This window comes from Erpetoichthys calabaricus, chromosome 4 (assembly GCF_900747795.2).
Source record: "Erpetoichthys calabaricus chromosome 4, fErpCal1.3, whole genome shotgun sequence".
Taxonomy (NCBI): Eukaryota; Metazoa; Chordata; class Cladistia; order Polypteriformes; family Polypteridae; genus Erpetoichthys; species Erpetoichthys calabaricus.
In genome coordinates, this window is record NC_041397.2 from 26450170 (window position 1) to 26522258 (window position 72089).

The 72089-nt window shown below is 38.7% G+C and overlaps 1 protein-coding gene and 2 long non-coding RNA genes across 3 annotated transcripts; 1 reads left to right on the forward strand and 2 right to left on the reverse strand.

Annotated features, from left to right (window-relative positions):
- Positions 1-25875: 25875 nt before the first annotated feature.
- On the forward strand, positions 25876-27192 carry LOC127527462 (uncharacterized). Its single transcript, XM_051926375.1, has 2 exons — positions 25876-26003; positions 26335-27192. Exons 1-2 carry the CDS (start codon positions 25990-25992, stop codon positions 27086-27088), a joined length of 768 nt encoding a protein of 255 aa, XP_051782335.1. The 5' UTR covers positions 25876-25989; the 3' UTR covers positions 27089-27192.
- A 3755-nt stretch (positions 27193-30947) lies between these two features.
- LOC127527473 (uncharacterized) lies at positions 30948-31742 on the reverse strand. The gene is made up of 3 exons (XR_007934775.1): positions 31557-31742; positions 31255-31338; positions 30948-31031 (listed from the first exon to the last, which is right to left on the reverse strand). It is a non-coding gene; the product is annotated as an uncharacterized LOC127527473 (long non-coding RNA).
- A 22-nt stretch (positions 31743-31764) lies between these two features.
- On the reverse strand, positions 31765-33792 carry LOC127527474 (uncharacterized). The gene is made up of 3 exons (XR_007934776.1): positions 33384-33792; positions 32368-32499; positions 31765-31828 (listed from the first exon to the last, which is right to left on the reverse strand). It is a non-coding gene; the product is annotated as an uncharacterized LOC127527474 (long non-coding RNA).
- Positions 33793-72089: the final 38297 nt, after the last annotated feature.

The following is a 72089-nucleotide window of genomic DNA, read 5'->3' on the forward strand; positions in this document are numbered from 1 at the left end:
TAATGCTGCTTGATTTGGAAATTAAAAGAAAAGGAGCACTTGTGGGTACTAAGTAATGACATGTGTTGAAGAAAAGAACAAAAGACGCTTGTGCTTGCTTCTTACTCAAAGCTCCATCTTTGCCAGTCTTGGATCCTAAATGAATGTCCCCTTCTGGTTACTCTCTGAGATTTTTGGAAGGGTGGGACATCTGTGGTTAGTGCGGAGGTGATGTCCATTTGAACTGTGGAGCAAAATAGGGCCTGTTAAAAATGGTGCTTCCCCTCTGTTCAGGGAAATACTGTTACCTCGCTGGAGTCCAAAAGATGTCTCCATATATAGCAATGTGGAAACCTCAGAGAAAATACAGGAAAGAAGGTTAAAGTGGTATGGGCATGTCAGGAACAGAGAGGTAAACAATGTGTGGAGAACAGTCATAAATACAGAGATGTCAGGACATAGTAGATGAGGATGACAAAAGTTGATTGACTGAGTGAAGGAGCATGCAAGGGATATCAGGCAAGGAAGTGTAAAACAGACAAGAATAAAAGAGAGCGACCCCACGTTAAAGTGGGAAAAGCTTTAAAAGAAGAAGAAACTATGAAACTATCAAATTATGTGTATGGTGGAAATGCAGAATATGGAAAAATTGCATTGTTCCAATTTAGTTTGAACTATAATTAAACATTTGAAATTTTATAGTTTTAATAGACACTATATATGAAAATTGTAATGAAACAGATTTGTGAACTGTCCATTACGTGTTAGTTCTCTGTCAAAATTGAACTTAAATGACCTTGTGCTAATTACCCTAGGCAGAGGAAAAAAAAAAACATTGACATAATGGAGTTAAGGGAGACTTTTCGTCACTGGTGACTTTTACGCATCTCTGGAGTATATATTAAAGATATTTTTAGGGAAAAAAAAGCTTTTTGTATTAATTTGTAAAGTTCTTCTGACTGTGTCTGCTTGTTTAAGTTAGACATTCTGTACCATTTGTACCTAGCACATTACAGAAGGAACAATGAGATAATGACAATGATTACTTTTTATTTTGTTCTCAATAAGAATGTATACATAAGAAGCTCCTATTTCGATAAAGATGTGTGTCAAAGACTTTGATTCTATTTAACTATTTTGGGGCATTTAGATAATAAGATATAGGTGTGTTAAAAGATTATGCCATTTTTCTGTTTGCTGTTGGTGCAGACTGGTATGCTTCTTAAGTCTGCTATGCAAATAAAATTAACTTACTTAGGATCACTGCTTTATTATATTCCTCAGTTTTGTCACACTGAACTGCTCACATGGCATTCTCCCTCAAGCTTGTTGTAATAAAGGAAGTCCGTCTTTAGAGACATACGTAATGATGATCTTGGCTATTCTTTATTTAAAGAGTAGTTCCTTTACAGTCTACATTATCTAGAAGTAAGATGAATGTCTGTTATTGGCTGCTATTCAGAAAAATTTGTAAAGCAGAAATATGATATTAAGAAAGCTATTAAACTATATTTAAACACACATTTGTTAAACTTTTAGGAAGATGAATACTCCATTTTAGATATTTTTACTTTTAGAAACTATATAAAAAAAGAAATCAACATACTTAACTACAAAGAAATTATTAATTAAAAATGATTTGGAATGAAAATTAGTGGCTAGGGGCATGTCAGAACTGAGTTCAAAACCCCTGCTGTAACCAAAATATCAAGTAATTGCATCCTAAATGAGAGTGTCTGCTTTTTTCAGACATTAATATTATTTTTTCTTTATTGCAATTTTCTAAGGCTAGTAACACAGAGGGTCATGTAGAATCTTTATAAAATAAAAGATTTAGTCTTTGAAAATTTCTGTAGAATACCATGCAGCTCCGTGAAGTACAAAAAGAAGTTCCCAGCAAAGGAAATTTGAAACAAACCAAGTTCCAATATAGTAATCCAGTGGCAAAGTCAAAGAACAGAGCAAAAATGTAAAAAAAAAAATCCCCCTAAAAAATCACCTAAGCACAAAGTACAGATAAAATTACAATAAACACCGACACCAAACCGCAAGTAACTGTGGGTGGCCCCCGCCTTTATAGGGCTGAGGCCAGCCTCTTGTGGTGATGGGCAGGTGGCTCCGCCTCCTGGGGAACCACCCACAAAACACGCAGAACATAACACAGGCATAGATACAGAGACAAAATCAAATACAAAGAATAACACAAATGAACAGAAATAAAATTAATACAAACAAAGGAATGAAAAATGAACAACGAAGACATAAAACAAGGATTTGAATCCCAGGCAGCTGAGGAACCCTGACTGAAATATAACACCGTACAGCCATGCTATAGTACTTGAAGCCAATAATATTTATACTCAAATCATACATTTTCACTAGTATAACAGAGGTGTATTTATATTATAATGAATTAGCTGCGTTTGAATGGCCTCTAATAGGTTCTAGCAAATAAACTGATGGCACATGAAATGTAGGCATATGTTCTGGTGTGGAAATGTTGTGAGAAGGTGACATAAGCACTTTGAGGACCTCCTTAACACAGCATTCTCAGACAACTCCGAGGTCACTGCAGTGGTTCAGAAGTTTATTCCTAAAAAGGGGGTAAAAGACAGCTGACGTTTGAAAGGCACAGCATATGGCTGTAGTGGCATGATCAATATGCTGTTTTACTGTTGCACGAGGAAGAGAACCATATAGGTATCCTAATTTTCACCAGTAAGACCTAAGAGTGCATGCGGTTACTAAAAGATTTAACTTCTCTGTCTTCTTGAGGATACCTATGCCTGGAATTTATGTAGAAGATGACCCTGCAGTCCACATGAGTACCCCACATTATTTGTATTTATATAAATATTTTGTGCATTCTTAGTGTAGTGTTGTAGATTTTAAATTTAATATTTTACTTTACCTTTTGCCCACACAAACAAAGATGAACTTGATTTTACAAGGAACAGTTAACATCAAAGCATCCTGTTTTCCTGAATTGTGTCGCCTTAAAACATCTCTTTCAATGGTTTTGCTTCAGGCTGTGTTGATTATCTTATCACTTGGAAACAGAACTTTGACAGCCAGCCAATCAAAGGTATGTAATAGCCCAAATCACAAAGTCCAAATCACAAAGGTGTATCATGAAGCCCATGTCACAAACAAGACCCAAATCATGCATCACGAACGTGTGGAATGTTAATATACTGTAAATATAACTTGTCTGACAGACTGAGAGAGAGGAAGAGAGGAAGAGAAGGATAGAGAAGCAACATCAGAAGAAGAAACAGCAGCGACAAAACGGCAACATCAGAAAAGGAGACTAAGACACATGTTGCCAGTTCATCTAATCAGTGGGAGATGTAACTCATGTGTTTCATTGATAGCTAGATCCAAAGCCGCCCTAATGGATTCATTTTTGACAACTCTAATTCTTTGTAAGCTTTTTCTAAAAACTATACATATCCAGACTTTGTTAATTATATTTACTTTTATACTTTCCTCTCCTGCTATTATTGTTGTTTAAAATATACCAAGATGCTTTTAACTTTCTATACTTTGTCTTTATATCTAGAGTGATAGAAGTAATAAGGTAAATATTTAAGAGCACCTGGAGCAGTAAGGAAGTGCCATATGATCTGGACTGCAAGGTTCATCAGGCTGAGAATGAGAGCTCTATCCAATAGTGATCAGTACATAAAGTAAGACATTCATTGGTTGATAAATGGCCTATAACCAAGGAAGTTGAGCCTTTGTATGTTTGAATATATTCTTGGAAATTCTTCTAAGATATATATAAGACATCGTATGTTGTTTGTGCTGAAGATAAGTGACCCTCTTTAAGTGCTAGAGAGTGGTGCATCATTCATACAGCACTTATGTGGTTAAAGTGCTAGAGAGTGGTGTATACGTCATTCATATGGCATGTTTGTGGTGAGGGTCTGTGTGTGTGTATATCTATGTGTGTAAGGTGCAAAAGTAGACCAACCTGGTAATGAACCTGGTAAGTTCACGTATCCCTGGAGAAAGTAAGTAAGGGGAATATCAAGATAATACACCTAGGATGAACAAAACTGTTAGAAAAAGGTGTGTCATATCGTCTGATGTTTCAGGCAGCAGATGAGTAGTTACAATAGTTGCATAAGTTATCTATTATAGACCTCTTTGATTTGGTTATGGATGTGTCCAGTCATGGGATAAAGACCAACCCCATTGACATTGTGTTATGTAGCACCAGAAAAGAGGGAGCAGAGAGGAAGTTGGAAGAAAGGAGAAGGTCTTTGAAAGATAGAGGGTTGAAGATTAATAGGAAGAAGACAAAATATATAAGGTTTAAAGATGATCAGGATTCAGAAGTTAACCTGCAATGAGAGCCACTGAAAAAGTGGAACACCTTAAATATTTAGGATCAGTGGGAGCACAAGATGGAAAATTAGATGCAGAGATAACTCATAGAGTGCAGTGTGGGTGGAACAATTGGAAGATGGTTTCAGGAGTATTGTGTGATCGAAGAATTAAGGTGAAGGTTAAAAGTAAGGATTTTAAGAGAATGGGAAGACCAGCAATGATGTATGGAGCCTGGACATGGGCAGTAAAGGGAGCACAGGGGAAGAAGTTTGATGTGCCACCAAGAACATCATAGAAATGCATCACGGTGGTTGTCGGTCAAAAGGGGCGATTCATGGTGCAGGATGCTACTTGGACACAAGATGGTGACTAATCACCCCCAGCTGGACTGCCCGGGTGAGGGTGTCTGAAGATCTAAGACCCGAAACACCTTATGACCCTGGGTTCATCATTAATGATGTGTCCAAGTTACACCACTTGGTTTATGAAGGAAATAAGAAACACATCTTGATAATCACTCAGATTTTTTGTTTGTAAACTTTTTTTTGTAACTTGCTTTATTATTATTATTATTATTATTATTGTTGTTGTTGTTGTTGTTGTTGTTATTATAATATATCCAACAGGGGTAGCATGCTGCACTATTGGTAAGCTCTGCTAGTCTACAGAGTGAATGCTTGTCCAGTCACTGTCTGTGTGGAGTTTTCATGTTTTCTTGTGTCTACAAAGTTTTTGCTATCATATCCCAAGACAAATGGATGACTCTAAGTAGGACCAATATGAGTTAATGTGGGTGTGCATGAGTGTGCTTTCTTTGTTCAGGGTTGGTTTCTGCCTTGCATCCAGAAGTTGCTGGGATCTGTCCCAGTCCCTTCAATCTGGATTAAGCAGCTTACTGCATACAATAAAGCCTAGGCAGTCCCAGCAGGGATCATCTCATTCTCGAGAAAGCAGGCTGCAGGATGAAGTTTCCATCTGAAACACGACTGCTCTACAGAGCTTTGAAATGTCTTCATCCCAACTGGGTTAATTTGCCTTAGTTTATTTGCATTTATTCTTGACATCAACTACCTGTCCATTTCGAGAGTTTGCAAATATTGAAAGGGGAGACTCAGTGGGTGCCCCAGCATTTCCTTTTGTGGACATTGTGTTCCCTCGGATGACAACAATGGATAAAACAAAATTCACAATTTTTTACAGTGTTTGGTTATGTTTATATGAGTTTCACAAAGTAATATTATTTAGCAGAGGTGACAACATTGGTGTGTATGACAATAGTATAACTTAAAGTTGACTGATATCATTGTTAACAGACAGCTCAGGGCTCATTGGCTTTATTCATTCATTCCGCTGGAGAATTTCCCCAATCTGCTGTGCTGTGTTGTATTCCATTGATTTCTCCTCTCCTTAAACCTCAAATCTGATAATCATTTGAACAGTTCTACAGCAGACTGGCTCTCTGCCATGCAGTAGAGCAAAAAGAGGACTGGCATAATGCAGCCAGTTGTCACTGTTGTGCTCGGAAGTGAAGAAATTGAGGCTGAAGTTAGGGAGGCCATGCCAGGACAATGCTGAAAGAGATGACATATCAGCCAGATTTCTGAAATTGAGTAAACAACACCAATGTGCTACAATGGTCTCTAAATTACTGTATAATTTCATGTAAAATATTACATAGACTATCTGTAAGATAGTGGGTCTGTGGCATGTGCATTTTAAATAAATAGATAACGCCTTCACATTTTCATTCGGGGTGGCAGAGTGGCTTTGGAGGCACATGTTTGGGTGGGTGATCCCATTTCCACATTCGCACGTGTGGCATTAACCTGTCCCCTCATTAGCACTGGTGCCATGATTCCTGCACCTTCATCCCACTTACTTTTAAAAGACTAGGGGGCTTTGCCACTTCGTGTCTCTGCTGCTTGTGTATGTGGATTTCACTTTCACCAAACAACAAATCCAAAATCCAAGAAAACTTCTTTGTCTGTGTTTTGCAGATAAATTTCATGTAAAGTGGGATACTTTTGGACGTATGGATTTGTATCCATTATTAGCTGTAGAATTTCTAATATGTCCAATCGTTTAACTCTTTCAATTCTATGTTGCATTGCTTCTCCGTGATCATAAACATAAACCTGACCAAATTGTGGTTTCTTCAAAATTAAACTTGTAGTAGCTTTAACTGTTGTGAGACCACAGATTCTCAGGGTCCCAAAATTAAAATGTGGACTATACTGAAGGAAAGGGCGGCACGGTGGCACAGTGGTAGCGCTGCTGCCTCGCAGTACGGAAACCTGGGTTTGCTTCCCTGGTTCTCCCTGCATGGAGTTTGCATGTTCTCTGGGTTTCCTCCGGGTGCTCCATTTTCCTCCCACAGTCCAAAGACATGCAGGTTAGGTGCATTGGCAATTATAAATTGTCCCTAGTGTGTGCTTGGTGTGCGTGTGTGTGTGTCCAGCGGTGGGCTGGTGCCCTGCCCGAGTTTTGCTCCTGCCTTGTGCCCTGTGCTGGCTAGGATTGGCTCCAGCAGACCCCCATGACCCTGTGTTAGGATATAGCAGGTTGGACGATGACTGACTGACTGACATTGAAGGAAACAAATAGATTGTATGTCTAAAATACTGTCCAGAAAAGCTTCTTTAAAGGATGAAACTGAGTACTTTTCATAAACGAATTTAAATGTGTAAAACGTAAAAATTTATTGGAGCTGAGAGCACATGAACTGTGTCTGACACATACACACGGATGAGAAATGATTGTACTGTGTGCGTGGTTGTAAATGTTTGAGAGGAGGGCAGGACTTGTCTCTTGTCTTGCAGGACTTGAAATTATCTCCGAGAATGTCTCGTTGAAGGATTTCCTTTTATAATAGAAAGATAACTAAGGCATGAGAGAGAGAGAGAGATGAAATGGCAGAAAGAAAAGCAACAGAACTGTGAGTAAGCGCAGTATTAGGTGCCTGAGCCAGATGGAGAGAGAAGAGGCAGAGAGGCCAGTAGCCCCGCAGTGCTCCCAGGGTCCATCGTTACCTGCTGTTTTAATGGAAGAATGGGTACAATGGTGGTGGAGTCCTCCTTAGAGATTCAGAGGATGCTAGGACAGTGTGAGGGAAGACGGGAGGACAGCCATCTCTGAACGGGCTGGCAGACACCAAGATGGGAGTCAGAAGTAAGAACTACTGGTGTCTCCGTCAGCTGAACAATCTGCTGAGTGAACTGAGGAGTCCGGAGAGTGGAAGTTGCGCTGGGCACAAGTGAAAGAAGAGTAAGGAACCGATGACTGTGTTTATTTATTCTGGATTTATCTTTCAATTATGTATTGTATTTTTAACTCGCAGACTGTCACAGATTTTAAGGGTTATATTTATTTATTGATTAATGTTGAAGCACTGCACTTTTGGACACTGCTTGTTGTTTTAAATAAAAGCATCAAAACACTTTGCGCCAACCCCTGTCTGGCTATGTGTGTGCTTATTTGCCTGGCTCATTCTCGGGTACGTTATCAGAGATTCCAGGTTCAAGAGGCTCCTGGAATCAATCAGGGAGTGTAGAGCTGACCCGGACTGCCACACTGTCCTATGCTACATCATCCATCAATCTGTCAGTTGTTTGGACCCTTGCAATCTTTCGCCGAATCATGGGGATGTAGCAGACTCAAGCACTCTCCATACCAGACCAATGCAGAAATGCTAATCAATCTAAAAAAACATGCATTTGATAGCGCTGTACATTAAAGTTTAATTTTCAATTGCTAACCTTTTTATTATTTATATTATCTGCCAAGAAAGCAATTATATCTAAGGATGAGAGCTTTCCACCTGTTCTTCCTTTGAATAACTTAAACTTGATAGGCAACCCTAAGATAAGACATACACGAGAACTGAAGTATGTTATAGATATATTTACTGTTAATACTGTTCATAACAATGAATCTATAATATATTTAGTATATTTTGCGTGGGTGGTATAGAGGCAGCTTTGATATTTTAAACAAAAATGATGACAGGAAATAAATGCTTTAACCTTATAGATTCGACATTTGCTGCTGAGTCACTGTAGAAACCAAGGAACAGCCCACAGTGGGGAAGGGATCAATCAAAATAAATAGAAAGGACCTCGAATTATGATTAAAATGAATTCTGGATGAAGGAATATCAGTATGCCGCAGGTGCTCTGCTTGTAATGTACCTCTAACTAAAATATTTGTAATCTCAAGGCCAACACTCACTTTTAACAAAAAAAATATATATACAAAACCTGTGTACCTCTAAAATATTGATTAAAAACGGATATTAAAAAGAAATATTTTTAACTGAAAGCATACAAAACAAAATGAGGGCAAAACAACATTCTGATCATGTTCCAAATTAATGTGAAAATTCCGCTTTTCTTTTGTAGTATGGACCAGTGAGACACTCTGGATTTTGTTTATTCCTTTCTAAAAATAGAAGGAAATCATCCTGACCGCGCTGATCTTTGTGTTATTTGTGTGAAGCGGGAAGCCTGTGACATCTTTTGCTGTGTGCTACAATACTTGCAAAGGCTATTAACCCTTGAGTGCTTAGGGAAAAGAAGAAAAGAAAATAAAGAAGAAAACTAAATACTGTAAAATAAAGCACATTAACCTCTGTAACAGAGGGGTTTGATTAGTGATTTTTAGCAATCACACAAGCCTCTAAGTAAAATTTAAATAGTTTATAATGATAGTCTGCTGTCAAAATAATTTGTATAAAAAGAAAGGTTTTACAGAGCGAGGGTTTTAGGGAATATTTTTCAACAATATTTACTCATGAAATGAATGTTTCAAAACCTGATAACTCATTCCATCCATTGAGTTCTTTTTTTTTTTTTTTTTTTTTTTATATTTTATTAATTTTCATTGTAATCATTCCATACAAACAGATCAATTTATAACCAAACAAATTAAAGACAAATCAAACCCACCCCTGAGAAGGAGAGCTTAGCTAAAGGAGAATTGCTTAGGGCTTTTTAATAAGACAACGTTAAGCAAAGGAAAGGGAGAAATAAATATCTATGTAAATAAGAGATGGAGAAGGGAATTAAATGCGGTAATGGTTATTTCTCTTATTCTAAAATAATATTGATCAGATCCTGCCAGGTTTTGAAAAAAATGTGTACAGATCCTCTAACTGAGAATTAGATTTTTTCCAATTTCAAATAATATAAAACATCGGTTTCCCACTGACTTATCAGAGGAGAATTAGGATTCTTCCAATTTAACAGAATGAGTCTGCGTGCCAAAAGTGTGGTGAATGAAATCACCGTTTGCTTGTCCTTTTCCACTTCAAGTCCGTCTGGAAGAACACCGAACACAGCTGTTAGTAGGTTAGGAGGGATTGTGACACCAAGGCTGTCTGAAAGGCACTTAAAAAGTTTTGTCCAAAATGATGTTAATTTGGTGCAGACCCAGAACATGTGACCCAGTGAGGCAGGAGCTTGGTTGCAGCGTTCGCAGGTTGGATCTTGCCCTGGAAACATTTTGGACAGTTTTAAGCGAGACAGATGAGCTTGATATATAATTTTTAGTTGAATAATTCCATGCTTTGCGCATATGGAGCTCGAGTGAATTCTCTGCTTTGCTACCTTCCACTCCTTTTCTGATATATTGATTAAGAGATCTTCAACCATTGAGTTCTATAAGAACACGGGGACACCAGTGGAAACAGTCAGAAGGTTTTCTTCACACAGAGAACCATAAACACATGGAATAAATGACCAGGTAGTGTGGTAGACAGCAGGATTTTAGGGACTTTCAAAACTAGACTGGATGTTATTTGGGGGAAATTAAGTGGATAGGACTGGCAAGCTTTGTTTAATAATGCACTAGTGAGGCCTCATCTGGAGTCCTGTGTACAGTTTTGGTCTCCAGGCTACAAAAGGACATAGCAGCACAAGAAAAAGTCCAGAGAAGTGCGACTAGGTTGATTTCTGGGCTGCAGGGGATGAGTTATGAGGAAAGATTAAAAGAGCTGAGCCTTTTCAGTTTAAGCAAAAGAAGATTAAGAGAAGACTTGACTGAAGTGTTTAAAATTATGAAGGGAATTAGTCCAGTGGATCAAGACTGTGACTTTAAAATGAGTTCATCAAGAACACGGGGACACAGTTGGAAATTTGTTAAGGGTAAATTTCACACAAACATTAGGAAGATTTCCTTTACACAGGGAACCATAAACACATGGAATAAGTGACCAGATAGTGTGATAGACAGCAAGACTTTAGGGGCTTTCAAAAACTACACTGGATGTTATTTGGGGGAAATTAAGTGGAAAGGACTGGCAAGCTTTGTTTAATAATGCACTGGTGAAGCCTCATCTGGAGTCCCGTGTGCAGTTTTAATCTCCAGTCTACAAAAAGTACACAGCAACACTAGAAAGGGTCCAGAGAAGAGCAACTAGGCTGAGTCCAGGGCTACAGGAGATGAGTTATCAGGAAAGATTAAAAGAGCTGAGCCTTTTCAGTTTAAGCAAAAGAAGATTAAGTGGAGACAGAATTGAAGTGTTTAAAAGTATGAAGGGAATTCATCCAGTGGTTCGAGAATAAAACTTTAAATTTCGCACAAACATTAGGCAGTTTCTCTTCATACAGAGAACCACAAACACATGGAATAAGTAACCAAGTACTGTGGTAGACAGTAGGACTTTAGGGACTTTCAAAACTCGACTCAATGCTATTTTGGGGGATCTAAGTGGATAGGACTGGCAAGCTTTGTTGAGCTGAATGACCTGTTCACATCTAGATTGTTCTAATGTCCTACTGTTCAACTTATCCTCCTTTAAGAAAAGAACCTAAGAGAGTATATGAGTACCTTTCATGTTAGGTGCATGTCACAGGTGATCTAATAACGTGATAAAACAGTCCAGTATTGTTGCCTTTTGTTACAGGTTTGTATACGCATCTTTCTTACTTCTCTTCAACATTTTGCATGAACTCAAAATGTGACATTTTAATTAATGCTTTCTGTAGCTGCGTTTTCCAATATTCACAAAACTCTATAGCTACTGGAATGGAATGGATATCGAACATGAGAAAAATTCCAACATCTAAATGCCTTTATTTTAAAAATCTTAGAGACATTTCACCCAAAAATAAAGAGAAAAATAGATAATACACACAAATATTTAAATATTTCTTGCTTATGATGTTCCTGTTATAAAATAAACACAGGGACACTGTCAAAGGTTTGGGGGAATTCCCCATATATTGCCACACACAGAAAAAAACGACGTCTTTACAGACTGAGTTCAGAAAAAAAAGGAACTGTCACAGAAAACTTGAGGGCAGTAAATGTAGGTGGGTGATGTGTGGAAAGAGGCGTGATCTTGAGGTTGGGACCAGAGGTGATGTTATTGGGTGGTTTCTTCAGTTCTGTCGGGAGAAAGGAAAGAAGAGTTAGAGGGTAGTGCCAACCCCTGGTTCAGCAGGTAACTGCATCTATTTGAGCTCTTAAACTGTCTCCCAAGCGCACATGTCTGATACTGTTTAAGGCTCATATCTTAGTTAAGTTTCTTTAGAGGTGTCTACTTTAGCATGGCGTTCATAAGTGTACAATAAAATGTAGCCATATGTTATAACATACAATCAAAAATCTGTATGTCTGTTTTGTATTGTAAGCTCCCCCAATCAATCTTACTAAAATGTTACATTAGAAATGTAGCAGAATATTAAGAATGTCTAATTGATATGTTAGCTTGTAAGTAATGAAAGAGAATCTCCCATTATCAATGTATTCTAAAACACTTGTGAATTTAACATTAACTTTCTAGGATTGGCCCCCTTCGTCTCCCATTTTTTGATTTGATGTCTGTCTGTCTTTTATTTATAAACATATCATGCCTGATGTTAGTAAGGCTTCTATCAGGTTAGCCTGGTGGTGTAGTGATTATTACTGCATTCAGCTCCTGTGCCTGGTGTGGAGTTTTCATATTCTCCAGTTGTCTGTATGGGTTTTTCTTTGGGCTCTCCATGTTTCCTCCCACTTCTCAAAGACAAGCAGTTAATGCCCCAATTACTGGGGATGAGGGCATGAAGAATTACTGGAGTCCAGTCAAAAGGTGTGTTTCTGCCATGTGCCCGATGTTCCCAGGATATGCTCCAACTTCTGGACTTAAACTAGAATAAGCATATTTGAAAATTGTGTTATGTTGTGTTGTATTATGTTTGTATTTACTATATAATGAAACTCTAAGGTCTATGTGTCCAGTCCATCTGAGAATTTTTATCAGTCACTTTGGCTTTGGTGATGAGAAAAAAAAAGGAAGTACAAGTGTGAGACGCACGAGAAGGAGTAACGCTGTATGAGGCATGCTATGAGAATCGCCTTCAAAGACGGCAAGTATAAAACTGAACAGGAGGTGAGAAAGGTGTCAGAGGGGGACATTTTTTGTACACTGGGTGGTTCCATTAGGCACCCATTGTTGGGATTGGGGTGAGAAGTTAAAAGGTAAATTTCCTGGGTAATCCCATTACTGATTATTGTCATGACTGTCTGCAGGATGTAGGTATTTGCTGTCTTGCAAAAGAGTCACCGCTTTGAAGTTTTGGCTGGTTGAGTATACAAACAATACAAAGTTGTGATAGCAGAACTGCTCCTTCCTTGGATGATGTTTGTATTATTCTGACTTGGAAATTAACATGTCTGAAAATATTGGTTTCTAATCAACATATCTCTATTCATTAATGGTTGGTAACAATACATTTTGTTAACTTGTGTTTTCATTAATTGTTAAACCCAGGAAATTTAGATGTTGTAGAAAAAGAATGTTCTTCTCAGCACCATGTATTTTGTGTGTTTAGTAAATTAGAATTTTTATAATAACTATTTTGTAACTTGCCAGTGAGAGACGCTTTGGATTATGAACTAACAAAAATATGTTATTCCAGGGTTCAGGAGAAATAGTGTCCACATGAATAAAATCTAAGCTGTGTCTTGTTTTCCCCTTCTCAGAGTAAATGTTTCAGGGACAAGGTCACAAGGCTGCAGAAAGTACATGTAGTTTATGCAAAGGCGTCTCTCCTGTGCTTAGCTTTGAAAACACAGATAATGCTTAGCTCAACAGACCTATTGTTTAACTTTACTGTTTTGATAAGGATGTTCTTTCTGTCTGGTTAATCATGAAATGCTGAATTATAAAACCCCTCCTAATTTTTTCCTCGGGGTTCAATTGAGCTTTGCGGCAATACGTTATACTCTTTTGAATCTCTACTTACTGTGACTCCAAATTAATAAACAGGAGAATTTAGAAACTATTATCTGCCTGCTTTCCAGTGTGCCTTTTTCATCCACAATGTCCATCCATCCATTTTCCAACCCACTGAATTCGAACACAGGGTCACGGGGGTCTGCTGGAGCCAATCCCAGCCAACACAGGGCACAAGGCAGGAACCAATCCCAGGCAGGGTGCCAACCCACCACAGGACACACACAAACACACCCACTAGGGCCAATTCAGAATCACCAATCCACCTAACCAGCATGTCTTTGGACTGTGGGAGGAAACCGGAGCGCCCGGAGGAAACCCACGTAGACACGGGGAGAACATGCAAACTCCACGCAGGGAGGACCCAGGAAGCGAACCCAGGTCCCCAGGTCTCCGAACTGCGAGGCAGCAGCGCTACCCACTGCGCCACCGTGCCACCCAAATTTAGATGTGCCATTGTTTAAACTGATTGTCCAGGACTGACAATGGCAGGAACTGAAGGAGATTTAAACTTCTAGACAGGAGAAGGCAGGGAGGGGACGGTCCACTGAGAACGCTGCCAAGATACTTGCAGCGAGCACAGGGACTCGCTGGCAGACTGGGTTACGTGGCTGGTGTGACGTGAGGCACACGGACTGCAACACTTACCCTGAGGGAGGAAGAGACAGCTCCACAAGAAGACGGTTATGGGTCCAGCGAGAGAGGGAAGCTGCATGAAAGGACCGAGCAAAGCTGGCAGACGAGAAGTGAGGCGTGCCTATGTCACAGCAACACAAGGAGCCCAGTGTGAAAAAAGAACGACGAGGAGACGCTGACAGGGATTCCACGATTTTGACAAAACTTTTGTTGGGAACAGAGTGTCCGGTAAACAAGGTGCATTGGTGGACAGTTGGATGATTAATGGTTGGGGTAACAGTGCGTAAACTGGACTCTGCACCACTAAAGGTTGTATCCTCCAATTCTTGTTTTTAACGGACTTTTACAGTGTGGACTGTGTGTTTTCCTTTTAAAAAAAGAAATTCATTCCTGATATTTTTTAGATTCTTTTATGTTCGTTTATCTTTTTAATGCACTTTTTATTGTCTTGTGTAATAGAAGTTGATGTTGCTTTTTCTGAAATTACTGTTGTGTCTTTCATTGTGTGTTTTTACTCACCGCCCAATTTAAACAAACCTGTGTGCTATTATCGGTAAATTTCAAGAGTTCCCAGTTTCTTAATAAAACTGGGTGGCATAGTTGGATATTTTAGTTAGATTACCTGAAAGTGTGGTCAGGCATCTGTTATAAAGACACCTCGAAAATAATAAGTTGAGAAGCAGGCTTTACTGGAACGTGCTTGGGAAAGGGAGTGCTAGTTAACCGACGTTCACACACGCAAACACAGAGGAAAGGTACTCGTAGGGCAAGAGATAGTAAATATTTTTTAATTACTCTATTATCTGTCTTTGACAGGTTACCGTGGCTAGTAATTTAAAATTTGTGTAAATGTACTGCATAATTCCCCTGTCTCTGCTGGTTTCACAGCCATATTCTGGGTTGCCCTTCAATAACCACAATTAACACAACAAATAGTAGTAGAATACATGATGAAAATAAGAGGCTAAAGTACCCTGGCTGGCTGTCAGTCCCAATGGAGTTACAACTGAGTGCTGTTTTCTTGAAATTCATCGAGCTACCCATATCTTTGGGTGCTTCTTTTCTAAGCTACCTGGACACAAATGAAGGCAATAAACAAGAAACATCTTCATGTTCCTGTTGTGCCAGAGATTCTTCTTCTTATTCAAAACATACATGGGCACTAGGAGTTTTAGAGAAGCTGGTGTGTGTGTTTCATTCCTAAACAAATACGAATATCAAGGATTAATTCAACATGAAAGGCTCTAGCTGACCTCTTTTCCAAAAATAGAAATGAAAAATGTCAGATCATTCATATAAATGACAAATAAGATACATGAAAATATAAAAAAGATTAAGTATGCATGTACATTAATATGTCAAAAAATTCTCAGAAAGCAAAACGGAAAGAAAAAGATTCCTTCAAATATATTACATTTATAAAAAGGCATGATCTGAAAACCCATCAATGTTTTTTTTTTTCCTTTGTGCCTGTTTGAGACCAGTGAGTCTTTCTGTGGCAGCCACTGAACAAACACCACTTCTGAGCTATGAATCAGTGACTTTCAGGTCATTGGCATAGCTGGCTTGCTGAAGGCCTCTGTGCAGCGCCCTGAGGTGGGACCCTCCTGTCTAGCATAACTGTCAGTAATTTATTCACAACTAAATCCTAGGAGCTGGCTGGGCATTGTTGTCAAGCTGGTGACAAACAAACCGTCTCTCTAAATGAAATTTGTAATAATTTTTTAAATCACTTTATAATAAAAAAAAATAAATTGTGAGAATGGAATGTGGGAGGCGTGGGTAGTAGTAGTTGTACCTAAATATATGTAAATTGTGGACCCGCTTACTTTTCCAGGACAACTTTGTGAAAGAAAATGATTAAAATGTAATGTAAGCTAGAAAGTAGAAACTGTTCTGTGTTATAAAATGAAACAATTTCAGTTTGTAACAAATTAAAACAACAACACCGGCTGACAGGATACTACTACACAATCGACCCGTTTTACACAAGTTCTGAGAAAATGGACATCATAAAGTGTTCACGCTCACAAATCCTCACAGTAGTGACACTAATGCACAGTAACCCATACTAAGGTACACAATAAAACAGATGAGTTTTAACTTGGAGAACTATCGCTCACATGCAGTGACAGTCACTGTTATACACAGCAGTAACATGTAAGTGGTGCAAACATCACTGGAAGAGACAACAGTGCACAATGATCTATCAGCAACAGTTCAGCTACTTTGAAAACAGTCAACTTGGTTGACAGGTTCAATTTAAAACATGCATGAAATGACAACAATGAGCGAAAAATGCCCATCAAATGTCGGTGCAGTAGATAGAAGTTCGGCAGCAGCATACAATCCAACATCAGAGGGTGCAGACCTATAAATACCTGGGAGTTCAGCTGGACGATAAATTGGACTGGACTGCCAATACTGATTCTCTGTGCAAGAAAGGACAGAGCCGCATGTACTTCCTTAGAAGACTGGCATCCTTCAACATCTGCAGTAAGATGCTGCAGATGTTCTATCAGATGGTTGTGGCGAGTGCTCTCTTCTACGCAGTGGTGTGCTGGGGAGGCAGCATTAAGAAGAAGGATGCCTCACGCCTGGACAAACTGGTAAGGAAGGCAGGCTCTATTGTTGGCATAGAGCTGGATGGTTTGACATCCGTAGCAGAGCAACGGGCACTCAGCAGGCTCCTATCAATTATGGAGAATCCACTACATCCATTAAACAGTGTCATCTCCAGACAGAGGAGCAGTTTCAGCGACAGACTGCTGTCACTGTCCTGCTCCACTGACAGACTGAGAAGATCATTCCTCCCCCAAACTATGCGACTCTTCAATTCCACCAGAGGGGGTAAACGTTGAACATTATTCAAGTTGTTGTCTGTTTTTTACCTGCATTTTTTATTACTCTTTGATTTAATATTTTTTGCTGCTGGAGTATGTGAATTTCCCCTTGGGATTAATAAAGTATCTATCTATCTATCTATCTATCTATCTATCTATCTATCTATCTATCTATCTATCTATCTATCTATCTATCTATCTATCTATCTATCTATCTATCTATCTATCTATCTATCTATCTATCTATCTATCTATCTATCAGCCATCAAGGTCAGAGTTGATGGTAACAAGACATTGAATGTTGAAGCCACTGCATCGAGACTCAGTGATGTGCGGTGAGGTTCATGGCTGCTGAGGCACTGACTCCTTCAGAGTCAGATTTACAAATAAATGAACCCAAAGGAGTAGCTTATTCACTATTCAGTTGGAAGCAAGCACACTGACTACTGGTTATGTTTCATATCTCCTTAGCATTCTTTACACACACATAGGTAAGGTACATATTTGGCTAAGAAAGAACGTTACATTTATAGCGGCAAGAGAGAGCACATTTGCTCTGCACCCTCCATGTGTTCTAAATTTGCTGTTGCAATTCCACGATTCAGATTTATTCAATAGAAACGAAAGTATTGAGTGGTGTATGAAAAAAACGGGATTTAAATTTTGACCTTAATTGAAATATTTAGTTGTTTTTAAAAGCTTTTAATTTTGATGCTTTAATCATTTTTAATAGACTGTTCAGCAAAAGGATAACAAGAAAAACAAAAGAATATTTTATTTAAGGTCAAAATTTAAATATCGGATTGTTTTTTTCTTAGTCTGATCCCATTTTTTTTAAATTGAAAAATGTTTATGGTCTTACCTTCATTTGTAAAAGAAGTCCATACGCCTTTCCTTCTCCGTGAAAATCTCCGTCACTTTCATGTAAAAGTCCTCCTTATTTGCCTTTAGTTTTAAAAATCTTAATCTTACTACATCAGTCAGTTGGAACAAAAAATAAAAATAAACGGACCGCTGCAGTGCACTTGACTTTCTGATTTTGCTAACTTACAGAGCGTCTGCGTAGAAAAGCAGCAGCAACAAGCACCTTTTGGGCTCACATGCACCCCATTTAGTGCAACATGGTACCGTCTGCCTTACCTTGTGCCTTTTCACTGCGGTTTTATGTCTGATCAGAAAGACTAAATATGTCACACTCATTCATTAAAGATATTAGGCAGACTGTGGTAAGTCACGACATACAGAGACACAGCAACAAGCACGCGACAACTGCATGCATGAACCCAGTGTATGAGGGATAGCACAGTCCGAGGTGAGGAAATGGGCCAATTCAGAGATTTTTACTATAAAAATTATCAAAATTATTTGAAATCATACAGAAAACAAATTTATAGCAGAGACCAGTGGATAAATTTATTTTATGTTACTGTTATTAGTTTTTTTTTTACTTTTCATGACAACAAGTGAGCCTGCCTCCCCTGACCGCATGTCTCTGTCAAGACTGTAAAACCGCTGTTTTAGTTAATTAAATTTTTTTTAAAATCTATACAGCCCCAAATGGGCCCCCCAAGCTTGTAGGCCCATGTGCTTTGCACAATCTATTGCTACACCACTGCTTCAGGTTACAAAGACACAAAGGAGCTTCTCATTGTGGAAAGCAATAGTAGATGTACCATTCTTATTCAGAAAGGACAACTCACAAGCTGCAGACACTGCAGCTCCATTTGTGTAACATTAGCCTAAGCTTTTCCCATCCTCTTGGTCCTACATGTGCCGCTAGACAGTTACATTCAACAACATCCCCCTAACAGAGCGACTATGAATCACAGAACGAATTGTTTCAGACCATATATCTGTTTTTTTTTTCCTAGGCCAGTAGCCAGGCATCGTTTTGGAGCTGTAATCATGTAGCCTTCGGGTTTCAGTGATGCAAAGGAGCTTCTTAGCTCTTTGAGGGCTGAATATTTATTTCAAAAAACATAGTTTCTAAAAAGCAATGGTTTCACACAGAAATCAATATAAAAAGTCTGTTGCTGCATGCTGTGGCTACCAGTTTGCCAAGAATGTGCAGCAGGCTTGCTGCCAGGCAGTCTTTCTGTGGCTGGGACAAAGTTGCAGTGCATTGCAATCTGGTTTCTACCTCTTATCATTGTTAAGTGGCAGTCCTCCCTGGCAAACACTGTCATTACAATGATTAGCTGGGGACCAATCAGCTGAAGCTGGAACCTCACACTCATTTTCAATCACTTTTATCATAATCTGAGTCTGACAAGTCATAGTCCAGTTCAAAGATAATAGGCAAAACGTTGTCCATGGAGTATTTTGCTTTACGCATTGGCTTTGATCTCTCGCAAAATGTCAGTGCCATTTTTGCCGTTGTTTGCGCCTTGCTACTCACGCAAGCGCAGGAAATCTCAGTCAAACCAATGAATCTAACTTTCCTTCTAGCAACGAGTCCAACTAAAACATAACAGCGGGTCACAGTTTACAGTCGATTACAATCGTCAACTCCTCCTATTGACAAAAGTCGACAGCCCTGAAAGAGTTAAGGTGGCGAGCAACAGGAAATTGCTCATCTTCCTTCAGATGGGACAGCTCACAGTCTGCAAATAGTGCATTGTTTTGTGCGCAATGTTAGAATGATGTCCTTGCCAGCTTCCCACTATGGCAAGCCAAATTAACATTTAGAGATATCTCAAAATGAATTTCGGATATCTTAAAATGTAATTTACTTTTTAAGATATCTGAAACTCGCTTTGAGATATCTTAAAATAATTTCCTTTACATTTTAAGATATCTGCAATACATTTTGGGATATCTCAAATGCATTTCAAGATATCTCAAATACAGTTTCAGATATCTTAAAATAGTTGTGTCTGCATTTCAAGATATCTCAAATGAATTTTCAGATATCTTAAATTGACCTTTCATGCATTTTAAGATATCTTAAATGCATTTCAAGATATCTCAAAATCATTTCCTGTAAAACTGCCTATTATTTCAATGGGACTTCTTGTTTATTATAAGATATCTTAAAATGTATGTGAGATATCTTGAAATGAGCAGGAAGTGATGTTGAGATATCTGAAAATGTATTTGAGATATCTGAAAATGGACAGGAAGCTGTTTTGAGATATCTGGAAATGTATTTGAGATATCTGAAATTGTATTGTAGATATCTGAAAATGCTATTGAGATATCTTGAAATAATTGAATGTCCTTTTAAAGATATCTTAAAATGCATTTTAGATATCTTGAAATACAATTTTAGATATCTTGAAATACATTGTTAGATATCTGAAATAGAGCAGAGACCCATTTTAAGATATCATGAAATTAATTTTAGATATCTAAAAATGTATTTCAGATATCTGAAACAACAATGAATTTCAAGATATCTTAAATGCTTTTTAAGATATCTAAATTATATTTCGAGATATCTTAAAATAACTTCCTTCTCATTTTAAGATATCCCAAATTCATTTTGAGATATCTGAAATGCATTTTCAGATATCTTAAAATGACTTCCTGCACATTTCAAGATATCTCAAATACATTTCAAGATATCTTAAAATGACTTCCTGCACATTTCAAGATATCTCAAATACATTTCAAGATATCTTAAAATAACTTCCTGCACATTTCAAGATATCTCAAATACATTTCATGATATCTCAAATACATTTTCAATAACTTCCTGTTAAGGTTCACTGCCTGTTCAGATTCCAATGGCGCAGGCAGAGACTTCTCAAGTTCTTAGGACTATTAGAACTGTGTTCACTGCAATAGAAAGAAATATTCTGGAAGGGTCTGTGATTGATTCTGATACTAAGAATTTATTGCAAAATGCAAAACACAACTTTGATAGAATTTCATCGGCATTACCAGAAAATATTAGAGTACAATTGACAGATTGTTTTGAGGATTTGATACCACAAATTGAAAGATACGATGCCAGAAACTCTCCACCAGTTATCAACAACTTTCTTGCTACACGCATTAAAGGAGGTAAGCATCGCAAAAGTATGAATATCATTTTAAATTAATGTTAAATAAGAAAGTAAACTGATCAATAGGGCAAACATGTTTTGTGCAGTTGAATAATATTTATGTTGCTTTATTGGTATAGTTTAGAAAAACTGACCTTTGACATGGAATGTCAAAACGTATTGATGACATTTTTTAATCATAATTTATTAAGAACAATTATCGTCTTTATTTGTGGATAACACATACATAGACTTTCTTTCTGATTAATCATTTAACGATATGCACATATAACTGCATTCAATTGTATTTTCTTTTCAACTGAATCACCTAGGGTTGACTTAAATTTAACACTGCGTCTTGTGACATTTTTAAAAATGTTATTTTCATATTAATAACATAATGAAGACGATTTAAAATGCAATATAGTACAGTGGCGTTATTCTTTCTCAGTTCAGTAGTTTCATTAAACTCCTGTGTTGCAGTATGTTGGGCCAGTCAGTTCTTGATACTTGACTCCGGAGGTAATTATTTAATCTAAGCTGGAATCTAAAGTAAATGTAAGTATGCACTGCCTCACCCCATCCACTGTCGCTTTCTTGTCCGTGACCATACTGTTTTGTAGCCCCATGCTGGAAAGAGCATGTTCATAAACTGAATTAATGAGTCGGATGTATTGAAGAAAAATGCAATTAGTTCAACTTTAAGGGGTGTTTAATTTTAATTTTTTTTATTTCCATACCAACAATAAAAACAACATTTTTACCTGCGCGATTTTAAGAGTGTTGTCACTTTAAATAAATACATTCGCGACACTTTGCTACACGTCCTAAGATATCGTAAAAACGAAAATGCTTAAAAGATGCTCAATAATTTCTGATAGTCTCTGGCTGAACAGAGATTTTTCTCCACCACAGCAAAGAATTAAACTTGTATAGTATTTTAACGCCTATGGTGAATTGAACGAGATATGTTGAATATGATTTCCTTGTTGTTTTATTATAATAAGTCACATTAAATACATAAGTAAATAAATACATTTAGAGAATATTCTTCGTCCAATTTTATAGTTGTGAGAGTTCTAGCCTGTCTCAACAGCACCAGGTGCGAGTGTAGGAGAATTCTGAATTTGGCCTAACTGATCACATGATGGAATCACCTACTGTACACCCACGCTGCAAAGGCCATAATAAAAGTATCCATTTTTCTTGCATCAGCATCTCTTGCAAGTGACAGAATGCAAGAATACCTACAAGAACTCTCACATATTTCACTGTTTATCTGCAATATTTCAGAGAGCTGCATCTTTTTGAGTAACCATTTTTAACTCGTTCTGCAGTTAGGAGTAAAATTATTTTTTATTACAACACAGATTCATTGGGATTATTGCGCACACTGATTTTCTGCCTATTTCACTAGAATATGCCACTTTTTTCAATTGTCCTGTCTTTCAATTTTTGTTCAGCAGTACCGGGCACAAAATATGAATGGAACAGCATGCAGTCTTGGCTCTCATTCAAACACTGCTATATGAAAACTCTGCCAGTTAAGACTGACCAGGTGATTTAATAACATGTTCATGACATTGAAAGGAACCACAGTTCTGGGGGAAAAAAAAGAAATGTGGGGACAACATGCTACTCCATTGTAAAAGCACCTCAACTTGTTATCATCCTTAAGCCCAAGTCCAACGGGCTTGTTCAACAACACTATGTCATCAGTTTAAATTAATCTTAATTTCATGCATTTATTTTCAATGAATACAGTATTTCAAAGTGTTTCACTTATGCAGAATATTACGATATTGGAGGAACAGACGTTTGTGCATCTGGCTAACAGATTTAGCATCCAGAATTCAAATCCCACACCTGGATGTTGTCAGTGTTTTCATGTTACCTGTTCACTTCAGTTCTACTCCCACAAATCCAAAAGCATGCACTTAGGTAGACTGACTGTTTCCAAATTCTCCTTCTGTTAGAGTTAATGTGGCGGGGTCCATGCTTGCAGCAGTTTCTTGTTCTCAGCTCTTCTGGAATCAGTCCCAGCCTCACCTAACCTGACTTTCATTAAGCAGCCTTCACAATGTTATGTTGTACTGCAGTGCTGACTTGAACAGGAAGATACAGTGAGAAGTTTGGAATTTAAACCTGTGAGGATGTTATTAGATTTACACCAAACATTTCCTTATTACTTTTTATATTCATTTTTTCTTTTTGAAGTTTTCTTTTATCCAGTAATTTAATGGATATGTCAAGCTTTCTTGTTTAGTCCATCTTAAGTCATTCATACACAATCCATCAGTAAACACTAAAAAAAGGTTATTACAGCTGAAGTTAACACATCATGACACAAATGACTCCTAAACACAAACACAGCAGTACAAAAGTATTTTCGACCTGGTTTTAAACATAATGAAAACTACCTTTTTCCTTAGTATATATTAGTAAATGCTGGTATTGCTGCATAAACATTTAACATTTTCAAAATGAATTCTTATTTTTTGAAATTAGACTGTTTTAGTAAGTTGTTCATAAATAATGTTAGTACACATTTATTGTTGATTGACATAAAGTAGGATGCTTTATTATTATTCTTTTAAATTGTTTCATAATAGGTCAGTTTGGTTTGCCAAAAGTTGAAATCTCTAAAGAACAACTGAAGCTATTAATTTCACAAGGATACACAGGGAAAAGAATTGCAGAACACATAGGATGTTCTGCATCTTATATTTATAAACGCCTGAAAACTGAGGGTCTGTCACCAAGACAGAAATTCAGCAGTATAGCAGATAATGAACTGGATGAAGAATGCAAAAGACTACAAGCAAGTTGTCCAAATGCCGGTTCTGAGGTATAATTATTTGTTTTGTATTTTATGCATTCCAGGGTTACACTCCAAAGTGAAACAAAAATATATTGTTAAATTGGAACACAAAATATGAAAATATATGTTGGTAAATATTTATGCTTCAGTACAGCATATGAAACGTGCAATTTTTAAAGTTAGTTCTACCACATGGAGTTTGCATGTTCTCCCTGTGTCTGCATGGATTTCATCTAGTTGTGGCTCCAGTTCTCTCCCACTGCCCAAAGACGTGCAGGTTTGGTGAACTGGCAATACTAAATTAGCCCTGATGTGTGTTTATGGGTCGCCCTGAGATGGACTGGCGCCCAGTCCAGGGTTTGTTCCTGCCTTGTGCCAATTGCTTGCCCCCCTGCGACCCAGGTCTGGATTGAGCAGGTTAGAAAATGACACTATGTAAAGTGGAAGAAAAGGAACTTTAAATGCAGAATTGATGTCCACACAAAACAAAACTTCTATAACGATTTAACATGATAATGATAATAATATACAGTATGAATAGAACAGTAGGAAAATGTGTACTTTTGATCTTTTCAGAATCAATGCAATAAACTCTGCATATAGTTATGAGTGGATTTACACAGGAAAACAAAGGGCACACAAATTTTTTAAAACAAAAATAACTTTCAATTAAAATGTATTATGATTTATCCATCGTTCATTCACTTATTGAGTATTACTTTTTTGCCCATTCATTCAACTTTCAGACCTTCTTACTCCAATTTAGAATTATCTAGGACCAAAGAATTCCCTTGTAGCATTGTCAGCAAGGCAGGAACCTCTACCCTATTCTGGAGGACATGTTAATCAGAAATTCTGCTTTTGTTCAGACTCATCAATTTAGAGTGTATTTTTATCCTAACCTGTATATCTGCTCGGATATGGAAGAAAACCTATATAGACAGAGGTGGAATTTGCAAAATCCACAGACAGTGAGCAAATTCACAAAACATAAATAATTGTTAAGTTGTGAAACAACACTATTATTTATTTCTACACTACCCAGTAGAAATGGAAAAAAAAACACATAAAAATCTAATATGTTAAAGGGTTAAAAAAACTAAGAGATATAGTTTTAATTAAGATATATAGAAGTACTAAACAGCTCTTTTTTATCATCTTAAGTAACAGCCCTGTGATAGACTGGCTCCTTGTCTCGGGTTGTTAATGCCCACAGCTGTCAGGGCTTGGCTTGGATTAAGTAAGATTGGGAATGACTGACTGACTGACCTTAAATAATTTTTTACGTGTTTTGACATAGAATATCATATATGAAATTGAAAAAAAATATTTTCTCACAACAAATTTGTCAGCTTTCAAACATAATTGTGAACTATATTCTAAGTTTTGCAGTATTTCACATACTGTAATTTCATAGCACCAATAACAACTTCTGCGACACAATGCTATCCCTCCCAATCCATCCATTCATTTTGTAAATCCACTTCATCCGATGGGTCACAGGGTAGCTGGAGCCTATTCCAGTAAGCATCAGGTGCAAGGCAGGAACAATCCATGGATGGGTCATCAGTTCATCACAGGGTGATCATACACACACACATACATATCTGAGGCGAAATTTTAGCATCACCATTTACACTAACCTGTACGTCTTTCAACTGTGGGAGGAAACCCAGATGGCCACAGGGAGAACATGCAAACTTCACATGGAGAGGACTGGGATGTGAACAAAGCAGCACTACCACTGTACTACCATGCCACACTCCCTTCCATTTCATTAATTCTTATTGAATATATCACTTACCAACAATCTTTTTAAAATAAAATATGTTCCTTGGCAAGATCTTATAAGTTTATGTAGCTGTAATGCTCAGAAAACAAACATTTAATTTCCTTACAACATGATGGTTACCTATAATTACACACCCTGTACAATCAGCTTTAATGTTTAAAATTATCAGTTTATTTAAAAATGTTCAAATTATGTTTTTTTAACAGATGATGTCAGGAATGCTAAGAGCAAGGGGAATACATGTGCAAAGGGACAGACTTCGACACACATTGGCTAGACTTGACCCAGTTGGCACTGCTCAGAGATGGTCACAAACTGTTCAAAGAAGGTCATACCATGCCGTCTCACCTAACAGTATATGGCACATTGACAGTCACATGAAGCTTATAAGGTAAAAGACCTGTAAGATTTATTTCTTAATTTAATGAATATCACTTTCAGCTTCATTATTGTCTTAAGTGGACCAAATTAATATGTGACACTTTTTAGTTTATACAGCTATATTTTTTGCATAAAATAACTGATATTATTTTTTTAAGCAATAGAAAATAGAATAGGTAATTATGTGTAATTCTAAACATTTTCATTATCCAGAAAACAGTTTTCATATCTGTATGTATAAACATGTATATTATTTGTGTTTTCCTTCTGGAACCTAATCTATAATTCAATTTTTTCACTAAACTGCACATGTGCTTAACATTTTTTCTTTTGATGGATAGGTGGGGCTTTGTTGTACATGGTGCTATCGATGGCTTTTCCCGTCTAATACCTTATTTAAGTTGTGCTACAAATAATTCTTCATCCACGGTGCTACAGACTTTCTGCAGGGGTGCTCTACAGTATGGATTACCATTAAGAGTGAGGTCTGACCAAGGCACAGAAAATGTTCAGGTAGCACTGCTTATGAATGCCATCAGAGGATTACACCGTGGCAGCCATATAACTGGACTTTCTGTCCACAACCAGAGAATTGAAAGGCTATGGAGAGATGTATTTCAACAGGTTCTCTTCCCCATCTACAAAGAATTTTATGAAATGGAAGATAATGGAATACTTGAAGAAGGCAACAGTTTACACAAAGGATGTCTACAATATGTTTACTACTCAACAATTAATCAAAGATTGGAAATGTTCAGAGAAGGCTGGAATAAACATAGAATTAGAACTGAACACAACAGAACACCGGAACAAATATGGTTTGATAGCTTGTCCACTATATCTCACCAAACAAGTCTGTCTGACATGAATACACAACAGTTTAGAGAGAGTTTAATAGAACATTTACAAAGAATAGGTGCATCATTTTCAGATGATGCATATATGGAGTCTCAGGAGACATTCAACCCACTTGAAATGTCTGTCCAAAATCTACAGATACTACAAGATGCTATTCAGCTAGAAACAAATTTAAAAGATAAATATGCATGTTGTGTTCAAAAGGCCAATGAGCTATTAACAGATACCCAAACATAGTGTCCACTCCATTTTGCATGTAGTATTAAAAAATTGTTCATGAGTACATTGGCAAGGTCCAGCATCGACAGTAATGCATACTACATGGTAAACAGCGTGTTATAACCAACCAAAATTCATTTTTACTTTATTGTAAAATGGTCTTACAGTTATTTATGGTAATGATTGTTGTGTGCAAAACTGAATTCTGTAAACTTTGACAATAAAAAAGACATGATTAAGCATTAAGTTGTACATTTATTTTACAGTATTATTCATTTAACAAATGCCATACATTTTTGTTTTAATAATTTTTAAAAAGAAAAATAAACTCTCTCTCTTTTTACTGTTTCATTCACGATTAAAACAAATTACTGAGTATTACATGCCTTGACATGTGACACATAATTCACCAACTCAAAACATTTGAAGAAAATTATACATTTTTTAATGAAGTTGAATAAACATAGATGTACAATTTGTTTGTACATAAACTACACCTTATTTGAATTAATTAAACAACTTATTTTAAATCAACAACTTGTACTGAAAACAATATATATTCACATATTATCATTAACAGCCAGTATTTTAAATGACAATATCAGAAACATTTAAATGGTGAAAGTAAACAGGATTACAAATATTAACTGAGAAAATGTTACTAAATATATGAAATATGCATGAAAATATCAACTATACCCAAATGAATTAGCTCTCATTCAAAAATACATATTATCTGTTGTGTCAACCTGAACTTCAGTTACTCAGTAAAAAAGATATCTAAAAGTTTCATTCAAAGACATTTCAAGTGTTATTTTTGTTTTGCAATTTCATAATATGGTCATTCCAAATGCATACTCAGAATTAAGTATAGTTTTAAATTCTCTTTTAAATTCTTGAACTGATGTATAGCCAACTGGAATTTCCAAAGTGTTGCTGCAAGTATGTGCAATGGGTCGTCGCAAGCTACCGCATAACCGGTTGAACGTAATATTGATTTCAGTAGGCTGTAAAGGTGAACCTGTGACAAAATGCAAAAATTTGGACAGTTCATCAGGATCTATTGACTTAATGAAATCACACAAATAATAATATGCAACTTCTTCCTCTGGCCTGAGATCTGTTTCTGTTTTAAAGCATGTCAAAACACGTTCTGTAGTTGGCATTTCTTGCCAATATAGGTAGGAAATTGAGTCAATATCTAACTGTGACCAAAAAACTGTGAAATGGGAATCTGGAATTGACTGTCTTATAAAATTATTGAGGAACCCTGGTTTAATTATTAGTTCATTCTGTGCAATAAGAATGATCTGATCCTTAAGATTTATAGGTGTTGGGATACTATGCATACCATTTACAGAAAAAAATGTTAAGAGCTCTTGTTTTTCAAAGTCTCTTAATGTTTCAAAGTGGTTAATTGCTTTTTTTAGGAGGATCCTTTCTGAAGCAGTTACATGAAGCAGAAAGTCATCTATAAGAATGTTATTGTGAATGGTGGAGGTATTAAATACAATAGAAAGCAATGTTGACCTACAGAATCTTGGAGGTATACATCTGTTCAGCTGACACATATGAGACAATACTCTTCCCACAACTGTAAAGATTTCTTGTGCTTTATGATAATGATAGAGAGGTATACAAGGTACAAGAGCATCCTCACCTTTAAACCACTCAGTGAAGGCACAGTTCCAAAAGCAAGAAAAAAGATCTTTGGTTAATCCGCCAAAATCATGCCCTTCTTCTCCAATAAAATGTACTTGAAGCTTTTTGTTGAGGAGTTCTGTTGTTCCATAAATTCGCTGCATGTCATTCAATATTATTTCCCTGTTTATTTTGATAATGATTTCTTCCTCTATTAATCCTTCAAGCTCCGAAAAACCTCATAAAATACAACATGTTTTTATCAAGAAAGTGAAAAAAATAAACTGTGGAATATATACAGTAGTATGAAATGTAAGGGGCTAATCAAAACGTGAGAGCAACAGAAATTTCTGAGTCTATAAGAGGGACATAAAAAGAGGAATGTCTGGATGGAAAATACAAACGTGAGTCTTAAGAGAAAGTGTTGGAGCATGAGTAAGGACCATTAAACATCACAATTTCGTGAAGGGTTGTTTTTACCAAATTTGAGGCTTAATTGATTGTTGACTGTAATTTCTTGAAATCAAAGAGATGCATTTCCTTTTCTAAAAATGTAATCCAATGTACAGTACTCAATTTGTAAATTATAATGGTTTTGGTTAGATTTATGCATGAAAGTGACTGAATTACCCTGAGTAAAACTTACTTCTGTCAAGATGGAATCGTTTTTCTTCCAGTTGAGATACTTTAATCTGAACCTAACAGAAACAAAATAAAAATATTAATGATAAAATATGTAAGGATAACAAAACAAGTTCACAAGCACACACCTCATTTTCCAGAGTCCTTCCTGTTTCTCAATACATTCACACATATTTCTCCTTTCCTCCTATCACGTAATTTGCCCTTAATTTTGAATGTTTAAAACATTAAATATTTACCGTGGGAGTATCAGCATTTATATAAGCAAAAGGAGATTCTGGAGGACTTGGTACATTTGCCTCTTCATGCAGTCTGGATAATCGCAACTGCAAAAGCAAGTGATTGGAAAATGTTAATTTATTTATTGATTAATTAACTTTACTTTAGAAAATCAATAATGTTTCATTTTAAGTTTAAATAAAACTCATTGAAGATAAAATACATGCATCAGTAAGAGTCCATAAAAATTATACACTTAATATATGTTTAAAATGAAATTTACCTCTGATGTGCTGTTTTCATATTCTGCACTTCCAAGAAAGTTCTCAATATCACCAATCAAAATCTATAAAATGAACGACAGAAGAGCATATGATGAGCATAAAAACACTATTGAGCTAAGTTTAAGTGATGTACAGAACACATAAGTGACCAGATAAATCTGGCCTAAGCAAAATTGACAAAATATATTTACAGCAATTTGGTTAATTATAGGTAAAATATCAAATAAAAACACTGAAATAAACTAGTGCCCTATTCAGAGTTTTATATCTTGATCCACTGCTTCTCGGATAGGCTGTATGGCTCCACCACTACAATAAGTATTAAGCAGGTGTGTCTGCATTTCAACTGATTAAGTTTTAAGAAAAACTTGAAAAAACGTAGGTGTTCTAAAACTTTTGGCCAAAGTGTGTACATATATATATATATATACATACACACACTGTGTACAGCTATGAACAGTATATAATGCATGTATATTAACACTATTACTGTATTTTATGCTTCAGAACGAAGTTAAAGCATTATTTATCATGTCACATAGCCAGAGCCTATCCCAGCAGTAATGAAAACAATGCAGAAAATAGACCTAGATGAGATGCCAGTCCATTACAGAAACACTTACTCAGGCATTCTAATACAAAACCAGTTTGACTGATTGATTTAACAGACTGTCTATAGACTGTGAGAGGAACCATGCATCCACACAGGGAACTAACAATGTATGTAGGCAATGCAACTTGCCATGACTAAATAATTTAAATTAATGTAACAGATCTCTTTAAAGACTGAAGAACAGTGTGGTGCAGAGGTTTGTGTGCTTCCTCAACACTGGGCTCAAAAGCCCATTATGGGACCTGCCCATATTGTTTATATTTACATTTTTTCAATAAGCTCCTGTTTCCTTTGACATCTCAAGTGCCTCATTTTTAGTTTTATCAGAAACTCTAAATTGGATTGGTATTGGTGACTATGGGAGTGTCTGATTGGCATACTGATTAGGGTTTGCTCTCTTCTTTTACCTCATGCTGCCATCAGCAGTTTCAAAAAATGGATAGATTAATGTAGTAAAGAATTTTACCAAATTACATACCTGGCTATCTACTTCTGCTTGAGGTTCTCTTGTGTTTTCCAGCCTATCTACATGTGGCTCCTGTGACAATGTTGCCTGCGCTCCCTATTAAATAAATCAGGTAAAGCAATAATCTATAAAACTGAATAAATAATTACAAAAAAAAAATAGTAATTTTTAACACTAAAATATCAATGTTATTTCTTTTATAAAGGATTTATCTTTATACTGAATATAATCAATAGTGGTGTCCTTAATAAGTAATGAACCTTATTTACTAACATTTAATATAATGGTTTTAAAATAACAAACAATACGAAATAAATACCTGATAACTTGTTTCTGCATGCACTTGACCTGGAATTTCTGGTCTAAATTCTGATTCTTCTTGTGCCGTGTGTATCTGCTCCATCTTGAAAAGGAAATGTAGAAAGGAATGTGGTGTTTAAATATACAGTAATACATAAAAACAAATGTGTGGATTCAGTGCAATGAAGCACAACTGCACAATATACTTTATAAATGCTCACTTAAGATTTTGCAGAATGACAGGTTCTTCTTTCTTCAGAGAGAGTATCATATTAATCAATGCACAATTTAACATATTATAAAAATTAGTGAGATTTCTACCTGAATCGGTAGTGGTATGTCACGGTGAGGAATTATGAATATTTTGCCTTTCCCAATTTTTTTCTGTAATTGAGCAGCAGTTTCAGTTTGCAAGCTATGCAAACGTCTCCCTTTCTCGGCTTTGGCAAAACTAAATCCTGTTAAGTGTAAAGGAACATTTGGGTAGCTTTCAATAATAAACTTCTCTAACTGGGGAATTGTCTAGTTCCTATTAATGGATGATTTGCTTCCATATCTGTCTTGAGTCCCAGGCTGCTCATGTTTTGGAGGACCTGAAATCAGAGAAATAATTATTGTACAAGTATGTAATGAAATTCCATAAATGATCTGCATACTGGATGAATACATAATTTAGTGCAATAATTTAAAACTGCTATGAAAACTGCATTGTGATGTCCTATTATGCACTGCTTACAAAACAACTAATTTTACTCAACTGGAAAAATCCTAATCAAATCTCATTAGGAAGATGATGCTCTATATTACCTAAAATTGGAAAATCTTAGTTTGATAACAAGAATTTCCTTTCCTTTCAGTGTTTTTTCAGTGTGCCTCCATATTCAATTAACACACATCAGACATTTTCTGCATGGCCAGATCTATACACACATACACTGACACACATACAAACATACATACATATATATATATACTTGTATATACAAGATATATTTGCTCAACATTAGCTTTACAGAGATATGCAAATATGTAAGAAGTTAAAAGTAAGAGTTTATGGGAGGGGGTAGGAACAAATCCGCATTTGAAAGCAACTAGGTTGTCTAAAGAAATTACTTAAATGACGAGTACAAACCTAAGCCATTTCTTGTAAGACGTGAAAGTTCTGAGGGAGGTGGAACATACTCTTCATTGTGTTTCTGGAGAAGGAAAAAATTAAGTTTCCATATATCGCATTTTGATCTTCCTTTTTTTCTTGTTGTAGTATCTGGAGAAAACAAAAATTGAAATAAATGTAATCTGTGAAGTATCTTTCTAGGAAAATAAGTAATACTCTCGTACCTATCTGGAAATATATATTCTCTAACTGCAATTATTACTATTTAAATAGGACTGGCATCCACACGTTGTACACGATTTATAGTTTAATTTAGAGTTTTTTTGTGCATATGTGTTCAAGATTATGCTTCAACACAAGTCCTGTAGCATTGCAATAACAATAATGATGTACAGTATATGATTTCTGAACAGTCTTTTGATAGTTGCTGCAGTGATATGTGAAAGAAAAAAGAAAGTCAGACTTTACTTCAGAGTGATTATATTCTACAACAAGCATTATCTCAAGATATTACTGAATATACAGGAAATGTATTATTGCTTCTAATTTATGAAGTATTAGCATGTGTCATTAGAAAAAAATATTTATTTTAAACTAGGTAAAAGAAAAAAACATAATGAAAAAACGGAAAGAAGGAAAAAAAAAATATATATATGTTACTTCTGGTTTTACAGCCTTCACTCATAAACGTTTCTTTAAATGTAAAAAATACATGACTTATAATGTTGTTGACTAACTTTTGTTAGAAGTTATCATGGGTTACAAATCAATAAAACAGTCAGCTTTGTCAAGGAAAAGTAAACGGGTGAACTTTTTAATGACCTTCGCCATAGGTGTCCATTTAAGCGCAAGTAAGGAACTTTGCCAGTTGAACACGTTTTCTTTTCTCTCTCCGAATATTCTCCTAACAGTGGATGAATGTTCGTTAGGTTTATTAATCAAAACTAGTGAAAACATTTTATCAAGGTATACGACCAGCGCTGTATAGGTGGGAGTAACCTGCATGTATTTAAAAATACTAAAATAATACAAACCCCCTGATAAAGGTGGTCTCCGTGCACTTCTTCTAAATAAAGCTCTAGTTTGTCTCACACAAGAAGCTGCAAAGTCATCTGCTTCTGCTGCTTCTTCAGCTTCTCGAACACACGACATGGCCCGGGTTAAAACACCCTGTAACTGTTCTCTTTCCGCTGACATCAGGTTAAATAATCACTGGTACAATTTTCTTTTGAAAGCAGAACATAAAACACATAATACATAATAACTGGTTTCACTTCATAACATAAACAAGGTAAAAGATTTAAAACAGTTAATATTTGTCTTAACTGGGCATATGCTTCATATGTCAAATAAGCAATGGAAGAAATCAGCGCATTGCACGAGTAAATTACAGAAAAACTATCACAAGAAAGGAGATTTAATGGTACTTTTTGTTGCTATTGATTAATAGTGTAACCTTCAAAAATATGTCTTACCGTTCGAGTTGCGGCCTTATGAAGCAATGTTTCAAGCTGCTTCATATGTACATTTATGTTTCGATTAAAACGTAACAAATTTTTTGGTATTAGACGCGCACCCAATTGTAAAAGATTACCTTGTACTTTATGATGATCCCGTAATTACAAACTTATGGCTTTGTACGATCAATAATATAAACGTGGGTTTCCTTTTCTGAACAGAATACTGCAGCAATCACGATCAACGACAACTTGTGTAAATTTTCTTTTTACATTTTGTAATGCCAATACTTTACATAAACTCTGAATATGACGATACAAACTGAGGCCTAGATATTGTAAGCTTTATTACGAATATTCAAACACAGAATGCTACCTATATAAAACATGCACCGTACAGCACCCTCTGTTAACTTTAATGGGCGCAAGTATTACTAAAAAAAGAAAGTCATTTTATTACTTTTTAAGATATCTCGAAATATCTTCCTGTCTGTTCGCAGATATCTGAAATACATTTCATGATATCTCAAAATCACTTCCTGTGCATTTCGAGATATCTTAAATGCATTTCGAGATATCTTAAAATGGGCAGGAAGTTCCATTGAAAGTATAAGAAATTTTACAGGAAGTGATTTTAAGATATCTGAAAATGTATTTGAGATATCTTGAAATATGCAGGAAGTTATTTTAAGATATCTGAAAATGTATTTGAGATATCTTGAAATACGCAGGAAGTTATTTTAAGATATCTGAAAATGCATTTGAGATATCTTGAAATACGCAGGAAGTTATTTTAAGATATCTGAAAATGCATTTGAGATATCTTGAAATACGCAGGAAGTTATTTTAAGATATCTGAAAATGCATTTGAGATATCTTGAAATACGCAGGAAGTTATTTTAAGATATCTGAAAATGTATTTGAGATATCTTGAAATACGCAGGAAGTTATTTTAAGATATCTGAAAATGTATTTGAGATATCTTGAAATACGCAGGAAGTTATTTTAAGATATCTGAAAATGTATTTGAGATATCTCAAAATGCTTGCAGATGTATTTTAAGATATCTTGAAATGTATTTGAGATATCTCAAAATGCACATGAACATATTTCAAGATATCTCAAATTGCATTTAAGATATCTTGAAATGCATTTCAGATATCTGAAAAAGTACAGCATATCACTTCAAGATATCTTGAAATCTGTTTGAGATATCATACAATTCTTTTTAGATATCTTAAAATAGATGTATTTTTAGATATCTATAATTCAATTTGAGATATCTAAAATGCATTTCCAGATATCATAAAATTCATTTTGAGATATCTCTAAATGTTAATTTGGCTTGCCATATTCCCACTCCTATATGTGGCTACAATGCAGTATTTTGTTGTGATAAGCTGTGGTCTGAAAAACAATGGAATGTACTATTTGGTGTTGATAAGAGATGAAGATTATGGCTAGGATGAAAGAGAGGTATGTGTATCAGGCTGTTGGTTATTAGATAGATAGATAGATAGATAGATAGATAGATAGATAGATAGATAGATAGATAGATAGATAGATAGATAGATAGATAGATAGATAGATAGATAGATAGATAGATAGATAGATAGATAGATAGATAGATAGATAGATAGATAGATAGATAGATAGATACTTTATTAATCCCAAGAGGAAATTCACATACTCCAGCAGCAGCATACTGATAAAGAACAATATTAAATTAAAGAGTGATAACAATGCCGATAACAATGTAGGTATACAGACAGACAATAACTTTGTATAATTTTAACGTTTACCCAACTGGTGGAATTGAAGAGTCGCATAGTGTGGCGGAGGAACGATCTCCTCAGTCTGTCAGTGGAGCAGGACATTGACAGCAGGCTGTCGCTGAAGCTGCTCCTCTGTCTGGAGATGATACTGTTTAGTGGATGCAGTGAATTCTCCATTATTGACAGGAGCCTGCTCAGTGTCCGTCGCTCTGCCACGGATGTCAAACTGTCCAGCTCCGTGCCTACAATAGAGCCTGCCTTCCTCACCAGTTTGTCCAGGCATGAGGCATCCCTCTTCTTTATGTTGCTACCCCAGCACACCACCGCGTAGAAGAGGGCACTCGCCACAACCACCTGATAGAACATCTGCAGCATCTTATTGCAGATGTTGAAGGACGCCAGCCTTCTAAGGAAGTATAGTCGGCTCTGTCCTTTCTTACACAGAGCATCAGTATTGGCAGTCCAGTCCAATTTATCATCCAGCTGCACTCTCAGGTATTTATAGGTTTGCACCCTCTGCACACAGTCACCTCTGATGATCATGAGGTCCATGAGGGACCTGGTCCTCCTAAAATCCAGCTCCAGCTCCTTGGTTTTGCTAGTGTTCAGTTGTAGGTGGTTTGAGTCGCACCATTTAAGAAAGTACTTGATTAAGTTCCTATACTCCTCTTCCTGCCCATTCCTGATGCAGCCCATGATAGCAGTGTTGTCAGCGAACTTTTACACGTGGCAGGACTCTGAGTTAAAATAAATAATAATAATAATACATTTTATTTATATAGCGCCTTTCCCATGCTCAAGGCACTTACAGAATATAATAAAGAACGGCAGAATTTACAGTGTATAGCATTGTACAAACCAGATAAATAAATAAAGAAGATTAAGACAGTAAATTCTGAAAAAAAACAGACAACATAATTGATGGTCTAGCACACACACACACACAGGTTACATTGGCATCTTGACAGAGATGTAAACTGAGAGAAGGTAATAAAGTCAAGTTGAGCTAAAAGCCTTCCTGAACAGATGAGTTTTGAGTTGTTTTTTAAAGGAATTCATGGAGTCAGCTGACCTGATTAATTTTGGTAGGTCATTCCAGAGTCTGGGCGCTATACAGCTGAAGGCCCTGTCACCCATGGAGTGTAGATTAGTGAGGGGCACAACAAGATTACCAGAATCAGAGGACCTTAGTGGGCGGGCAGGCACATAGTGATGGAGGAGGTCACTGATGTAGTTTGGTGCGAGGTTATTTAAAGCTTTGTAGGTTATTAGTAGGATTTTATATTCGATTCTGTAGGACACAGGGAGCCAGTGAAGACGGAGCAGGATGGGTGTGATGTGCTCGCTGCTGCTGGTTCGAGTAAGGACTCTTGCAGCTGAGTTTTGAATAAGCTGGAGCTGTGATATAAGATTAGAAGGGGCACCTGCCAGTAGGGAATTACAATAATCGATGCGGGATGTGATAAAAGCATGGACAAGTTTCTCAGCATTAGAGAAGGAGAGGAAGGAGCGAACACGGGATATGTTACGGAGGTGAAAGTAAGAAAGTTTCTTAATGTGATTTATGTGGGTGGAATAAGTGAGGGAGGAATCAAAAATGACACCAAGATTTTTTACAGTAGAGGCAGGTCTGATGAGATCACTGCCAAGATGAACTGGGAAGGAGCTCATTTTATTAAGTTGCATTTTAGTCCCAATTTGCAGGAGTTCAGTTTTATTGCAATTTAATTTTAAAGAGTTCTGCTCCATCCAGGTTTTAATTTCACTAAGGCAGGTTGTGAGCTGAGAAAGCTCTGATGAAGTTCCACTTTTAACATTGAAGTAGAGCTGGGTATCATCTGCATAAAAATGATAACCCAATCCATAACTACGGATAATATGGCCAAGGGGAAGCATATAAATACAGAAAAGCAGAGGACCGAGGACAGAGCCCTGAGGGACTCCTTGTGTGACTGGCACGGAGTTGGATCTGCTGTTGCCAAGACTAACAAACTCTTGCCTATCACTCAGATAGGACTTGAACCACTGGAGGGCAGTGCCAGAGATACCCAGCATGTTCTCCATTCTGGACAGTAGGATGTCATGTCTGACTGTGTCAAATGCTGCACTGAGGTCTAACAGAATTAATATGCTAGTTTGTCCAGAGTCTGCTGCCATAAGCAAATCATTGGTTACCCGTAGCAGAGCAGTTTCACAGCTGTGCCGCGCCCTGAATCCAGACTGAAAGGGTTCCATCAAATTATTAGAGGTTAGGTAATTGGTGAGTTGGGAAGCTACAACACGCTCAAGAACTTTTGACAGGAAAGGTAAGTGGGAAATAGGCCGGAAATTGTTAAGATTGTCAGCATCAAGGCCAGACTTTTTTAACATTGGGGTTACAGAAGCAATTTTAAAAGTGAGTGGCACGGAGCCAGTGTCAAGGGATGAGTTTATTATTGTTGTAACAGTCGGGATTATGGCACGAAGGCAGGATTTAAGTAGTGTGGTGGGGATGGGGTCCAGTACACAAGTAGTCGGCCTCATCTTACAAAGCAGGTTATTAACAAACGCAGAGGTGACTGGTGAGAACTTAGAGAAGGAGCTGGATGGAGTGGGAAAACAGGGAGAGATATAAACAGATGATATATTTATGTTAGTTGAATTATTTAGATCTTTAATTTTGTTATGGAAAAAGTGGAGGAATTCCTCACAGACTTCAGTAGAAGAGGTAGTTGGACCAGATGCGGGTTCGAGTAGTTTATTAACTACAGAGAACAAAACCCTTGGGTTATCATGGCCACTTTCTATTATTCTGCCATAATGGGTGTTCTTGGCAGAAGTTAGTGCTTCTCTGTAAGCTCTTTGGTGGTCAGAGAAAGCCTGGATGTGCACGGTGAGGCCAGTCTTACGTGACATTCTCTCAAGGCGTCGGCCAGCTGCTTTCATAGATCGCAATTCTGAGTTATACCAAGGAGCTGAGCGCTTAAAGGAAACCTCCTTATGTTTTAAAGGAGCTGTTTTATCTAATGCTGAGTGAAGGGCTGTGTTATAGTGGTCAACAAGACTATCTAGTGTTGGCGGAATAGGTGCAGACAGTAAAAGATCAGAAATGGATCCAGAAAGGATAGAGGGACAGATATTTTTAAGGTTTCTGTAAGAAATTTGTCATTTACAGGTAAGAGGTGGGATAGGTAATGAGACAGTGAAAAATACTGTTTTATGGTCAGAGAGTCCCAAATCAGTGCTGTAAATGTTGGCAACAGATAGTCCAGAAGTGCAGATCAGGTCCAATATATGACCGCCAGAATGGGTTGGAAAATCAACATGTTGTGTCAAGTCAAAACAGTCCAGTAAGGACAGGAATTCATTTCTCAGTTTAGATGTAGTAATGTCAATATGGATGTTGAAATCACCAAGAAGCATAATTCTCTGAGAGTAAGAGCTTAGGTGGGTCAAAAGTTCAATCAGATCGGATAAGAAGGATGCATTGTATTTTGGGGGACGATAGAGAACAATGAGTGAGACAGGACCTGATTCCGTTATTAGTTTAAGAGCCAGGCACTCAAAAGACAATGGGCAGTCAATTGGGATTCTTTTAATGTTTAAGTCTTCTCTGATAATTACTGCCAGCCCGCCTCCTTGTCCTGAGCTGCGAGGCTCTGAGTGGAAAGTGAAACCAATTGGAGTCGCCTCTGTGAGAGACGCAAATTCATTCGGTTTTTGCCAAGTCTCCGTTAAACACAGAATATCAAGTTTGGTGTCAGTGATGAGTTCTGACAGCACCAATGCTTTGCCATTAAGAGACCTCGAGTTAAACAGTGCAACATTACATAATGAGGCTTCTTTCTGCACAGAGCCGCAATCAGGGTTTATTTCCACATAATGCAAATTTGGCACACCGACAATTCTATTTCCAGGGTAATGAGAAGGACGGCGTATTCCTGAGCAAATGCTGCCGGTGGTCTTTTCATTCGCAGCCCGGCGGTGGCGGCGACCTGACCCGCGATGTATATATTTCGGGCGCTGCAAAATACCGGCGTCCTTTAGGATGTTGCAGTCAGACCATTTGCTCTGGACAAACTGTTTAATAAGAAGGAGTTTGTCATGAGAGTATTTTAGCATGATGCTGAGTAATACTTATCTGAATAGCAGTGGAGAAGCAGCACAGCACAGCGGAACCGGTAGGACAGGCGGGTGTGGTAGAGTAGGTGAGCGGCGATAGTAAAGCTGCAGAAAGCATAGCATGAGGAGGTAGCAGGAGTTGGAGGTTCCAATACACAGCCACAAACTGTAACGCTTGGTAATTTCAGGCGTGATCGCCCCGGAGCCAAAAGCCAGATTAGTATGAATATCAGATCAGTTCCCAGTCGTAGAGTATTGTAGGATGAAACGGGAGCAGATCAGCAAAGCGAATTTAATATAATCACGGAGACAGATCATCCCAGGTCCTAGATTGCCAGGCATAAAGAAATGCTTGTAGGTTCTCGTCCCGTGATCCACAGACTCAGCTGTTCCCAGTCAAAGTAAAGTCCATAAAATCTGTAAATATAAGCCAAATCCATACAATTCGAGTCAGCTGTATCCACGAACTATACGTACAATAAAAGAAATAAAACAAACGTAAGAAAGTGTAGAATTAGGCGAATTTTGCGAAAAGTGTTGTTTACAGGGAGGAGCGGCAACAACATGCGTGCGCCAGCGTCCCCTCACCTGTACTTTTTAAAGTTGTATTGTAAGTCCGATGTATATAGGTTGAACAGGACCGGAGAAAGTTCAGTCCCCTGCGGCGCTCCTGTGTTGCTGACCACAATGTCAGACCTGCAGTTCCCAAGACGCACATACTGAGGTCTGTCTTTAAGATAGTCCACAATCCATGCCACCAGGTATGAATCTACTCCCATCTCTGTCAGCTTGTCCCTAAGGAGCATAGGTTGGGTGGTGTTGAAGGCACTAGAGAAGTTAAGAAACATAATTCTTACAGCACCACTGCCTCTGTCCAAGTGGGAGAGGGATTGGTGTAGCATGTAGATGATGGCATCCTCCACTCCAACCTTCTCCTGGTATGCGAACTGCAGAGGGTCGAGGGCGTGGCGGACCTGTGGCCTTAGGTGGTGAAGCAGCAGCCGCTTCATGGTCTTCATCACATGTGACGTCAAAGCGACAGGCCGAAAGTTGTTCAGCTCACTAGGACGTGATATCTTTGGGACGGGGGTGATGCAAGATGTTTTCCAAAGCCTCGGGACTCTCCCCTGTTCCAGGCTCAGGTTGAAGATCTGCTGTAGAGGACTCCCCAGCTCCAAAGCACAGGCCTTCAGCAGTCGTGGCGATACTCCATCTGGACCTGCTGCTTTGCTGGCACAAAGTCTCCTCAGATCTCTGCTCACCTGCACTGCTGTAATTGTGGGTTGGGGGAAACTCTCTCCTATGCTGGTATCAGCAGAAGGATGGGTGGAGGGTGCAGTACTCAGAGGTGAGAGTGGGTTAGGGTGGTCAAACCTGTTAAAGTTGTTCATCTGGTTTGCTCTCTCCACATCTCTCTCGATGGTGGCACCCCGCTTCGAGCTGCAGCCAGTGATGATCGTCATCCCATCCCATACTTCCTTCATGCTGTTGTTCTGCAACTTCTGCTCCAGCTTTCTTCTGTACTGCTCCTTCGTCGCCCTGAGCTGGACTCAGAGTTCCTTCTGCACGTGCTTGAGCTCATGCTGATCACCGCCTTTAAAAGCCCTTTTCTTCTGGTTCAAAAGGCCCTTGATGTCACTTGTAATCCATGGCTTGTTGTTAGCATAGCAGCGTACTGTTCTTACTGGAACTACAATGTCCAACCAGAAGTTGATGTAATCAGTAGTGCAGTCAACAACCTCCTCAATGTTCTCACTATGTGACCCCTGCAGGATATCCCAGTCCGTAGTTCCAAAGCATTCTCTCAGAGCCTGCTCTGCCTCAGGGGACCACTTCCTGAATGAGTGTGTGGTTGTAGGCAGCTCCCTCACTCTTGGTATGTAGTGAGGCTGAAGCAGAACCAGGTTATGATCTGCTTTCCCAAGCATTGGTAGCTGGGTGGCGCTGTATGCGTCTTTAACGTTTGCATACAGTAGGTCAATATTCCTATTTCCCCGGGTGTTACAATCCACATACTGGAAGAAGGCAGGTAATGTTTTATCCAGTGTCAAATGGTTAAAGTCTCCAGCAATTAGCACAAGTGCCTCGGGGTGCTACGTTTGCAGTTTAGCAATAGCTGAGTGGATGATGTCATATTGCAGCACTGACTGACATTTGCACATACGTTTGAAAATAACTGCAGTAGGTTTGTTCTATACTCTGTCACACACACGTTTGGGAGACAACCTTAGGACTCTTGTAATGGTTGTTGCACTTCAAACCAGAGGGTGGTGCTGTTGCCTAATGTCTTTTCTCTTTCTCCCTCTGCAGAACAGAAGATTGATGGTCCTTACACCTATGATGTCACTTCTGGTATTGGCCCTCATCACCATCTTGTATCAGTCTGAAGAAGGCTTCCACCTGAATAAGACATCATTTATTATTTTCATTTTGCAAATGTCTTTTTCTTGGCCATCAATATACCCAGGATTCACCTTCATACCACAAACCATTTTCCGTGTCTCTTTGTTTTCATTACAACTCTTATAATAATGTTGTGGTTGACAATGCTAATGTTTTTATATACATAAATGACATTGTAACAAAAAATATGGAGAAGAAAATCACATTTTAATATTCAAACATGATATTACAGTAAAATTCTGATCAAAGCAACATTGCAAAGGAAAATACATGACTAGTGATTACATAGCATTATAATAAAGTTGTTTGTAATTAGCCATACATTCTGTCTAATACAATATTAAGGATAATCTGTTTGGTTGCAGACAGTAATAAATTAACTTGAATTTGCAGCAAAGCTTGATATTTCACTTTGCAAAAAAAGTTTGTGAAATAAACTTCATTTCTATTGTGAATCTAGCACCACATGTTAGTAAAACAGATGAGGCCTTGAAAAATATGCACAAAAAACAGGTCCAAATCTTAAATGGCCTGCAGAAAAATAGGTCTACTGCAGGGAGGCCATAACCTTGGAAACAGGGATGCTTCAATGACAACTGGCAAAAAAATAGTAATGTTCCAAAATATATCAAGAATATTGAAAATATGAATAAATCTGCCTCATAAGAAAAAGAACCTTAAAGCTCTGTCTTGAAGTCCAACAAGGAATGAAAATTTTTGTTGAGAAGAAAAGAAAAAGACTCAATTTAAGAAACAGAAAGCAATCCAGAACAAATAAGTCCCAAAATGAAATCTAGAAGAATAATGCTATAAACAGAAACAAAAGATCGTAAACCCAGCAAAAAACAAAGAATTCAGAATACTCACACACCCTCCTCCAAAGCACATTCAATGAACCGCCTAAAACGCACCTTCCTGCCATACTATGTAAGGAAAATCCCACCTCTTTGGACATAGCAGAACACACACATAGAAACTAAATAATAAGTAAATGACACATAATTCAGAAATAGCAAAAATAATCTCTCTATTATAAAAACAATTTTGCGACAAAACTTGATCTTTGGAAGAGAGATCTTTGGAACAGAGATCTTCTGAAGAGAGACAGAGAGACAGAGACACTTTCACGTCCCGCGAGACGGACAAGTCAGGCCATACTTACAACCTTTGGAAGCAAGTCCCATGATACACATGTAGAGAAGGTAAGAGATAATGGAAGTAGGAAATTTCATAAGTCTGAAAAAAATGACAGTAAAGATCTCATTAGCGCCAACAAACTGAAAATATTACTTGGTGAAATAACAGAACAGTGAAACGAGATTGCATAGTGTTTGAGGATGTCTGGGGAACAAAAAGGTGCTGTACAGGCTTTTAAATGATCACAGCGGTGCATGAAATGCAGATCACACGGCACAGCAGAAGCAGCAATCCAGCAGCTGAACAAGCAAAGAGGAGGTAAAAAAACAACTGTTATTCGTTTCCCTTTATATCACCGTTTAATAGGGGTTTCGGAGGAGTGACCGCGTCTCCTTGGGGTGCATTCTGCCCCCCTCTTCACAACGGCCCATAGCGCTGGCAGGGGGAGAGGGGTTGGCGAGCAAAGCAAGGAGGGGGCAAAGCCCCCTAGTAATACATTAAACATATCTTCTAAATTATAAATGGACAGAGAAATATTAACAGAATCACTGCAACAAATAAATGATATTGAAAATTTCCCAAAAAAGCCAGAGGAGGAACTCTGGGTAAACCATAACAGTTTTGCTTCCAGCCATATGTGTGCCATTCACAAGAAGAAAGACGTTTAGTATTTAAAAACAAGATCTCTAGTAAAAAAAAAAACACCAGAAGTCTACATTTCCTCACCTAGGATAAGGCAGTTGCAAAGTAATGTCGTGGAAAAACACTTTCCTTTATTCTCAAAGAAAGTCATTCATGGAGACCAGATGAGAATACAGAACAATTCTTTATTTTCACATAAATATGCACAAATGTCTTGGTCCATGGAGTGAGCAATTAATTCAATAATACATTCTCTTTTATACTTTTCTATTACCAATTACCATCTAATACATCACGCCATTTAACTCTTAATATACAGAATTATATGACTTTAACAAATCAACTACAGCCACCAGTAATTTTGTATACATGTTGATTCTTCCATTATCCTAAACATCATTTTGTTAATAGGGGTGTCCGACGAGTATTTCCATTGATCTGATCGCCTCCTCATAATAGAGGTGTTTAGGCTTTCCCACTAGTTTCTCTTCACTTATTAAGGGGGTGTTCTTTACTCATTTACTTCATTTTAACCTTAGTAGTTATGTTGGTGGCTCCTCTAAGATGAGACAAAAACCTCCTGTGGCTAAGCTCAAAACAACATTTAATTAACCTTTTAGTTACCTTCAGTCCCATTGATTGTTTTAATAATTTATTGTTACAGCATAATTTACATTGTCACACACGTGCAAGGAGGAGGCAGCTGAAGGGCTTAAGTAATGGTAATACCACATCCGACCAGAGGGCGGCAGGGTGCACTAACTGTCTTTCTCAGTTCCCTGCAGACCATGCCCAAGAAATCCTGCCAAGTTCCAGCTCCGTCACTTCCAGGTCCGGCCCCTCGATGATGTCACTTTTGGGTCCGCCCCCTCGATGACGTCACTGCCACGTCCGGCCTCCTCGATGACGACACATCCGGGTCCAGCCCCTTCAAGGACATCACTTCCTATATGGGTCTTTAAAGCCGCCATCTAACCATCAAGAAATCAGTTTTGTTTTGGACTCAGTATTGCAAACATCGCTGTCAACTTAAAAAACCTTTTGCAGCCAGGGATATTATACGGGTGGCTGCCCCAAACCTTTTTATGATGTCTGGTATGTGTTTTTATCACAACAGATATACTTATGATAAATTGTAAAAGACTAAATATTAACTAAAGATTCCATAGTAACAGTGGAGGGGGGCAGGATTTGGCAGTGGCAGTTTCCTGTGTAGTGAGCTTTTGCTGTGGAGAAAACACAGTAAAGTGTATGCTGATGTGTTTTGGTGTGAAAATGTGCAGTATTTCCTATTTATAGAAAATGCAATTTGCTCTCCCACAATGATGTGAATGAGAAACATAAATAGAACAGATTTTTACCGGTGTGATATGTATTTCATATGTAACACAGCTGCAAAAAAGAACACAGTTGAATAAGGAAGTGTGAATAAGGCTTCAGGGAACAGCATTTTATGTTTTCTACTCCCCAAAAACACATTTTATTGAGTTTTGTGTTTTTTGCAAATTTTAATGTCAATTTAAGAAAACTGTATTCAAATAAAAATGTATCTGTTTCATTCAAAACTAGGTGTACAGTAATCCCTCCTCCATCGCGGGGGTTGCGTTCCAGAGCCACCCGCGAAATAGGAAAATCCGTGAAGTAGAAACCATATGTTTATATGGTTATTTTTAGAATGTCATGCTTGGGTCACAGATTTGCGCAGAAACACAGGAGGTTGTAGAGAGACAGGAACGTTATTCAAACACTGCAAACAAACATTTGTCTCTTTTTCAAAAGTTTAAACTGTGCTCCATGACAAGACAGAGATGACAGTTCTGTCTCACAATTAAAAGAATGCAAACATATCTTCCTCTTCAAAGGAGTGCAAAGCAAGTAGTCAAAAAAAAAAATCAATAGGGCTTTTTGGCTTTTAAGTATGCGAAGCACCGCCGGTACAAAGCTGTTGAAGGCGGCAGCTCACACCCCCTCTGTCAGGAGCAGGAAGAGACAGAGAGAGAGAGAGAGAGAGACAGAGAGAGAGCCACAGAAAAACAAAGTCAAAAATCAATACGTGCCCTTTGAGCTTTTAAGTATGCGAAGCACTGTGCAGCATGTCCTTCAGGAAGCAGCTGCACATAGCCCCCCTGCTCACACCCCCCTACGTCAGCGCAAGAGAGAGAGAGAGAGAGAGAAAGTAAGTTGGGTAGTTTCTCAGCCATCTGCCAATAGCGTCCCTTGTATGAAATCAACTGGGCAAACCAACTGAGGAAGCATGTGCCAGAAATTAAAAGACCAATTGTCCGCAGAAACCCGCGAAGCAGCGAAAAATCCGCGATATATATTTAAATATGCTTACATATAAAATCCGCGATGGAGTGAAGCCGCGAAAGGCGAAGCGCGATATAGCGAGGGATCACTGTATATAAGTTTGGTTATAATTCTTAGTATAGGAACTGGGCCACTGGAATGAATAGCAGTTCTAGAAAATGAGTTCAGAAAGTTCTGTGTTCATTTTCTTCTTGGTAAGGAAGCAGTGCCTCTGAGCATTCCACTATTAAAACCATCTCTCACTGAATAGTAATTTTGAAAGTTTTCTTTTAGTTTGTGGAAAATGTCTTGCCGAGTGGCAAATCTGTAGTCCTGTTATGCCAGCTTTTCCTTGGCAAGTTCTGGCTGAACATGAAAAAAACACCCCAGCCAGGACTTAAAGTCATGCCATTGTCACAGATATATGGAGTTCAACAGTAGCGCTTAAAGAGGCACATCGGGAATTCACAATTTTATCATTCCTTCAGAGTTCTGTCAGAAACAAACACTATGGGAGGGGCCAAAGAGGTCGGGTGCAGTGTGAGTTGGGTGGTGGCCGAAGGCGGGGACCTTGGCGGTCCGATCCTCGGCTACAGAAGCTGGCTCTTGGGACGTGGAATGTCACCTCTCTGAAGGGGAAGGAGCCTGAGCTTGTGCGTGAGATTGAGAGGTTCCGGCTAGATATAGTCGGGCTCACCTCGACGCACGGCTTGGACTCTGGAACCAATCTCCTTGAGAGGGGCTGGACTCTCTACCACTCTGGAGTTGCCCCGGTGAGAGACGCCGAGCGGGTGTGGGTATACTTATTGCCCCCCGACTTGGAGCCTGTACATTGGGGTTTACCCCGGTGGACGAGAGGGTAGCCTCCCTTCGCCTTCGAGTGGGGGGACGGGTCCTAACTGTTGTTTGTGCATATGCGCTGAACAGCAGTTCGGAGTACCCACCCTTTTTGGAGTCCCTGGAGGGTGTGCTAGAGGGCATACCATCTGGGGACTCCCTCATACTGCTGGGAGACTTCAATGCTCACGTGGGCAAAGACAGTGAGACCTGGAAGGGCGTGATTGGGAGGAATGGCCCCCCCGATCTGAACCCGAGTAGTGTTTTGTTATTGGACTTCTGTGCTCGTCACGGATTGTCCATAACGAACACCATGTTCAAGCATAGGGGTGTTCATATGTGCACTTGGCACCAGGACACCCAAGGCCTCAGTTCGATGATCGACTTTGTGGTTGTGTCGTCGGACTTGCGGCCACATGTCTTGGACACTCGGGTGAAGAGAGGGGCGGAGCTGTCAACTGATCACCACCTGGTGGTGAGTTGGCTTCGATGGTGGGGGAGGATGCCGGTCAGGCCTGGTAGGCCGAAACGTGTTGTGAGGGTCTGCTGGGAACGTCTGGCAGAGCCCCCTGTCAGAAGTAGCTTCAACTCCCACCTCCGGCAAAACTTTGACCATGTCCCGAGGGAGGTGGGGGACATTGAGTCCGAATGGGCCATGTTCCGTGCCTCTATTGTTGAGGCGGCTGACCGGAGCTGTGGCCGTAAGGTAGTCGGTGCCTGTCGTGGCGGAAATCCCCGAACCCGTTGGTGGACACCGGCGGTGAGGGATGCCGTCAAGCTGAAGAAGGAGTCCTACCGGTCCCTTTTGTCCTGTGGGACTCTGGAGGCAGCTGATAGGTACCGGCAGGCCAAGCGGAATGCGGCTTCGGTGGTTGCTGAGGCAAAAACTCGGGCATGGGAGGAGTTTGGGGAGGCCATGGAGAACGACTTTCGGACGGCTTCGAGGGGATTCTGGTCCACCATCTGGCGTCTCAGGAGGGGGAAGCAGTGCAGTGTCAACACTGTATATGGTGGGGATGGTGCGCTGCTGACCTCGACTCGGGACGTTGTGGGTCGGTGGGGGGAGTACTTCGAAGACCTCCTCAATCCCACTAACATGCCTTCCAATGAGGAAGCAGAGCCTGGGGACTCGGAGGTGGGCTCCCCCATCTCTGGGACTGAGGTCACCGAGGTGGTCAAAAAACTCCTTGGTGGCAGGGCCCCAGGGGTGGAAGAGACACGCCCGGAGTTCCTCAAGGCTCTGGATGTTGTAGGGCTGTCTTGGTTGACACGTCTCTACAACATCGCATGGACATCAGGGACAGTGCCTCTGGATTGGCAGATCGGGGTGGTGGTCCCCCTCTTTAAGAAGGGGGACAGGAGGGTGTGTTCCAACTACAGAGGGATCACACTCCTCAGCCTCCCTGGAAAAGTCTATTCGGGGGTTCTGGAGAGGAGGGTCCGTCGGATAGTCAAACCTCGGATTCAGGAGGAACAGTGTGGTTTTCGTCCTGGTCGCGGAACAGTGGACCAGCTCTACACCCTTAGCAGAGTCCTGGAGGGTGCATGGGAGTTCGCCCACCCAGTCTAAATGTGTTTTGTGGACTTGGAAAAGGCATTCGACCGTTTTCCTCGGGGAATCCTGTGGGGGGTGCTCCGGGAGTATGGAGTACCGGACCCCCTGACAAGGGCGGTTCGGTCCCTGTACAACCGGTGTCAGAGCTTGGTCCTCATTGCTGGCAGTAAGTCGAACCTGTTTCCAGTGAGAGTTGGACTCCGCCAGGGCTGCCCTTTGTCACCGATTCTGTTCATAACTTTTATAGACAGAATTTCTAGGTGCAGCCAGGGTGTTGAGGGGGTCCGGTTTGGTGGACTCAGGATTGGGTCACTGCTTTTTGCAGATGATGTTGTCCTGTTTGCTTCATCAGGCCGTGATCTTCAGCTCTCTCTGGATCGGTTCGCAGCTGAGTGTGAAGCGGCTGGGATGGGAATCAGCACCTCCAAATCTGAGACCATGGTCCTCAGCCGGAAAAGGGTGGAGTGCCCTCTCAGGGTTGGGAGCGAGATCCTGCCTCAAGTGGAGGAGTTCAAGTATCTTGGGGTCTTGTTCACGAGTGAGAGAAGAATGGAGCGTGAGATCGACAGGCAGATCGGTGCGGCGTCCACAGTGATGCGGGCTCTGCATTGATCTGTTGTGGTGAAAAAGGAGCTGAGCCATAAGACAAAGCTCTCAATTTACCGGTCGATCTATGTTCCTACCCTCACCTATGGTCATGAGCTATGGGTTGTGACCGAAAGAACAAGATCGCGAATACAAGCGGCTGAAATGAGTTTCCTCCGCAGGGTGTCTGGGCTCTCCCTTAAAGATAGGGTGAGAAGCTCAGTCATCCGGGAGGGGCTCAGAGTAGAGCCGCTGCTCCTCGGCATCGAGAGGAGTCAGATGAGGTGGCTCGGGCATCTGATTAGGATGCCTCCTGGACGCCTCCCTGGTGAACTGTTCCGGGCACGTCCAACCGGGAGGAGGCCCCGGGGAAGACCCAGGAGACGCTGGAGGGACTATGTCTCCCGGCTGGCCTGGGAACGCCTCGGGATTCTCCTGGAAGAGCTAGAAGATGTGGCCGGGGAGAGGGAAGTCTGGGCATCTCTGCTCAAGCTTCTGCCCCCGCGACCCGACCTCGGATAAGCGGGAGACAATGGATGGATGGATGGATGGATGGATGTGTGCATCTCTAAAGGCAGCCCTGTACTTACTTGCAAAATGACTTTTGGAACTGAATATTGCTCCACTCCACGCCAAGAGGTAAGGAACTCCTGCAAAGTTTCCTGGAACATATCTGTGTATTGTTTGGATGTTGATACCTACCATCAGATAATCTGCAGCAATTTTGGGGCACACTGAAGTCAGTATGGACTCTGAGCTTATATGCCTATAGTAGCTAGGTGCTATGAGAGAAAATAAGATGCCATCTTGCTATTTTAAAAACATGCTTAATAAAGTGGCTGCTCAGTATTATAAATAAATGTTGTTTTTGTTGTTGTTGTATCATAAACACTGTTTATGGAAGCTGGGCAGGTGGCCATGAATTCCACACAGGCTTGATTTCACATTAACAACACTAATTAAATAAAGTTTTAAAGGCAGTGCACTTATAAGCCCTCTGCTCATCCAACACCTGCAGAGAAAGTAAAGTGACTAATTTGCACACACATCCTGTTAAATGTTTGGTTAATCATAGCACATATATGGCAACAAGAAAAAGAAGATATTTTGTATATGTTATAATAGTTATTTATCAATAGCAGACTGGATTAAACACAGATTATTGCCATTTCAAGATTCGTCACTAACTGCATGTACATCTTTCTGCTGCTATTTTCTCCTTGTCTTTTGCCAAAGATTTATTTCTAAGTATCTTGTTCTTCCATTAGACTTGCAACACAAAGGTTCATTGATGCAATAGCTTTCCTTTCTTCATTAATTTTATGTATGTGTATAATCCAATATAAGGCCATAGTAAGATAAAACTAGTCCTGGCAGCATCTGGCACAAGGCAGTAGCCGACCCTTGATTGGATGCCAGAACACCATAGGGAATGTTTACACATACCCAGCAATTTAGATTTACCAATCAACCTAACACAGACAAGTTTCTCAATGTAAAAAAAAACAAATAAATAGAAAGTCTCTGTGTTCATAAATGGGAAGATTTTATGACTGGAGCAAATTTAAAAAATAAAAACCTTGTGAGCAATTTTGTTATCAACATATACAAGGATCTGGAACATTTCTTGGGTGATGCAAGAATACTCATGACAACTGATGGAATTATAGGAGCCATCAATGTGTCAATTGCCACCCAGTCCTAAAGTCCCATAATAATCCTAGAGTGATGCTAGGGAAAAGTTGTGATGAGAAAAAATCGATTGGAGAAGTCCATACCAGATGATTTTGGGTCTCTTGTTTGCTACAGCTTTGCTAAAAAAAGGCATATATCCATTTTATTCAAATTCATTTTGCAAGCAAGCAAAATATGATACAACAGTGTACAGATATCGATACTGAATGTGCCGTACATGTGTATAGTTAATTAAAACAAATTTGTCAAATATCTAATAGAACAACAAGTATGCCAACAAACACTGCTTCATTGTTTTCAGTACCGTACATTTGTGAAAGTGTCAGCTTGTAATAGCAAGAGGAATGAAACGGAAAATGAAAGACCATATGTGTCACTTTGAGCAAAGTCATCACTCTCATATCCATACATAGACACCTGTGGAGCAGAACAGAATCTATGGTAACCAACTTGGGACAACAGCAAACAATACAATACAATACAATATAGTTTATTTTTGTATAGCCCAAAATCACACAGGAAGTGCCGCAATGGGCTTTAACAGGCCCTGCCTCTTGACAGCCCCCCAGCCTTGGCTCTCTAAGAAGACAAGGAAAAACTCCCAAAAAAAAACCTTGTAGGGAAAAAATGGAAGAAACCTTGGGAAAGGCAGTTCAAAGAGAGACCCCTTTCCAGGTAGGTTGGGCGTGCAGTGGGTGTCAAAAGAAGGGGTCAATACAATACAATACACAGAACAGAACAAATCCTCAATAAAAAATAGAAAAAAATTTTAGAAGTACGGAGCAGAATTTAACAGTAGATGATATCACATAGGGCGGCACGGTGGCGCAGTGGGTAGCGCTGCTGCCTCGCAGTTGGGAGACCTGGGGACCTGGGTTCGCCTCCCGGGTCCTCCCTGCGTGGAGTTTGCATGTTCTCCCCGTGTCTGCGTGGGTTTCCTCTGGGCGCTCCGGTTTCCTCCCACAGTCCAAAGACATGCAGGTTAGGTGGATTGGCGATTCTAAATTGGCCCTAGTGTGTGCTTGGTGTGTGGGTGTGTTTGTGTGTGTCCTGCGGTGGGTTGGCGCCCTGCCCAGGATTGGTTCCCTGCCTTGTGCCCTGTGTTGGCTGGGATTGGCTCCAGCAGACCCCCGTGACCCTGTGTTCGGATTCAGTGGGTTGGAAAATGGATGGATGGATGGATGATATCACATAGCACGGTGGCGCAGTGGTAGCGCTGCTGCCTCGCAGTTAGGAGACCCGGGTTCGCTTCCCAGGTCCTCCCTGCGTGGAGTTTGCATGTTCTCCCTGTGTCTGCGTGGGTTTCCTCCGGGCGCTCCGGTTTCCTCCCACAGTCCAAAGACATGCAGGTTAGGTGGATTGGTGATTCTAAATTGGCCCTAGTGTGTGCTTGGTGTGTGGGTGTGTTTGTGTGTGTCCTGCGGTGGGTTGGCACCCTGCCCGGGATTGGTTCCCTGCCTTGTGCCCTGTGTTGGCTGGGATTGGCTCCGGCAGACCCCCGTGACCCTGTGTTTGGATTCAGCGGGTTGGATAATGGATGGATGGATGATATCACATAATAAGATTTGGATAATATTAGACTCCTGGAGACCTCATCCATCAAGCTGCCTCCCCCATTTGGCCATTCCACGGCAGAAACAGTGTTTGGCCAGCCAATCCAATGAAAGGATCCCTCTACCCCACGATTCCTGCGATCCTCCATCAGGGATGACTTTACCTTAGGCAGGCAAAACAACTTGGCAGGTGGGTCGTGGCACCAAGTGCCATATTTGAGTACCGAGAAGAGAAACAGAATAGGTGAGGGTTAGTATCCAATTCTAACTATCATGTTACTTATGTTTTAGTGCTAATGACTAACAACAGAGATGCAATATGTACAGTTAATCAGCAGCTCTAGTCAGGGTGTGCTAAACTGAAGTAGTGAGTCTTCAGCTGGGATTTAAAAGCTGAGACCGAAGGGGCATCTCTTATAGTAGCAGGCAGACCATTTCACAGTTTAGGGGCCCTGTAACTAAAAGCTCGACCTCCCATTGTTATTTTATTAATCCTTGGAACCATAAGCAGACTGGCATCTTGAGATCTTAATGTGCGCTCTGGTTTGTAAGTCATGATAAGTTCAGACAAGTAAGCTGGACCTCGGCCATTTAATGCTTTATATGTTAAAAGAAGGATTTTGAAATCTGCCCTAAACTTAACCGGGAGCCAGTGCAAGGATTTAAGAACTGGAGTTATGTGTTCGTATTTTGTTGTTCTTGTAGTAATTCCTACAGCCGCATTTTGTTTTAACTGGAGGCTGTATAAAGAACAGTTTGAACATCCAGTGAACACTGCATTGCAGTAGTCAATCCTACTAGAGATAAATGCATGAATTAATTTCTCAGAATCCTGTTTATTTAGAAAGCGCCTTAATTTCCTAACATTTTTAAGATGGAAGAAACATGTTTTGGACAACTTTGTAATATGCGCTTTAAATGACATACTAGAGTCAAAGATAACTCCTAGATTGCGGGCTGATTCAGTAAAATTAATTGGGATTCCAACTGAGTTAAATGATGACAAAATATTGTTATGATCAGCGTCATTCCCTCCAACAATTAATATCTCTGTTTTATCTGTATTTAAAGACAAGTAGTTCTCATTCATCCACTCCTTTAATTCGCTAACACAACTAATTAAAGAAGTTGTGCAAACAATACCCAAATCTCACGTTAGTTGTGTTACATAATCCAAATTCCAACACATGTACACGTAGTGATCCTGTCCAGGCAAAGTCTTGAGCGGTGCCAATTAGCAATCACTTTGCAATATTTCATTTAGGATTCTCTACATAGGGACTCACTGTCACCAGCAATAACAAACATGTGGGTGTCCACTCAACACACATAAAAACTCAACTCTTTGGGTTATATTCCACTAACCAATTAACAATGTCTAACATTTACTGCTGTTGTTCTAATTATTGAAGAGCGACCTCGCAACCTTGAGAAACCCTGTGGGCAAGAAAACAGCAATTTTCCCCACACTAGGTGCTCTTTTATCTCTTCCAGATAAAAGAGAAAGTATAGAAAGTTTATAAGAAACATTATAGTTATTAGTATAACAATACCAAACACAATAATAGAAAATGAAATAGAGAGCAAAGTCTAGATATAAACAGTCTTAGAAAAGCATTCTGAAAATCACAAATGTTCAGTAGTGGATGTTGTCCTGCATAGCTTTTGATTTAGCAGTCAGTGTTATTCATAGGAAATATTTTTAGATGAAAAACTGTCTCAAAGTCTGCTGTTGCTTGCTCTGTCATTGCCCTTCTGTCACCACCCTCCGTGGTCCCTCAGATGAGCCATAGTTTTGTTAAAATGCACACATGACGTTTTGGGACATGGGTCTCATGTATAATGCAGTGCGTAGAATTCACACTAAAATATGCCGTATGGACAAAACTGAAATGTGCTTATGCACAAAAATATCCATGTGAATAAAACTGTGTATGGCAAATTCCACGCACTTCCTCTTTATAAATCCCAACAAACGTGAAATTTAACACACATGCACGTGCCTAGAGCCTTACCCCGACTCCTCACAAAATTTTGCATATTTGAATAGCCAAATCAGTATAAATAGCCCCTTCTGTTCAGTGTTTTTTTTAAAAGACAATGACAAAAGCTTGTGGAAAAAAGAAGAATTTCAGCGAATGCAAAGTGTAAGCAAGGAGAAACATACTATTTGTTGGCTTAAGCAGTGGTATAAGCAACAAATTGACGTTATGAAGTGATACAGCACGGTGGAGACACTCGAAAGTTCAAGTTCTGAAAATCTCACTGTGCCCCAAAAAAAACAAAAAACTGGTCAGATATCAAAGTCACTGTGAAAAGGTGAGTCACAGCCCACCATCTCTTTATTCTGTTTCAGACAATATTATAAAGCTGACCTCCGTGCCAAGGACATGACTCCTGGTACTAATGTGCCCAGCACATCTTCAGCCACTGACTGTACACACACCTCTGACTCAGAAACTCTTTGTGACCATCTGGCTGTGTGGTGACGTACGCTGTTCTGGAGTTACAAAATACAATAGTGGATGCTGTAAGATATGTGGCCAATGAACTAATATAAGGGCTATGCTATGTGATATTGACCTCAATTTAAATGAATTGGTTAAAAAATAAATGCTGCACCTGTTTTTACATTCTGCTGATTACATTCAAATGAAATTGGCTGATCATTTGGTGGGTCAGGGTAAGATTCATCAAACTGTATCTCTTCAGGTACAGACAAACCACAATTGTGTTCTACATTATGCAGCACGCTACATGCTTGCACAATGCAACCCACTTTCTGTGGACTATAGAGAAGCACAATAGTGTGGAAGTGCTTTCTCTTTAAATAAGCAAATTAATTCTCTCAAGGCATATTTATAGTGTAGCATCGGCACGAAACGCCACTATTGATGAATTCTCTGCTTTTTACATGGCTCTTGTTCTTTAGGAGATTCATCCTGTCTGATGTAACTTGTCCACTGCCGTTACAATAGCAATGTACGTACAGTTGACTGCTCCGATTACATTTGGAAAACTGGATGCTGCTGTGAATTGCACTTTATGTTTACCTGTTCAACAACAGTGTAAGGAAATCTCATATATCTGGATGACAAGCAAATAATACCATCCTATACAGCTGTTATGGCATGACTCAGTAATATCTGTGAAATATCTGATCAGTCAGCAAGTTCACGTTGAAAAGTTCCTGTTGGTTAAAAACCCGAGAGTGGACAGACCTTACAAAAGAGTAGGTAGAGCACAATTCCTCAAAGTCTGCCTTTGTAAAGCCAGCACCAGTTCAGCACACAGCTCCAAGAGGAAAGCTCTTGGAAATCAAAATCGACATAGCAGCCAGTAATCATCACCTATAAATATGTGCTCTCTTCTAATTCTTCCATTTGCAATGTATTCTAACAATGCTAAAGCAGCTATGGTAGTTGGATTTGTTTGGCCATTCTGTGCAGCATTATATTGTTACAGAATGATTACAATCAACTGAATTCAATTTATAAACATATGCATAATGGAGACCATACAGACATGGTAGCACTCCTTTGACACTGGGTGCTGCCAGTTTGCAAAACTGAGCAGAAACTTGCGTATGTACAGTGTGAGGCTGCCGTGAAAATATGTGTGGCTTTATATCAAGTTTATATACATCTCAAAGTGTGCGTACACACCATTTATACATGATTCCGCATGTGACATTGTACACATTTGATTGGCCTGCTGTCTTTATAATAAATGACCCTGTTAAAAGTCTTTGATCTTTTTATACATATCTCACTTCTTTCCTTTTCCAGGTTATAAAGTAATTGAAACGGGCTCTAACCCTGCGGTGTCCGTAGTATTTTTCCATTCCCATGTTATAAACTAATTATAACAGCTATTGTTATAAACCAACTAAAACAGATGCATTAAAATTACTGGTGCAATACAGGAAGAATGTACAAGAAAGGATGCTTGCAATACCTTCTAATTATAGTCTAGTAAAGTTAGTTCATTTGAACAAACATTCAAACATTTTCCACTCCAGGACAATGTTATTTTTGTTATTTCCATATGTGATTTTATAATTGAGCGCTGTCCCCTTAAATGTAGTTATGTTGCTTGTACCTTGTAGGTGGAGCCCGAGGAGGTGGGGCCATCCTGATGTCACAATTTCTGAGACCTCCCTCAGACTATTTAAATTGGTTCAGAAGGCTCAGGAGTTGGGAATCATTTTTTGGAGTTTTCTGCAAGTATTATGGTTTCTTGTTGGAGTTTCTGGATGTTTAAAAATATCTTACTTTGTTTTACGGATTCTGATTTGTGGATATAATTTTTTATTTTATTTTGCTGTGGATTACCTTTAAGGCAACCAAGAACTTTGTGCTTCTTTATTTGCTTTTGAGCTTTTTTTGTTTTTTTGATATTTTTATTAATAGATCTTTCATTTATAAAGATTATTCATTTTCCCTTTTCACTACATAAAGACAGTTTACGGTAATCTCTTCTCTTGTGGGGATATTGTTATAATTTGGTAATATTTATAGTTTTTCTGCCAGCTCCCCATCTTTGGGTCTGCTTCAGTTGAAGCCAGCAGGTAGCCTTTGGGGCCTGGCTGAAGTCAGGTGAACCTCTGCTGGAGAGACCATTGAAGATCTTGGCCTGCTTAAGTAGCAAGTTTAGAGGCCTCATACTGTTCTACCTTTGGTGAAAATATCACATCATTAGAAGTTGATTCAGGCTCGGTAAAAGCTGTTTGTTTAGCTAACATTGTGTTTCATGTGGTATTGACAATGTAAATTTTACTGAGTGATGTGTTCAACTATAGACTGAAAGTTAAAAAAAAGGTAGTGAAAACATAATCAAGAAGAGAACATGCCTTGTACTTTGGATATCCAAGATAATTCAATTAGCAGAAGATCAATTTACCTAAACTGTTTCACAGCCTGCTCCAAAATAAATAATCTTGAGGTACTCCAGTTGTTGATATGGATTTAACTGTTAAGATGGGAGGCTGGTGTACAATTCAAATGCCTACTACCATCTGAGTGCATTCCACTTTTGTTCACAAGAGCATTTTCCAGAAGTGACATATATTTTTACTAAAATATTGTTAAATGTGTTTGGGATGTTTTGAGGATACAACTGGATAACTCGACATTTGGATTATGTGACACAAGTAACACAAGATTTTTTTATGGGCGTTTTTTTGATATTGTTTGCTGTTGTCCAACATTGGTCACCATGGACTTATATTCTGCCAAACTTTTTTTCTCTTCATTCTGAAATGCTACAAACTACATTCAATAAGTAACCAATAAAAAAACATATAGCTTTTTTGTGGAGTATTCCTTTAAGGTGATCACCCAAATGAATGGAAAGGAACCATGAATATGCAGGGTGTGAGAGGTCAGCTAAGATGTTTGTGACTTTACATTTCAGGCCTAAAAAGCTCAGTAAAACCAATTTCATTTCAATATTATACAACAAAAACATAAGATTGATTAGATTTTGGTATATTGTCAACCACAAAAAAATCAATACTCCTCTATAGCAGAAAACATTTGTGGTTTCAGTGTTTTTGTTGAAGCCATTAATGCACAGCAGGAAGATGTCATAAGCCCTGGATATGAATCTGTAATGTAACTGATTTAATTTGAATACCACTGCATTCCCTTGTTCAAGAATTTAAAAATATTAATCACAATAATGTTACAGCATATTGCAATTCCATACTCTAGCACCAGTTAGGACCATTCATTCAAAGAAATGAGTAGAATGAGTATAAATATAATTATGCTCATTTTAATTGACTTGATAAAGTGCTACAGAAAAGAGTCTCATCAAGTTATGTTTCACTAGACATACACAACAGATCACCAAATACAATACCATACAATACAATACAACTTATTTTTGTATGGCGCTGTTCACTGTGTGCAGGTACAGATTGCAGTGAACACATTCTCAGGTAAAATGAAACTGTAGACTATACTAATTTTTAAATGTACAATTAATACATTTTAACCACAAGGGGGTGCCACAGAGCCCCAATCCACTGAATGGCCAAGCACAATTCTGGGTTCAATAAAAGATTTTTATTCATTTCCAATACCTTCTTACAGAAACACTAGCCAAAAATGCACCAATAAAAAATTCTCTCCTTCCACCTTTTATAGAGTGTTGCCTGCTGCCTTCCGACTCTGACTTAAATAAGTGTGGTTTTTAGCTCTCTTTTAAATCTGACCCGGGAACTGCTTCTGGTGGAACGTCCAAGTTGGCTGGTGCCCTTCAGGGTTGTGTGGAAACCTGTGCAGTCCTCCCCTAACAGTGACTTCTGGCAGAACCCAAAGAGCCCAACATGGCTGCATTTCTGGACTCCAACTTGCATGCCACCCTATGGGTGTCTTATCCGGGTTCAGCTTTGAGAAACACTGTCACCTGTTATGTGGGGTAATGAACTGCTCCTGGTATGCCTGTTCACCCAGTCCATCCATTATGTCCACCTGTCCAGGCAAGAATCAATTCTTTATCCCAGCCAAGATGCATGTCCTCTCTCCATGACTCCTACAACATATAAAGTTACAAATTTGTTAAATTGCATAAAAAACAAAATAGAAACAGATTAGCATAAATGGAAACCAACAATATCTGTCTGTTAACTAACTGTTGAACTATGCCCAGTTGATAAGGGAGGAGATGAAAATTGAAAGAGATAAAATAAAAAAACAGAGTCAGGACACAATCAGAGTCCCGTAGACTTCGGCCAACAAGCCGCCCACCCCATCCTGGGCATTCTATAGTAGAGTCTGTACTGGGCTGTCCAGCCTGATAAAATGACCCTTCTATCTAATGATTGCAATGCTCCTTTATCTAAGATGACTTTTCCATACACAGGAGAGCAGCTTATCAGTAGAGCAGTAGCACCAAATATCGCATCAAGATACTGAGAAGAGAAATAGAATAGAGGAGGGTTAGCAATGATTTATAAATATTATATTACTTGTATTTGTGTACAGACTAACAAACAAAGATGCAATATGCACAGCTAATCAGCAGTAGTAAAGTAGTGTGTCTTCATCCAGGATTTAAAAGCTGAAACTGGAGGAACACCTCTTATATTAGCAGATAGATAATTCCATAGCTTCAGGGGCCTGGAACTAAAAGCTCAACCTCCCACTGTGGTTTTATGAATAAAACACTTGTAATTGTAAGTAATGTCAGCATCTTGAAATCTTAATGTGTGCTCTGTCTTGTAAATAATGATATGTTCAGATAAGTAAGCCGGACCTTGGCCATTTAAGGTTTTCTGTTAAAAGGAGGATTTTCGAAATCTGCCCTAAACTTAACTAGGAGCCAATATAAGGACATAAGAGCTGGAGTTATGTATTTGTACTTTCTAATACTTGAAATTATTCTTACAGCAGCATTTTGAATTAACTGAAAGCTGCATAAAGAGCGATTGGAAAAGCAAGTGAATAACGCATTGCAGTAGTCAATCCTACTGGAAATAAATGCATGAATTAATATTTAGAAAATTTCTTAATTTTCCATCATTTTTAAGATGAAAAAAAGCTTTGGATAGTTTTGCAATATGTGTTTTTACAGACATTCTGGTGTCAAAGATAATGCTTAAATTGCGTTGTGATTCAGTAAAACTAAGGGTGATTCTAACTGAGTTAAAACTGTCTTTGCAGTCAACATTCTTCCCCCAATAAATAACATTTCTGTTTTTTCCATATTCAGACACAAGCAGCTTTCATCCATTATTTTAATTAATTGACACAACAAATTAAAGACAGCATTGAAGAAAACATTTATTTAAATTGAATTTAAAAGAAACGTATAATTGGCTGTCATCTGCATATGAGTGAAAATTAATGTTATGTTATCTAATGATAGAAGCATGGAAGGTGAAAACAGTAAAGGTTCAAGTACTGAGCCCAGCAGGACAACATATTTTACTTCTGAGTATTAACTTGGAGTCCTGTCAGCACATTTCTATATATACTGGAATCGACATGCTAAGTAAGAATTAAACTAGGCAAAGACAGGGCCTGAGAGCTCAATGTCATTTTCCAGCCTGTATAATAAAATGGAATGGTCACTGGTATTAAATCTAACAGCATTATTACTGTGAAATTTCCTTCATCAGAGGATATCGGAATGTCATTTAAAAATCAACAAATATCCATGTAACTGGCAACAAGAAACCTTGACAATGATAAAAATGTATTCTCTTTGTTGACAGGCACTTAATATTTGAGCATATCCCTACTTATATTTAAAGGTCCTCCTAATTTTTTGAAGTTAAATATTTTTTTGAAACCTGAATATCAATTTCACTTGAAGTTGGAATACATGCTAATTACTTGTTGCAGTTTAGCCAGTTGATCACAGTTATTCATAGGCAGAAAAATTTTTAAGTTGTACAATACGTTTAATAAAGCATGACGGATTAAAGGCCAGAAGTCCACATGACCGTCATCATCAAGTTCTTCCATGTGAACTCTGAATAAAATGAGGACTGATTGAGGTCATTGATGTTAGGTAGAATGCCTAGAGGGGGCTGGCTGGTCTTGTGGCCTTGGAACCCCTGCAGATTTTATTTTTTTTGTTTTTTTTCTGTTCTCCCTGGCCATCAGACCTTACTTTTACTCAATGTTCATTAGTTCTATTTTCTTTCATTAATTCTAATTCCTAATTCTATTTTCTTATTTATTTTGTCTTTTTTCTCTTTCTTCATTATGTAAAGCACTTGGAGCTACATCATTTGTATGAAAATGTGCTATAGAAATAAATGTTGTTGTTGTTAATCAAACTTTCATTGTAATATATGACATTAAATTGAACTAAAATTAAAAACTAAAATTGCAATGTGCACTAGAACTGACCATACCCTAATCCAAATTTGAATTTAAGAATTATATTATTTTGTATGAGTTTTAAAGTACCAATTCTGTATGTCCACTAATCTTCCATGGATACACTTCAATGTAATATGTATAAAGTGTACATAAAACAATAAATAAAGTTGCATTGCGAAAACACGCTGTACCATGATGTTCAGCTATTCAGATGCCTATTTACTGTACTCATTGAGAATGCTAGAATTCTAGTCATCTGGTGCAAACTATCCCGACTATGTTTGTTACACCAGGAATGTTTTCTCATTCATATTTCACAAATGCATTTACATTCCTTGCAGAAGAAAAAATATTTAAATTAGAATATAAAACATGTTGCAATGAAATCACTGCCAAAAACTGCCAGTTTAAGAGGATTAACTAACCCATAAAGTGAAGTTAATAAAAATAGACTTACACATTATGCTTTACTTTTCAATTAATGATGAGGCAATTTTTGTTTAACAGTTTCACAGCCCCCCAGCATTAGTCCTTAAGGAGTTAGAAGTAGATGACTACTTAAACATTCAGTTTCCTTGACAGAAACCATTCTTGACCTAGCAAGATAGCCTAGTGAGAAGCGATGGCAATCGCCCAGGCCCCATCTGTCAAAGGAACTATGGTGCAGGAATGGTGGGAGGCAGAAAGAAGAATTGCAGAGGGATATGGAAAAAGATTTGTCAGCTTTAAACATTAGCTACTTAATTGATTGTGGGTTTTTCTATCTCAAGAAAAAAAAATCTTTTAAAGGCATAATTAATAATTCAAGTAAATGAGTGTAGTAAGGAAAAACTACAGCAATAATATCCACCTAATTTCTTAGCCGACTTATTCCAATTTTAAGATTACACTGGGGATGGAACAAATCATAACAGCTTTAAGTGCAAAGCAGGTGTAGATCAAGAGGAAGGTGCTATTCCATTAAACGTCTCTCATATTACAATCTCAAATCAGCCTAACTTGTGTCTCCTTTGAGTGTATGAGGATTACCTTGAGAAAACTCAGATAAATCTCAGTAGCTCGTCTTGCTTCAAGGGTCCAGTTTGAAACTCTTGTCTTGACCAATTGTTCTGCACCTCATTATCACCAGTCTTTGGTCCCCCCATATGTTCCTTCAAAAATTCTCCATTCTGCTCCTGTCTGCTGACAACCCTCTTGCCAGATTTGCCAAGACTGGACAATGCTTCTCTGTCCTTGGTCAAAAATCTGTGGAGTTGAAACTGTACCCAATTTACTCATGTTTAGACATCTTTTGAAAATGTAGCTTTTCATTCAATATTTTGGAACTGCTTAATTTCCCTTCAACTTTGTACTGACAAACAGATTAGGATACTAACGTTTGTCTTAGTCTACTAGTAGGTATTATTATTATTATTATTATTATCATTAGTAGTGCTCTCTCTTGCTTGGTTTTTTATCTGTTGCTTTAGATGTTTGCACCTTATTGTATGTATTATACTGTATGTAGTATTATGCATAGCCATGCTTTTACCAGAGTAAACACATATAACTTTAAATTGGTATTAGGTTCCTATGAAACACTAGTAAGGTAAGGGCACTTACTTTTTTAAACATTTGAAGTGTGGGGGAGTGCATTTGCTAGCTTTCTAGGGCTGCTTCAGTGACCAGACACAAGTGGAAAGTTGTAGGATCTCTACACTGCTTTGCATGGTGTCCTCTGTGGTCACCTGCTGCTACAGAGACAGAGGTGCGGAGCGTTTAGTTTAATGTTGGCATTATTTTTTTTGGAAAGTGGTCCCAGATTAAAAAGTAAGATAAAAACTTACCATAGTGTTGGAAAGTGTTGATATGCTTGGGCTTGGCACTCAATGACCACAAGGCCACGGTGTAATTAATAGAGGCCTTGCAGAGGCGTGATGAGCTGTGCAGAGTGAATGTGCCCACGTCAGCTACGATTATTGGAAGGGGGTGATGGGAGGCATAATTGGTTGGCCAGAAGGCACCAAAGTATAAGAGGCACTTCACTACCCGATCCATGTACATATGTGCATACATGTGCAAAACTTTTACTGTCCAAACACTGCCCAATCCACGCTTCTTGTTTTACAACATAAGTCCCAATCCAATTTGAATCACACGTGCACTCTCTGCTCCCTAAAAATGACTTTTTACAACACTACCCAATTTGTACAGCGCATGTGCAACGTTTTATGACATGTGTGACTTGCCAGATTTGAATTGCACTTACAAATCATTTTCGTATTTTCATTTGTCTCGTTGCTGCTTACTAGAAAAGATGAGAACTTTTGAATTTTATAATGTTTTGAAAGAATATTTTTCATCTGAAAAACTCCAGTTGAAAAATGAGGGAAAGATTTTCATTTCTTTTTCATTAAAAGCATGCAGGGTGTGTCACATTGGCTTGGTTACGACATCACACACGCTGTAAATTGCTCAGGCATGCATAAAAGAGATTGGGCAGCACCTTTGGGGCACTTATTTTTTTCTTATAAATATTTTTGGGACTGTAGATTGTTTTTTGTGTTTTAAGTGTTTCATCCTGCTGAAATGTGTTTAATAGAGGAAGATCACCATAATTCTGTAGTGTATATACATTTTTCTTTTTGTTTAGGACATTTTTGTCTGTTGCTCTGTGTCTTACATTTCTCCTGCTGGTCCTGTTCAGTCCCGAACTACAAGGATGCTCAGTGTGTAGTTTGGCGCCCACATTCCTACAACATGGAGTGTAACAAACACAGATAATAGATAAATCCAATTTAATAGAACTGTCTTAACTTTCTTAAAGCAAAACCTGCAAATATCATATCATCTCTAGTGAAGCAGGTTGCTGTTGCATGAATAAAAGAAAAAGAACCTTAAAGAGGAAGATAAAGAAATCAAAGAAGCTCTAATGACAGTCAAACTGATTAGAGTTACTTGTATCGAAAATCAAAGGAAAACATTATCCAACATAACCATGGTATAATCCAAAAAACAACAATAGTTATATTATCCATCCATCCATTATCCAACCCGCTATATCCTAACTACTGGGTCACGGGGGTCTGCTGGAGCCAATCCCAGCCAACACAGGGCGCAAGGCAGGAAACAAACCCCGGGCAGGGCACCAGCTCACCGCAGAATAGTTATATTATAAAGTACTGAATTATGATACAATTCCAAAGTCCAAAAATAATGACTGAAGATGATAAACAAATACGTAAATGTATTTTGTAACAGACAATATACAAGAGCACTAATTAAGTATTGCAAAGGCACAATGATTATACAGTGTGTACAAAAATATGCAGATTAATATAAATAAATCCCAGATTAATCAAAACAAAGGAATCAATATGAAAATGCAGAGACCAAAACTTTTTTTTACAAGACATTAATAATATGACAAAATCCAAATTGAAAATACAAATAATAATAATAAAGAGGGTATAAAAGACAATAAAAGAACTTATTTTTCAGGACACCAGCATGAAGTCACTGCAGATTTTAGATTTTCACTCAATAATGGAAGAAAAGAAAATGGGAGAGAAGACTCCAGGTGAAAAACCTACATGTTTAGCGGAAGCTCCCTTCCTCAGGGTTTAAACTGGGCCAAGTAATGTTGGCCAAAGAAGGCTGTCCAAAAAGAACAGAAATAAAAAATATATGTGGATTGAAGCAAATTTGAGATCTTAATCAAAGTATTAATTTAAATTAAAAACCTACATATGTATAGAGAAAAGTTATTATGTCTAACCTTTCTAGTGTGGACTTAAAGATTCTCAGAAATTGTCTCTAACAGTTAACCTTATATTAGCTGAAAGGATAAGGAGTCTGGTAACCTGAGGCAGTAATGCTGCCAAGACAGCAGGTTCACATGTGCACAGATACTTACCTCAAGAAAGCAAAATGCACCCCAATGCCATTCATAGTACAGGTGAGTACAACACTGGAAAACCATAGATTAGAGTTTTTGATGAAGAATGAGTTATTTTAAAAATAGTACCAAAAAGTATTATCCATCCATTTTCCAACCCGCTGAATCCGAACACAGGGTCACGGGGGTCTGCCGGAGCCAATCCCAGCCAACACAGGGCACAAGGCAGGAACCAATCCTGGGCAGGGTGCCAACCCACTGCAGGACACACACAAACACACCCACACATTAGGGCCAATTTAGAATCGCCAATCCACCTAGCCTGCATGTCTTTGGACTGTGGGAGGAAACCGGAGCACCCGGAGGAAACCCAAGCAGACACGGGGAGAACATGCAAACTCCACGCAGGGAGGACCCGGGAAGCGAACCCAGGTCCCCAGATCTCTCAACTGCGAGGCAGCAGTGCTACCCACTGTTCACTGATGATACAACTGTGCCAGGTTTGATAAGCAGGAATGACGAGTCAGCATACAGTATACGAGGAAGTGGAACAGCTGGTCATTCGGTGCAGAGACAACAATATAACCCTCAACAATGACAGAACTAAAGAGTTAATGGTTGACTTGTTAAAAAACATAACATCCTTCTCAATATCTGAATTAGTCTGTATTAGTGGCTCTGTTAGTGATAGTGATTAGTGGTACCTCTCAGATGAGGTGGCTCGGGCATCTGATCAGGATGCCTCCTGGACGCCTCCCTGGTGAGGTGTTCCGGGCACGTCTAACCAGGAGGAGGCCCCGGGGAAGACCCAGGACACGCTGGAGGGACTATGTCTCTCGGCTGGCCTGGGAACGCCTTGGGATTCTCCCGGAAGAGCTAGAAGAAGTGGCCGGGGAGAGGGAAGTCTGGGCATCTCTGCTCAAGCTGCTGCCCCCGCGACCCGATCTCGGATAAGCGGAAGAGGATGGATGGATGGATAGTGGCTCTGTTGTGGAGAATTTAAAGAGTGGCAAGTTCCTTGTTGTGCACATAACTGAGGTTCTTACAAGGACTAGCAGTACCACTTCCTTAATTAAACAGGCTTAGCAAAGACTACATTTTTTGAAGTTAGCAAGAACCCTTCCTCTCATTCTCACTACATTTTACAGAGGCGCCATCAAGGTTGTTCTGACCAGCTGCATTACAGTCTGGTATAGCAATTGGAGCATGTCCAACCAGAGACAAGAGATTGCAGAGAACAGAGAAATCAGTGAAGAGCATTATTGTGATCCCACTCTATTTTCTGGAAGACACATTCTCCAAACTTTATCTCCATAAGACCTTCTGCAGTGTGCAAGTCCCTTCTCACCCATCTCATGGTTTCTGGAACCTCTGGAAAAAGATACTACCACATTAAAGCCAGATCTGTCAGGTTGTGTGACAGCTTCCCCCCTCAGGCTGTCAGACTCCACAAGTGAATGCGGCCCCCATGATCGTCCACCCTACTCTAACAATGTAGGTTAGTCCAGTTTATGCACGTCACTTTATGTACAGTATTATATCGAGATCAATCATCGCATCAAACCGTGGAACTTCCATTTAATGGGTCTCTGTGTAATTGTGGCAATTAATTGTATTGCCATTTTACATATTTGAATTGTATGTTGCAAGTTTTTGTCTTTTCTGCACACTGTCTTGTCTTATTTGCACTATGTGTACACTGGGGGCCCTGAGTTTCTTCACTTCATCTCTCAGTAAACTGGTATGTAGCGAGATGACAATAAAGTTTACTATGATTTTGACATCAGATGTTGCTAAGAAAAAACAGAATGGCTTTAGCATACAAGACCTGTTCTGGTAAGTGTGATGTATAGTGATACGGTAATAAGTTAGGTCCAGTTTGTGAAAAACAATGACAGGGAGTTTAATAAAAAGATTAATAAATATAGAGGACAGTGGGCAGGCTTGTCTGTCACCTTAGTAAATACAAAATGGTTGGGTGATATCGAAATGAGTAAACTCGACTTTTGAACAGGAGGAAAAAAGATGTTGATCCTATTAATAAACTTCACAGCAAACCCCATCAAGCTTAAAACAATGCTTGTCAAGTGAGAGATAGACAGCTGAACTGGATAAATTTGGGACTGCATCTTCATTATACAAGGGGTGATAAATCATGCTGCGGATGACTAACTTTAGGGATTGAGAGAAGTGGTTTTACAGCCGCCTGGCATTGAACAATCAGTGGAATCCTTACCCTTTTAGAAGATTTTGTTATGTTCTAATAAAGCAAGGAATTCATTTTTGTGGATTAAAAAAATGAAGTATAAAAATGAAGTATTTAAAATGTGAAAGAGCACATTGGATAATTATTTTGAGAAAACATTAAGAACTTCAGGCTAAGAGGCAGTTAGGCCTTGGGGACCTCCATATACCCTTAAAACCACATGGGTTAGTAGCAGTGTGCTCTGAGCTGGGGGTGACCCCATGCTGGCCTGGGGCAGATACGTGTTTACGGTAACAAGACTAACTTCTGCATTTAGCACAGTTGCAGTGTGTCCCAGAGCTATGGACTAGCAGTGGACCGAGATTAAAAGTGAGTGCAGCTATAGTGAGCTTTTAGGAGTTGGAGAAGGGGAACAAAATTGCGTACTAACTTAGACCACCTCCTGAGCTAGTTTAACAGACAGTGCAGTAGGTACTATTACAAAATAAACTCTGTGCTCATCAGACAGATTGTTAAGTAAATGAAAAAAACACAAATATGCCATTAAAAAATACAGAGCCATGGTTTATATTTATATATGGACAGAAGAATAGTGTGATACTATATCAAATGTATTTAACTCAATGCCACAGATAAAGACAAGTGATGCATGGAAATGTTTATATTGCGCAATATAAGTAGAAAATGCAGATCAACATGCAGTACTGTACATTTAACCATTAATCTTTGAGTAAAAAGATGTAGAATTGATGTCTCTAATTAAGAAATCGCTCGACTGCTGTTCAAAATATGCTTATTGAAAGATGCTTCAGGTTTACTCTGTGCTATTCCTTTGGAGTCTTCCGACCTGATTTGAGATCTCTATCTGTGTTCTACTGTGACGTTTGCACTGTGATGAGAACATCTGAACATTAGGAAAACCTAGACAAGAACAGGCCATTCAGCTCGACAAAGCTCACCATTCCTATCCATTTAATTTTTCCAAAATAAAATCAAGTCATGTTTTGAAGGCCCTTAAATTTCTACTGTCTACCAAACGATTTGGTAACATTCCACTTATGTTCTCAAAGAAGCTGCCTATATTAGATATGCTTCCATCTTCATTCTGAAATCAACTTCATTAGACTTGAGGTTTTACGTGTTGAGGAAGACATTGCTATAATGTCTGAAGCAAGTAGAATCTAATGTGTTATTAATATTAGGATCTTGGGAGGTAAACCTTTAAACCATGAGATAAAAGCAAGAGGCCCCAGAAAGCTGCAACATCAATATAGTGTGCAAGAAATAACTGAATACCTGTTCTGGTGAGAAAAATATTCAAATTATCAACTGCAAACTGTTTTTATTAAATTTTAATAATTTTTCTCAAAAGTACCAGGATGAACTAAACTTGCAGGACTTCCAGGCACTGCAAGAAACTTTTTTTTTGTACTAGTAAAGTATCTATCTATCTATCTATCTATCTATCTATCTATCTATCTATCTATCTATCTATCTATCTATCTATCTATCTATCTATCTATCTAGTAATTTATGCATTTGTTCCAGACAGCTTCTTTTTCAATTATTTTATTACCTGGAAGTGGGAAATAAGCACATACCACAGAACCTGATTTAATGAATTTATAACCTGCAAACAGATGGAGATTGTAGGATTAGGAATTACCAGATTAGTTTATAGCATGGAAAAGGAAGGGGTGCGGAGGTACATAAAAGATCAAACACTTTGATTAGAGTGTTATCAGGACAGGATGGCTCCACGTGTGCATTTTAACATATTTATGACTCATCTGATTGATTGATCAAAAAGGAGGAGAAAAGAAGAAGAACAACAACATTTATTTATATAGCACATTTTCATACAAATGATGTAGCTCAAAGTGCTTCACATGATGAAGAAAGAGAAAAAAGACAAAAAAAATAAGAAAATAGAATCAGGAAACACTAATTAACATAGAATAAAAGTAAGGTTCAATGGCCAGGGAGGACAGAAAAAACAAAAAAAAAACTCCAGATGGCTGGAGGAAAAAAAAATAAAATATGCAGGGACTCCAGGCCACGAGACCACCCAGCCCCCTCTAGGCATTCTACCTAACATCAATGACCTCAATCAGTCCTCATTGTATTCAGGGTTCACATGGAAGGATTTGATGATGACGGTCACATGGACTTCTGGTCTTTAATCCATCAATGTAGGGACATCATGGTGCTTTCATCAGGTGGTGGTGGCGCAGATCACCACCACAGAAAACCGGAAAAAGAAAAGGTCAAGAATGACATCACAAATGAAGAAACTTGTGATCATCTGATTTGGACGTCAGAACCGTAACTATGAAGAGCGCTGATAGTTAAACCAAATGCGGCTCAGAACATCCACCCCTTGACACTTTGGGTTCTCAGTACATTTTTCTAGGCCTGTTTATATCCAGAATTTGCTATATGTTTTATTTGCTATTATATTTTCTATTTGGTATTGTTAACTTCTTATATAATACACTACCGTGGCTGTCTGTTGGTCTGTCCAGGATTTTAAATAACCTGTAGCTCTCAAACAGTTTGAACTATTGACCTGAAATTTGGTACACATATACTACATGACGTCTACTATCCCCTTTCAGGGTGATGATTCACCTCCAAGATTATTCCTTTTTTATATTTAATTTATTTTATTGTAGAATCAACTCTCGGCAGCGGCCAGCAGGGTGGCCATGCAGCGCATGCATATGGCGCCGTTCTCATTCCCTACCACCTTTGCTGTCACTTCCCCTACCTCTTCATATCTTAAATCATTCTTGAGGCGGATTGAAGACTTAAGTGCCAGCTTAAGTGAAAAATTAAGGACATACTAAGTAACTGCAACACAAACATTGACTTAATCAGTTTAATGCGAAAAGATGCTGACAAAAGAAGAGAAGAAGTGGGCCGCTAGGGTGGAGAAAAGAAGAGCTGCTCAGGAAGCAGCAAGCGCATCAACCTCTGAGCAAATGAATGCTAAACGTACAGAGAAAGAGGATGAAAACTAGGAATGCTCAAGTCAAGTGTAAGCGCCGTTACTGATACATTAACTCTTTCAGGGCTGATGTCGACTTTTGTCAAAAGGAGGAGTTGACGATGGTAATCGACTGTAAACTGTGACAAAACTAACCGTTATCTTTTAGTTGGACTCTCGTTGCTAGAAGGAAAGTTAGCTTCATTGGTTTGACTGAGATTTCCTGCACTCGTGTGAGTAGTAAGGCGCAAACAAGAGCAAAAATGCCACTGACATAATGGCGAGAGATCAAAGCGAATGCGTAAAGCAAAATACTCCGTGGACAAAGCTTTGCCTGTTATCTCTGAACTGGACTATGACTTGCCGGACTCCGATTTTGATACAAGTGATCGAAAACGAATGTGAGGTTCCAGCTTCAGCTGACTGGTCCTCAGCTAATCGTGGTTGTGTTGAACAGGTTCATGTAGCTGACATGCCTACGGCAATGTTCGCCAGGAGGACTGCCACTTAACAATGGTAAGAAGTAGAAACCAGATTGCAATGCACTGCGACCGTGACCCCTGCTGCTGCCCCAGCCACGCGAAGACAGCCTGGCAGCAAGCCTGCCGCACATTCTTGGCAAACTGGCAGCCGCAGCATGCAGCAACAGATGTTTAATGGTGATTTCTGTGTGAAACCAATGCTTTTCAGAAAATATGTTTTTTTGGAAAAAATATTCAGCCCTCAAAGAGTTAATACTATGTTGCTTTTATATTTTCTATACTTTGTCATTAATCTACAGAGATTGAAATAAGTGTGAGTTTGATGATAACTTTCTCATTCACAGGGTTTATCACAACTATTGAGGTCGCTCCTTAATAATTAGTACAACTGCAGTAAAAAAGACATAGTTCAGTTAGTAAGTGGCATATAACCAAAACAGTTGTGCTTCTCTGTGTGTCAAGTTGACACCCGCATGTTTGTTAGAGCTGTTGATAGTAAATCCATATATTGAGAATCGTATGCAGAATATTGTGGAGTGACTGGCAATTGGCAAAAGTCGAGACTTTGCCTGGATAGCATTGCTATGTGTATGTGTGTGTGTGTGTTTATCATCAAGAGCAAAAGTATATGAACCCAATAAACGTTCCTGGCAAGTCTCACAAATTTCACAATAATACAACATCCTTCACAGAGTAAGAGATGAACATCACTGGTAATGAGGGAAATTGTTAAACAACAGTCTCAAATAGCTCTCCCTGCAGCAGTGCATTAGGATCTGTCTGTCTGTCATTAAAGTCTCTTTAGTCAGAATGGCATAAAGAAGATGAGTGTCATGGTTCATAATGTCCAGTAAGTTTATTAAGTGTCTTTCTCCTAACCCCTGACTTCTAGGTCACAGCCTTATCAGTTTATAGAATTCGCTGTCCTCACCTGTATTAACAACATTTTCCTAGTGGTCTGTCGCAGGAAAGATTTCACTTGCTACAATAGCTAAAATGCCCTGCCACCTGCTATGCCAAGCATGCAGCACTCCCACTTGAAGAAAACATATTTTAAAGTAAGATTTTTGTTATTGTACTTTACTATTAACAATAACAGGCAGATGGCAAGGTTTAAATAAGTAAGGTTGCTTTTTTACCAGCAGTGTAACAAAGATGTGTATAATTGGTTGTCAAAATATTTTATAGCATAATGAAAGATTATGGTTTATGTGATAGAATAGCTCACTAAGTTGCTGCATTGTAAATTATGGTAATTCACTTTTTACTGCAAGGAGCTTGACATATCTCTTTTAGTTATGTTGCTCTAAAACATTT